Genomic DNA, 72,089 nt, shown 5'->3' with positions numbered 1-72,089 from the left:
CTTCCTTAATAATTTAATAACAAGATATTTTCATATTTGAGCATAGTTTTTTCTAACCCTTGATACAAGAATAAAAACTTTTATATTTTTCCATCATCTTAGCTATATGGGGGCTTGTTTTTTGCAGGATTTTAGTATGAGCAACACCATTCATTTTACCATATAATGTGCTGGAAAACAGGAAAATAATTCCAAGTGCAGTGCAATTGCAAAAAATGCAATTCTGCTGTTTGCGTTTTCTTATTTTTTTTTCCAGCATTCATTGTGTATTAAAAAGGACATGGAAACATGATTTTCCAGGTTAGTACGATTGTGGCAATATCAAACTTTTCCATCTTTTTTTTGTTATTTTAATGGTGAAAATAAATTTGGAAATTTGTAAAAACAAAAATGTTTTTTGTGGGTCACTGTTTTCTGAGATTTGTAATTTTTTTTATTCATCAATGGACCTGTATAAAGGCTTATGATGACCAAAAGATGCTAATTCTGGCATTCTGATTTTTTTCCTTTCCAGCATTTAGTCTGATGTTTAAATAGTTCAATATTTTTATAGATTAGACCTTCATGGACACAACCATACCAAATATCTTTATCTTTATTTATGAATCTTTTTGAAGGCGGTTATCAAACGTTTAGATATTGTATTTTTATGTATATATATTTTTAATGTACATATATATATATATACTGTATATATATATATATATATATATATATATATATATATACATGTATTTATTTATTTTTTTAAATCACATTAGGGGACGTGAGTCTGTGATAATTTGATTGGTTACTTGGTTAATTGATCCTACACATTGCAGTTCTGTTGGAAGATCCCCTTGTTCTCCTTGGAGATAAGCTGCTGGTAAGAGTTTCTGTGAATGAGAGAGTTGGGAAAGTTAACTGTTATCTAACAACTGGTGTCTTCCCCTCATGCTTCAAACATGCCTCGATCACATGCCTCGATCACACCCATCCTCAAAGAGCCCTCCCTAGACCAATCCACTCTGAATAGCTATCACCCCATATCACTTTTCCCCTATGCCTCAAAACTACTGGAACAAGTTATCCACTTTGAACTGTCCTCCAACCTCTCCTCCCTCTTTGACCTCTTACAATCTTTTTTCCGACTGCATTATTCCACTGAAACTGCCCTGACTAAAGTCACCAACTACCTAATAACTGCCAAATACAAGCGACACTACTCTGTCCTCCTCCTCCTGGACCTGTCATCTGCCTTCAACAAAGTAGACCATCCCCTACTACTACACACTCTCTCATTCAGCGTCTCCCACTCACACCCCACCTCTTCATCTCGCCCCCTATCTGTTGGTGTCCTCCAAGGTTCAGTTCTAGGACCCTTGCTTTTCTCCATATATGCCTTTGGCCTGGGACAGCTCACAGAGTCTAACGGCTTTCAGTATCGCCTCTATGCTGATGGCACACAGATCTACCTCTCTGGACCTCATATCACCTCCTTACTAATCAGAATCCCACATTGTCTGTCCACTATTTCATCCTTCTTCTCTGCTAGATTTCTAAAACTTAACATGGATAAAACAGAATTCACCATCTTTCCACCAGCTCACTCAACCCCCCCAACTGATCTATCCATCAAAGTCAATGGTTGCCCACTCCCCTAGTCCTGCAAGCTCGCTGCCTCAGGGTAACCCTGGACTCTAATATCTCCTTTAAACCACATATCCAAGCCCTTTCCACTTCCTTCTGACTCCAACTCAAAAATATCCCCCGTATGTGGACATTCCTCAACCATGAATCTGCAAAAACACTAGTTCATGCCCTCATCATCTCCCGCCTCGACTACGGCAATCTCCTGCTTTTTGGCCTCCCATCTAACACTCTCTCACCCCTCCAATCTATCCTAAACTCTGCTGCCTGACTAATCCACCTGTCCCTCCACTATTCCCCCTCCTCTCCTCTCTGTCAATATCTTCACTGGCTCCCTATTGATATCCAGTTCAAAACCCTAAACATGGCATACAAAGCCATTTACAACCTGTCTCCTCCATATATCTATGACATAGTCTCCGGGTACTTACCTGCACTAAAGATGAGCGAATGTTTCAATGTTCGGTTCAGATTACGTTGTCGAATTTGCAATATTTGCCGATTTATTAGTCGAATATTCGTCGAACATTGCCAAATGCCATAGGATTCAATGGGGGACAAAAACACATACATAACACCTTCATACAGGCCCAAAAGCTGCCAAAACACATCAAATTAGACACCAGGAAAGTGACATCAATTGACCCGGAGTCCAAGTACTATAATTATTATTATTATTACAGTGAAATTTATTCTGTGGCGCTTTACATGTGAAAAGGGGTCACTGACTGGTACAAGAGTATAGAGGACTAGTGTTGAGCCACCCCCGTAGTGCTCGGGTTCGGTTTGGTTCATCGAACACCGGGATGTTCGTGGAACTGTTCGTCGAACACCTTAGAACACTGTCGAACACCGTCAAACACCGTTAAAACCAATGGCAGGCAACTAAAAACACATATAAAACACCTTCAAAGGTGTCCAAAAGCTGACAAACTGCTCAGAAGACACTATCTTTAAAAAAGCCATACGGCAATTCAGCATTGGTACCCAACAATTTAGAACAGAAAGAATAGAGCATCACACATAGATTAGATAAATAGAAGCATGTCAGTCACATATATAAGAAGTACAGTGACGGTGTTGGTTACCGTACTTGTCATTTAGTGTTAAAGGATTTATTAAAAAAAATAATAGTGTTTTCATGCACTGTCTCTTTAAAAAAGCCGGCTGGCAATTCAGCATCGGTACCCGACAATTTAGAACAGAAAGAATAGAGCATCACACATAAATTAGATAGATAGAAACATGTCAGTCCTATATATAATAAGTACAGTGATAGTGTTGATTACTGTACTTGTCATTTAGTGTTAAAATAAAGGATTTATTAAAAAAAAATTGGGTGGGGTTCCCCGTAAGGGTGCAGAGTGACTGCAGACTTATATATCCCCCCAGCACATGCACTGTGTGCTCCAGGGATTCGCTGGTTTCAGACCCGGGACCAGAGAATATGTAGAAGTTATGCATAGTCCCAGCCAGTGGGTGTAGCATAGCTCTCCATACACTTGTGTTGAGTGAGGCCACTCCTTCTAGTCGGACATGCCCACCTGCTGTCTGCATCACTAGACAGGGCGTGGCCTCTCTTAGTACAAGTGTATATAGTGAGGTGGCGTTGACTGGCCAGGTGTATGTATAACTCATACCCTCTGGTCCTGGGTCTGAAACGAGCGAATCCCCGCAGCGCACATTGAATGCACTGGGGCGGGGGGATTCATAAGTCTGCAGTCACACAAAGTGACTGCAGACTTATCGCTTTTGACCGGACAATCCCTTTAAGGAATTCATCTAGGGGTGTAGTGAATATTTTGAAACCACAGGTGCCTTACAGAATTTTATAACATTGGGACATGGAAATATAACATTTCAGAGGTAAAAAAATTAAATTTTTCTATTTATAGCAATTTTGTCAGTTACAAAAGGGTTAATAAGTGAGGTTGGACCCCACAATTTATTGTGCAACTTCTCCTGAACATGGTGAAGTCCCATATGTCATAAGAAACAACAGTTTGGCCACACATCAGGGCTGAGATGGCAGGAGCGCTATTTGGCTTTTGGAGCCCGAGAATAGTTTGCGGGTGATATTTGAAGAGCTCCTAAGGTGCCAGAGCAGCAGAAAATCCCCAATAATTACCCCATTGTAAAAATTGCACTTCTCATTTAATTCATCTACGGCTTCAGTGACTATTTTGTTACTACGACGCCAGCCTTTTTTCTGAAAAATTGCAAACATGCCAGTTTAGTGCTCATACATTGTGCCCCTATACAGTGTAGTGCCCCCATATATTGTTGCTCCCCCTTTCACTGTACCCAGATTGTGCTTCTGGAGACATGCACCCTGTAAATTGTTAACTGGACTCTCCCCGCTACAATAATGCCAAACATGTAACTGCTTACTGCAGTTTAGGCAAAGAGTAGCTCAGAAGGTGGGGGCATTTGGATTTGGGAGTTCAGATTTCATTGAAATGTATTTGAGGTGGTGGGAACCGTGACACTTTTTTTATAGTATTTGCTCTACCAATAACATGGGAACCACTATATTTCCAGGTGACAGATGATGGACTTGAGTGGCAGATGGTTTTATGTTGGATAAGTTAGGGTTTTTATTAATAAAATTTTGAGGGAAATAACATTTTTGATTTCTTTCTGTATAAGGCAGGATCACATTCTTGTGTTCTACGCTGATCACCTAAGTCGGGGTTTCTGTGTAAATCACATAAAAATCCGATCCAAACAAACCTCCCCCACCGAACCACTCACTATAATGTGTCAGATTGAGACATTTTGTATGCCTATTAGTGTCTGTTCCGGTGGAATCCCTCTTTATAGGCCTGCACAGAACTGTGGTCATCCACACTTGTGTGTTAATAAGGCGTGTAAAATGATGGAACACTGCCGGAACAGAAACCAGACTGAGTTCAAAGGAACTTCATGTGTCTCATTATAGTGAGTGGTTCTGTCAGGGGTTTCATCTGAATCGCATTTTTTGGGATTTATACAGAAAGCCCAATATAAGGACTCAGCGGAAAGCACCGGATAAATGTGACCCAAGCCTTGTTCTGATTTTTTGGAGGCACAATGAGCAAATAGCAGTACAAGAATAGTTCTTATTTTTATTTTTCAGCAGTTAATCATGCAGTATAAGTGATAAGCTTTATTCTTTGGGTCTGTGGGGTTACAGCAATTCAAAATTTATATAGGTTTTTAAAGTTTTGCTTCTATCACACAGTATATTGCTTTTTTTATAAAAAATAGTTTTTTTTTGTCGTCATATTCTGAGAGTTGTAACTTTTTTATTTCTTTGGCAAACAGAGCTGTATAGGAGCTTATTTTTTGAGAAATTAGTTGGAGATTTTTCTGGTACAATTATCGTGTACATTACATTATTTGATCACTTTTTATTCATATTTTTAGGACACAGAATGAACAAAAACCAGTGATTCAATTATGGTTTTTATTTGTAGCACAAATTCTTCAAAAACTCGCAGTAAGGTTTGTCTCCTATTTATCTTGCGCTCTACGCTGAGTGCTTACATCGGGTTTCCCATGTAAATCTCTGAAATACATGATTCAGAGGAAGATTCCATATAATGAGGCAGATGGAAACACTGTGGACATCGTCTGGCCTTTTATCCGCCGGTGTCTGTCTTTTTCAGAGTGCACAAAACCTCTGAATCAAAGGACCCCTTTGAACAGTAGCCAGACAGAGTTCTGAGTAACTCTGCAGCCTCATTATAAAGATTGGATCCCTCGTGGTTTCATCTAACTCTCGTCATTCAGAGATTTAGATGGAAACCCCGATGAAAGTGCTCAGCGTAGAGTGTAGGATAAATGTTATCTAAAATGTTATGTAAAATGTTTCTAATAAAAGCTGCAACTCATCCTTCAATGGAAATATATAGGGCTTCAACAGTACTGGTTCTGGAAAAGTCCTATGACTCCTCACCTTTCAAATGAAATCCAGCTAATTCTGCACTCCCAAATCTAAATGTCCGACTCCCTTTTGAGCACCACAGATTGCCTAAACAGCAGTTAACACTAGAAGTCCCAGAGAGGGGTCATTTAACATTTCTACCTTTGAAACCCATAGATGGGTCGAATGACCTGAAGGATTTTAACTAACATCCTATAATCACCGTCTTTTGTTCTGTAATTAAGGCCATTACTGTCGCACCACAGGAGGTTGTTGTTTTGCATTGAGTTTAGCCATTTAGTTTCTAGTTAGTTCTATTCAGTTTATTGTATTTGATAATATAAAGACTATACATATTGTATTTAGTTTAGTTTTATTTGAGCAAAAAAGCACTGAAATAATGAATCATTTTTTATATATTTTAAATAGAGATTTAGAAATTTTAGAGCAAGGTGCAAGCTGTGAATAATGACCAGAAGCATTTGTGTCTAAGGCCTCAAGCACACTAGCGAAAAAAAATCGCGTGAAAATCGCATCCCAATGCGATGTGATTTTTTTTCTGCGATTTGCCAATGTATTTCAATGGCACCAAGCACACCTGCAATTTTTTTCGTGCGATTTTTTTCATAGGTGCGATTTTCCTGCGATTTTTTTTGTGCGATTTTTTCGTGCGAAAAAATCCCAGAGGAGTGATCTATATGACCAATGGGAGAGATCGCCAAAAAATCGCAAGTAGCTGCGATTTTTTTGCGATTTTTTTTCACACCCATTGACTTGAATGGCCTGCGATTTTTTTCGTGCGATTTTTTTTCGCGCGAAATTCACACAAGAGGACTGAAATTTCAGTGTGAAAAATATACAAAAGAACACCTGTTATTTGTTTCCATGCTTTTTATTTTTTATTTTTTTTACTTTCAATAAAGGGTTATTTCACACCAAGATCAAACAATAGTCACATTTTCAAGATGAGCAGTGTATAAGCAGAATTGGCCAAACAAATGTGACAAGACAGTGAACAAGAAAACAATATCATCAAATTATACAACAGGGAGGGATGTTGGGGGAGGAGAAGTGGGAAGAGGGGAGGGGGGGTAAAGACAAATACATGGGGGTAGGGGAGTAAAGGAGCACGCATCAAAGGATGCTTTTTATTTTTGTTATAAAAATAATAAAAAAATACAAGGAATAAAACAATTCCACACATACAGTACAGACCAAAAGTTTGGACACACCTTCTCATTTAAAGATTTTTCTGTATTTTCATGACTATGAAAATTGTACATTCACACTGAAGGCATCAAAACTATGAATTAACACATGTGGAATTATATACTTAACAAAAAAGTGTGAAACAACTGAAAATATGTCTTATATTCTAGGTTCTTCAAAGTAGCCACCTTTTGCTTTGAGAACTGCTTTGCACACTCTTGGCATTATCTTGATGAGCTTCAAGAGGTAGTCACCGGAAATGGTCTTCCAACAATCTTGAAGGAGTTCCCAGAGATGCTTAGCACCTGTTGGCCCTTTTGCCTTCACTCTGCGATCCAGCTCACCCCAAACCATCTTGATTGGGTTCAGGTCTGGTGACTGTGGAGGCCAGGTCATCTGGCGTAGCACCCCATCACTCTCCTTATTGGTCAAATAGCCCTTACACGGCCTGGAGGTGTGTTTGGAGTCATTGTCCTGTTGAAAAAAAAATGATGGTCCAACTAAAGGCAAACCGGATGGAATAGCATGCCGCTGCTAGATGCTGTGCTAGCCATGCTGGTTCAGTATGCCTCCAATTTTGAATAAATCCCCAACAGTGTCACCAGCAAAGCACCCCCACACCATCACACCTCCTCCTCCATGCTTCACGGTGGGAACCAGGCATGTAGAGTCCATCCGTTCACCTTTTCTGTGTCGCACAAAGACACGGTGATTGAAACCAAAGATCTCAAATTTGTACTCATCAGACCAAAGCACAGATTTCCACTGGTATGATGTCCATTCCTTGTGTTCTTTAGCCCAAACAAGTTTCTTCTGCTTGTTGCCTGTCCTTAGCAGTGGTTTCCTAGCAGCTATTTTACCATGAAGGCCTGTTCCACAAAGTCTCCTCTTAACAGTTGTTGTAGAGATGTGTCTGCTGCTAGAACTCTGTGTGGCATTGACCTGGTCTCTAATCTGAGCTGCTGTTAACCTGTGATTTATGAGGCTGGTGACTCGGATAAACTTCTCCTCAGAAGCAGAGGAGACTCTTGGTCTTCCTTTCCTGGGGCGGTCCTCATGTGAGCCAGTTTCTTTGTAGCGCTTGATGGTTTTTGAAACTGCACTTGGGGACACTCTCAAAGTTTTCCCAATTTTCGCACTGACTGACCTTCATTTCTTAAAGTAATGATGGCCACTAGTTTTTCTTTACTTAGCTGCTTTTTTCTTGCCATAATTCAAATTCTAACAGTCTATTCAATAGGACGATCAGCTGTGTATCCACCAGACTTCTGCACAACACAACTGATGGTCCCAACCCCATTTATAAGGCAAGAAATCCCACTTATTAAACCTGACAGGGCACACCTGTGAAGTGAAAACTATTTCCGGTGACTACCTCTTGAAGCTCATGAAGAGAATGCCAAGAGTGTGCAAAGCAGTCATCAAAGCAAAAGGTGGCTACTTTGAAGAACCTAGAATATAAGACATATTTTCAGTTGTTTCACACTTTTTGATAAGTATATATTTCCACATGTGTTAATTCATAGTTTTGATGCCTTCAGTGTGAATGTACAATTTTCATAGTCATGAAAATACAGGAAAATACAGAAAAATCTTTAAATGAGAAGGTGTGTCAAAACTTTTGGTCTGTACTGTATTTACAATAGGCTGAAGTGGGGGGCTGGGTGTGTGTGTGTGAGTGGCATGTCCTTCTTGTTTGACTAGCATTTCAGCACTCACTCAGCAGTCTGTCTGCACTGTCGGAACATACCTGGCACTGCCTGGGTATGTCCCTGGTACATTTGCCACACGTGTATTTGTAGCAGTCAACACATTTCTCAGTTGCACAATTGTTCGTGCATCGATGGTTGACCTGACACTTCGCCCTTTTGCCAGGGCTGGGTGTGGAAGGTTGTTGCCGAAGGAGTTTCTCCTTGCGTGCCTTCTTTTCAGTCACATGAGAGCCACCTAACTCTTTTGCAAGCTCAACCAGGAAGTCCACCCGTCTATACTGCACCCCAGTGCATGCCTGATAAAGACCATGAGCATTCAGTGCTGCCATGTTAATCATGTTGTAGAACACGGCGACTGGCCATCTCCGTGTTCCTGCATGCACGCTGTACTCCCGCACCATTTGGTCTATTACATCCACACCGCACTTTGTGTGGTTGTATTGTGTGACCGTGTTTGGCTTCCTTTTGTTAGTATCCTCAGTCTCAACCACGTTGTGCATGCTGCTGAGAATGTAGACAGCCTTCTTTCGTTTGGGTGCATACATTGTCAGTGTGGCACCAGTGGTTGAAAACACCTGAGTGGTGAATTCAGTGTGGTCCATCTGTCTAGCGGATTGAGGAATTTCCCGCCGACTCTTGTTGACTGTGCCGAGGATAGTGGTTTTCCGGCTAAGCAGTCGTTGAGCAAGTGACAATGATGTAAAGAAATTATCCGTGGTTACAGTTCTGCCCTTGTCCATGAATGGTTCCATCAGCCTCATCACAACAGTTTCGGACAGTCTCTCACCGCTGGGACGACTGGGGTCCTTGACAAGATATGGGAGGACACTACAGATGTACTTTGATTTCAAGTCGCAAGCCACCCAAAACTTGATGCCAAACATGTCTGGTTTTGTTGCAATGTATTGCAGAAAACAGCAGCGAGTCTTTGACGGGAAAAGCTGATCATCAATAGTGATGTGTCGGCCAGGGTTGTAGGATGCGATGCAGTTGGTGACAAGCGATCTCCACACATCGGAGATTGCAGCAAACTTATCGGTCTCCACTCGCTCACTGCGTGTGAACATGTCATCAAAGCGTAGGTGTTGCATGATGTCTTGGAAGCGGTTTCGGGTCATAGTTGCAATGATCCTTGGGTTTGCCAGGTTTGCTGACCAGCTGTCACGTAGTGATGGAACCTTGGTCACCCCCCGCAAGATAATGACTGAAATAAATGCCATTAATTCTGGGAGACCCATGAACCAATCCACCTGCTCCGTGTGACGTGCATGTTGAGTAGTCCATTCTTGAATGCTACGAAGCATGTCAAGAGTGAATAAACAGAGGAAGCTCTGAAGGCGAACTGGACACTTCGTCTGGCCTTAGCACTTGGCTCTCCATCTGTAGGGTACGGTTCTATTGGGGTGAAATGGAGACGTTTCCCCACTTGTACTTCACGCCACACTGTGCCATCTTTTGCGGTCTCTGTCGGCTCACTCGCCAACCGAGCTCTCTTTTTTGGTAGAGGAGGAGTCTCCTCATCTGCAAAATAAATAATTTCAAATTAACATTTCGTTTTGGTTCTAAATAAGAAAGATAGTCAGGAAATAAAGATAGGTAATTTGAAAAATCTAACCTGAAGACCGCTCAGAGTCCGAATCCGGATGAACGACTATGTCTTCTCCATCTGAGTCAGAAGGGTTGGTGTTGCTCAGGATCAGTTCTAATGCCTGTTGAATGGTGTGCCTTCTCTGCATTTTGTTTCTTGTGAACAAAATAGGTGAAGCAGTCACCTATTTATCCCCCACAGCACAAAAGGCTGCATGCAAATTTGCTAAGGTGTTAGCAACCTTATGCATATCCCCTGCACAACAATGCAGCTGGGGGGTGGGCAGACATACTCAGGAGCAGCTTACATTCTTTTGTTTACCCCCTCTTACAAGACCTTTGTTAAGGTGGATCAACACAACACAATTACCCCCTGCAGATTCCTCTGGCAATGGCCACATTTACAAATGAAAGGATGCTACTTGGAGTCATCAGAGTTGTCAGTTTGGACTAAGGGTCATTTGACCCTCTTTCCGAACTTCAGGTGGGAGCTTGAAATTTCTGGGACTTCTAGTGTTAAAATTTATATAGCAACGAGAGTGCGCTTAATTTATGAGGCCCATGTCCCCACAAGCACAGTATACTGAGCACTACAATGTATGGGCACTACAACATACTGTACACTGCAATGTAAGGGCATTACAGTGGCAGATTTGCAATTTTCACTCTGCAACATTCACTGCTGCTTGTTTCTGGCAAACACTCATGGAGTCTAAAATCGTCACTGCACCTGTAGATAAATTCCCAGATGGGTATAATTTCCTAAATGATGTCACTTGAGGGAGGATTCTGCTCTTCTGACACTTAGGGGCTCTGTATATGGAGTCCACAAAACTATTCTATTATAACTTGTTCTCCTAGAGTCAAATAGCGCACCTTCCATACCAAGTCACACCGTGTTACTAAACAGCCACATATGGGATATTGCCACGTTCAGCAGAAATTGTGTGACAAATTTTGATGCCATTTTTATCCATTTCCCCATTGACAATGTAAAATTGTAATGTCAGGGCCTGCGTCCCTGCATAATCCACCTTCGTCCTGGCACACCATGCTGTTCCAGGCCATGCCACAGCTTCCTCCTTCCAGGACCTGCGCTTGGGTCATGCGCGGGCACCGCTCTTTTTAAAAGGGTAGTGCGCTCACTTCAGAAAATCTCCACAGCCAATAGCTGGGAGACATCAAGTACTTAAGGCACCCTTCCTTGTACGGAGGTGCCTGAGTAACATTAGTGTTTATTGTGTACACTTTCTACCTAGTTGTAAGGTCCTACTGAAACCTGATGCTGCCCAAACCTGACTTTGAACCTGACTTTGAACCCATCCTATCTGTACCTAATCTGATTCTGATCCACCTTCTCCTCGTTCCCCCCTGTCTAGTCTGAACTGGTGCCTGAGATCCTGTACTTGAGTCCATCCTGTGTTCCTGAACTTGCCCTGCCTATACCAGTTCCAGTATCTGTCCTGTCGACCAGCCATACCATATCCATTCATTCTGTGAACCAGTTCCTGGCTGGCCTGACTCTCAGAGTTCATCCCTGCTTTCCTGCCCCTTTGGGGTCAGCTGCTGCTTTCTGGTGTCTGTTCTGGAGTAGTACCTAGTATCCACCTGTGACTCAAGTCTAACCACCCCATCAGCGGTTCTATTGAAGAACCAGTTGGTCTCTTAGTTATGCCCCTCCAGGTTCTCCCCGGATCATGGCACAGTGGTTCCACAACCATCAGCATGACAAAAATCTTGTGTTAAAACAAAATTTTTGAGGTCTTCACTGCCCAATAGTACAAAATTGTGTGACACACATGTGATGTCAATATGATCTCTGCACCATTATATGAATTCATTGAGAGGTGTAATTTGTAAAATGAGCTCACTTATGAAGGCGTTCCCACTGTTATGAAATCTCAGGGGCCCTGCAAATGTGACGTACCTGCAAAGCATTCCAGCAAAATGTGCACTACAATTTGGCGCTTCCCTTCTGAGCTTTGCACTGTCCCTCAAAAGTAGTTTTCAATCACATATAAGGTATTGGTGTGCTCAGGAGAAATTGCTTAACATATTTTGTAGTTCATTTTCTCCTATCATGCCTTTTGAAAATTGAAAACTTGTGGCCAAAATAACATTTTAGTGAAAAACATGGTAACTTTCAATTGACTCAGCCCAATGTTATACAATTATGTGAATCACCTGAGGGTTAAAAATGATCACTATGCCACTAGATTAATTTCTCAAGAGGTATATTTTCCCAAAAGGGGTCACTTGTGGGGGTTTCTGCTGTTTCGACACATCAGGGGTCTACAAATGTGACATGGCATCTGCAATTTGTTCCAGCCAAAATTGCATTAAAGAATTCAATTGGGGCTCCTTCCATTCTGAGCCCAGCCGTGTGCCCAATCAGTTGTTTACCACCTCATATGGGGTATCGGTATACTCATGACAAATTGCACAACAAATTGTATAGTCAATTTTCTCATGTTACCCTTGTGAAAATGAAAAATTTGGAGCTGAAGCAACATTTTTGAGAGAAAAATTTTTTTTTTCATTTTCCCAGCTTAATGTTACAAAATTCTGTGACTTCTCCAGTTCAAGGTGCTTTTTACATCTCTAAATACGTTCCATGAGGAGTGTAGTTTCTATAATAGGGTCACTTGTAGAGAGTTTCCACTGTTTAGGCACATCAGGGACTCAGAAAACACGACATGGCATCCGCTATCTTGTCATGCACGGTGTGGGAAAGACTAAGTGCAACACAAAGGGATGAGGGTAAGGAAGCCCAAACACTAGAGAAAGGGGGAGTGGAGACCCCTAGGTAGATCTAATGACACCCTGCCTACGCTACCATCCGTATATTGGTTCCAGACCAATCGCCAAGCAGGAAATCTAAGCCATGTATATCCCTAGAGCTAGGTCCTAGATAAGGAGGGTGGGGGGTGGGCACTGGTCAGTCCCCACTATAAACTAAAGACAATAACGGAGACAAACAAAGGGGGAAAAATTAGCTTGAGCAGACACCAGAGAGATAACACCAAACATCCTCCAAGGGCACTAGAGAGGAAGCTAGACGACTGCTGTAGCTCACAAGGGAAAATGAGAATATCACCAGCGACTCCCTGCAGCAGACTGAGAGTTCATAAACACCCAGACCAGGGTGTGTCAATCAGAGCAGGAGGGAGGTTGCTGCTGGGTCCAAAAGTGAGAAGGATTAAGAAGATGTTTGCAAAGCCAAAAGCAGTGACCTTCTGCAGCCAGATGCAGAGCAACTATGTGTCACATCAGACACACCCGTGAAAATACCCCCCCTTTTATGAGTGGCATCTGGACACTCAGGACCAGGTTTCTCAGGATAAGAGGTGTAGAATGAATGAACCAGCCTGGGGGCATTCACCTCTAAAGCTGAATCCCAACTCCTTTACTCTGGACCTTAACCCTTCCAGTGCACCAAGTATTGCAGGGAATGACGTTGGAGACGAGAATAAACAATTCTCAAAATCTGAAACTCCAAATTACCATCAACCATTATTGGGGGCACCGGTAGGGGTGAGGACTAGTGTTGAGCCACCCCCGTAGTGTTCGAGTTTGGTTCGGTTCGTCGAACACCCTTGTGTTCGCCGAACTGTTCGTCGAACTGTTCGTCGAACACCTTCGAACACCGTTAAAACCAATGGCAGGCAAACAAAAACACATAGAAACACATAGAAAACACCTTCAAAGGTGTCCAAAAGCTGACAAACTGCTCAGAAGACATAACTAACACATGGAAAAGTGACAAGTACATATAGTCATGCGAAAAGAAAAGAGGTGGAGGAGTAAAAGGAGGGGGAGACACAGATATAGGCATGTCATGCCCCTCTAAAATCCAAAAAGTGAGAAGCCGACATGGCCAGTCCGTTCCTGCCCGTGCCACCTCCATGTCGCCGGGTTTGTGCCAGAGCCGCGGTGGACCCTGATGGCCAGCCCCCCTCTCCCAATACTGGTGCCTGTCCGCTGGTGGGTCGAGCCCCCCCGCGGTGGGGGGGAGTAACAATTGCAGAAGAAACACCATCTTCCAGCCAAACTAACATGTCGACTTCTTTTCGTGGACAATGTGATACGATCCCTTTGTTACGGACGCGCCCATCGCTACAAATTCCAGATGAGGCACAAAAACAGCAGGTGCTTCAGCGGATATCAAGTGCTCCTTCAAGTGGGCTCTCCTCCACCTCAATTTCAACATCACCAATACTCCAGTCCTCAGAGGTGTCACCCCAATCGCACTTGCTTCCTCACAGCTCCCAAGTTTCCACCTGCCCGTCTGAGTATGGGGTAAAACAGATGGTTGAGTCTGCAGAGCTGTTTACTCATACTATAGCCTGGGAAATGGAGGCCTGCTCCAGAGCTTCTGTTAATCCAGATGAGGAAATGATCTGCACTAATGCCCAGAATCTTTATAAGTCAGATCCAGGACCAGATGAAGAAGGTTCTGAGCATAATGTAGACCCTCGTTCCCAAACTGTAACTCCTGTTGGTGGAGACAATGATGAAGATGATGATGAGACTCAAATACCTGATTGGAGCGACAACTTGACTTTTCGGTCAGGGCAGGAAGAGGTTGGCTTTGAGGACGACCGGTGTGATAACACACAGGGTGATGATGACAAGGTTGGAGATCCCACTTACTGTGAACCCACAGTCAGCCAGTCGATGAGGTCACCCGGGCCTTTGCCTGGCCTTGGGGATGTCGCGGTGGTCGGCTCCCTGGCCCGTACCCTGGGGTCACTCTATAAAAGGGTGGATAATTGTTAATTTTATAAGAGTTCGTGACGCCACCTGTGGTATCTGGTGAGAAGCACCAGAGCTGCAGCAGTCCAGTGAGGCCTGTGATAAGGCAGCTCGATGGTATAGCTCCCCACAGGTGGAGCTAGGTCTCAGGGCAGCGTATGCAGGGGGAATGCAGGACAGGCGAGACCCATCTGGGTCAGAGCAAGAACGGGAACGGACACGGTAGTCACTTCAGTACCTTTTACTGGAGGAAATTCAGGCACATCCCGGAGCACTGTAGGGTGAAGGGTGCATATCAGGATCCTCCCCAATGAGCGGGTGTAGGGCCTCCTGTTTCTTGCCTCTGCGTAGTAAGTTTCTGACCTGCCTGGAGCTAGGCCTAACTTTGTCTCTGTCCTGCGCTGGCTGACCTTGTGCTAGGGCCTTCTCTTGGAGTTCACGCTCCCAGTATGCGGGGCCTAAGCGTCTCCTGGCTCTGTTACGTATCAGCACCTTAGCGATCCTGGGACTTGTAGTTCTCCAGGGATTCCGGTTATGCCTTACTGGGTCATAGAAATCCCGGTAAGCTCGGATCCGGTGTCCGGTAAATTCTTCGGGGTGAGCTGGTTAAGCTCCACTGCCCCTTATGTACTAACTCGCCACTCGCCTTCGGCCTACTCGGGCCCTCACTAGGCTATACACACTAACGGCAGCTTGCCGCGCTTCACCGATCTTATGGCGCCGTCACACCTTAAGCTCTATCTGGGCTCCCTGAATCTAGCTAGCAGGAGCCTTGTGCTCCACTGCTGAACTATTAACTGAGTTCTCTAGACTAGACTGAGCTCCACTGCAGACTGACCTCTCTTAGGCTTCTCTACTGCAGGAACTCTTCAGAGGAACTGAACTGCCTAGCTCCACCTTTCCTATTTATATCCCTAACGGGCTCCCTCTGCTGGTCTGAGGTGGAAGGTGGAGATGTGTGAATGTTTATGGGGGCCTCTTGTGGAGGATTCCATCATTACGCTCTTCTAGGATCTGTGATACCAAGTGCAGCGGGGAGTCACAGATGCTATTGACGACGAGGTTAGGTTGCGTCTTCCTGGACAGAGACGGAGTACTGGAAGAACGTTAACAACTGCATCCTCAACCATAACTCTGCCTCTGACCACAAGTCGTAGTGGCTCTTCAGGTCGCATGGGCTCTAAGCCTTGCATAGCCTGGGCATTTATTCAGATCGATAAGGATGACCCAACTCGTGTTATCTGTAATATTTGTCACCAAAAGCTAAGCAGAGGCTAAAAAATCCATAGTTTGAGTACTTCATGCATGTACCGTCACATGGATATGAAGCATAAGTTGCAGTGGGAAGCTCACTGTGCTACAATGCGGCCTAGCAGGCTGGGCCAACCACCGTCTGCCCCATCTTGTGCATCCGCTGCCTCTTCATCCTCTGTGACTGGGGGGACAGCAGTCACACATGTTTTTGGACACAGACCTGCCACCTCTTTACCTGCAACAGCCAGTGTGATTGGCAGGTCGTCAGTTCATTGGGAAGTGGAAACACCTGCTGGTGTTGAGCGCTCTCTGACATCGAGAGCACCACCTTTGGATCAAGGCAACCTAACATGTCCGCCTGCATCTTCCTCACAGACCGGCAGTTTGCTGGGGACACCCTGCTCAACCCCGTCAAAGCACAACAGCCAGCCCTCGGTCCCTCAGATGTGGAAAAGTAAAAGACCATTTCCTCCTAGCCATGAGAAAGCTAAGAGGTTGAATTTCACCATCTGCAAGCTTTTGGCTACAGAAATGCTGCCTTTCCGCCTGGAGGACAAAGTGGATTTTCGAGACCTTATGTCCGTCGCAGTGCCAAAGTACTAGATGCCCAGTCGGCACTACTTCTCAAAGAAAGGTGTGCCTGCGCTTCACCAGCATGTCGCACACAACATCACCGCTTCTTTGAGAAACTCTGTGTGTGACAGGGTGCATTTCACCACAGACACTTGGACGAGTAGGCATGGACAGGGGCGTTACATGTTGTTGACTGGGCACTGGGTAACTATGGTGACAGCAGGACAAGGGGCTGCTGTCCAAGTCTTACCGTCCCCACGAGTTTTGCGTCAATCCTCTTTATCTCGAAGTTCCTCCACTGCTTCTGCCTCCTCAACCTCCTCTCGGTCCTCCACCTGCACCCAAAGCCTGTCTGGTAATGCCACCTGCTTTCTAACTGCGCAGAAGGAATCCTGCACACCTCCTTACTATGCTGGCAGCAGGGCTCAACGGCATCAGTGTTTACTTTGAAATGTCTGGGAAATGTGAGTCACACAGCAGAGGACTTGTGGTCAGCTCTGGAGACCCAGTTTCATGAATGGTTGTCTCCACTGGACCTGCAACCAGGGAAGGCCGTGTGCGACAATGCTGCAAACCTGGGTGCAGCCCTTCGCCGGGGCAATGTCACACACGTGCCTTGTATGGCTCACGTGTTGAACCTGGTTGTCCATAAATTTTTAGCCCACTATCCCGGACTAGATGCAGAGGGCACGGTCGCTGTGTGCTCACTTCCGCCGTTTGCATCCCGCAGCTCAACGACTTACATCTCTACAGAAGTCGTTGGGACTGCCAGTTCACCGGCTGAAATGCGATGTGCCGATACGGTGGAATTCAACTCTGCACATGTTGCAGCGACGGTGGCAACACCGACAAGCCCTGGCGCAATACGTTCTGACGTGGGGCAAATCACGCTGCAGGAGTGGTCTCAGATCAGGGACCTATGAAGTTGACGCGCCGTGGGGTACCCTGAGCCGGGCCGGTAGATGCTGGGGGTTGTAGTCACTGTGGCGGTGACCCGGTCCTTGACCCAGGGCGGTCAATCCAATGGTAATTTGTATATATGCATTTTATAATATCCGACTACGCCACCTGTTGAGTGCGGCCAAAGGGGCCGCCGCTGCGGAACAGTCCTCTGAAGCTGGTGGTTTTGCAGCAATGGTATTATTACTCACCACAGGAAGAGTGTAGCTTCAGGGAAGTGTGGGTGGATGATGGTGGTTGTAGTGCAGGCAGTCAGTAATGAACACAGAGTCCGTGTGATGCAGTCCCAAGATCTTTACTCACAGTTGTTGCAGTCCAGATTACAGGCACCAGAGCAATCTCACCCGTCGTGCTTTGCGTACTCAGTGAGGGGCTCAGTCCACCCCCATATAGCTCCAGAGTACTTAGCAGGACCCCCTTCTGTGTGTCCTTTCTCTGGCCTTCTGCCTGCACCTCACACCCAGTGACACTTCTATCCGGTATCATCGGGCCTTGGCGGGCGACTTGTGTTCCGTCCCCTGGGTCCTATGTGGCTACCTTTTTAGTGAGACTGGTGTGGACTTTTGCCTGCAGTACATGAAATGCTGCAGCCTCCGGTTTCTAGTTGAGCCTTGCTGTTTCTCCTCTAGTTGAGGGACCACTTCCCCTTATCTGGCCTGACCCCTCTACCTCCTGGTAGCAGCGGGAGTACGGGTGGCCTTCTGCACGGCCCGTAGCCCTAGGCTCCCTTCGGTTCCTGGAGCCTTCCTGCTCCCACTCCTCTCTTCTCTCCATCAGTCCTGGGCCTCCCAGGCTAGGCCTGCCTCCGGAGCAGAGCTCATGTCGAGCGTCTGTTCCTGTCACTTTTCCTCCTCTGACTGGCTTGCTCTTTCTAAAATGGCTTCCTATTTATTCTCTCCGTGTCATGTGCTCCCCTAAGCTTCTCCCCTAAGCACCCACTACATAGGACCCTCCCACCAGCTAAGGACCTGGGACTGTGCTCTCCCTTAGGAGCAATCTCGCCCTACCCCCACTGCGGGTATGTGTTGGATGCAGGTGTTAGGGTCCTGAGCCATACGCCTACCTTACCTGAGGGTGAGATACCACACCTCTGGGTGAGATGCAGTAACTCTGTGGCGACTGAACCCTCAGGGGCGCCACACACCCTTCTGCACAGTTTTGAAATGGCGACGAAGATGTTTAGTGCTGACGACGATGCCATTATCAGCATGACTATTCCGGTGATTTACATGCTGGAGCACACATTAAACAGAATTCAGAGTCAGGTGGTGGGACAAGAGGAGGTGGAGGAAGTAGAGGAGGACTCGTATGCGGAAGGGATAACATCTCCAAGGTCCAGACGGTTGGCAGCACCAAGGCGGCAGGCATGGGAGGGTGGGGGAGAGGGATTAACCAGGGCGCATGGTAGCAGCCAAACTGTTGAGGAAGGTGCAGGAGCCGAGGAAGAAGTGGAGGATGAACTGGCGATGGGCATGGAAGACTCATCAGATGAGGGAGACCTTGATCACATTTCTGTTGTGCGAGGTTGGGGGGAGAGGGCAGAGGAAGGAAGCATGATTCTTACCTCGCTACCAACACAACAAGGACTTGGTCCTCCTGGATGCGCAAGACACATGAGTGCCTTCTTGCTGCACTACCTGCAACATGACCCTCAGATTGCAGAATTCGAAGTAATCCCGACTACTTGGTTGCCACACTCTTAGATCCCCGGTACAAAAGTAAATTTGCCGAAATAATTCCTGCCATAAAAAGGGATTGACGCATGCAGGAGTATCTGCAGACGCTGTTGCAGAATCTTACATGTGCTTTTCCACAAAACACCAGTGGTGCACGAAGTGAATCTCACAGTTCTAACTTGCCAACCATGGGACTGTCGAGTCTTCATCACTCAAACCGTAACAGTAACACAGTATCTGCTGGTAACAGCAATTTTGTGGAATCGTTTCACCACTTTTTTAGACCATCCTTTGCAAGGCCACAGGAGACAAGAAGTCTGACACATAGTCAATGCCTAGAGAGGATGGTGCAAGAGTATCTCCAAGTGAACACCGAAGCCATGACTGTGTCACTGGACCCTTGCTCATTTTGGTATTCCAATCTGGAAAAATGGACGGAGCTCACCACTCACGCCTTGGAGATCTTGTCATGCCCTGCAGCCAGTGTTCTCTCTGAACGTGTGTTCAGCGCTGCTGATGGTGTGCTGACAGCTAAGCGCACGCGGCTGTCCACTGAGAATGTAGACAGACTCACGTTCATAAAGATGAACAAATCATGGATTCGCAAGGACTTTTCTAACCCTGTGTTATCCTTGGGAGACTAAAAGCTTGAGGATTTGGTAATATCACCTCACCAACCGTTTTAAGCAACTGTGGGGCAATTGATGCCACTTAACCATAGAACGCATGACCATAAAAATCTACACTTTCATATACCTGGGGCTTTTTAGGCCCGTGTGCAAATAACATGGAATAGCTCAAACTCAAATGACAAACAACTATATACATGAAGAATACCTAGAATTTCAAAATTCTAACTAAAGTAATCTTGCAGAAAATAGAAAACAATTAACAGGACGGGACTGCGAGGCCTCAGGCATGCGTTCTAGGGTTAAGTGGTGTCTGTGCCAGAATTTTGGGAAAAAATGGAGACTCTTTTTGGAGTCCCTTTGCTGTGTCTTATGTGACGTTGGCATCATCAATTCCAGGTGAGTTGGGTCGCCCCCCCCTTTTAACTGTAAGAAACTACATACACTATGGCTTGGGGTAACACAGATGGTTGAGTCTGAAGAGCTGTTTACTCAGAGGTCTGCTCCAAATCTTCAGTGTCTGCTAGTCAGCGTAGAATTTTTATCTGCATCTAGCCTAGGCAATACTTTGGGCGTAGTAGCCCAGCTGCGAAGCAAGCTGCACCGCCTGTGTATCTAATAAGAATTTTTAAATGCATCTAGCCTAGGCAGACTGTGGGGACACCCAACCAAACCCAGACGCTCAGCCCCTCAACCGCCCCCCTTTCCTTGAACATACAATAATGTAACTCTTACAACTGGATGGGTGAGGATCGGTCACAGCTTTGTTAACTCTTTATACTCATTCCATTAGAAAGGCATTTTATTTCTAAAATAATTCAGCTTGTTGCAGCATGCCCTGGGTCTCCACTCCGGCAACTTGGTCAACAAGTGTAACTCTCCAACATGTCCTTTCTATTTCCAGGCCACGGAGGATCCTGCGTACTCGTATGCAGGACTCTGACCCCCACCCATCACTCTTAACGCTTTTTCCACTCCGTCCTGGAGTCCTGACAGGAATATGTCCAGTCCAATATCAATTAAGTGAACACCGTCGGGCCGTATGAGCCCTGCTTTATCTCCTTCCAGTTGTCGGTGTGGTACCACTACACCGCCTCTGTCTCTTCTAAATTTTGCCATCCGAATATTTATTACCTGCCTTGTCCGTTCGATGGCCGTGATGTCTCGCGCACCTTGCCATACCGCTATCGGCACAATCTCTGACCATAATATAGCTAATTTTGTGAAAAATTCAATGAAGCGCTCAGTGTCTAGTTTCATTATTGCCATTAGTTATGCGCTCTTGTGATGACCTAGGTTGTTTCCCCCGGCCTGTATAACTAAGATGACCGGACATCTTGCCTCTCTCCCTACCTTGATTACCTCCATTAGTACCTGTGGCCATAGCAGGCCTCTAATACCTCTCCAGTTGAAATATGTGTTATGAAACTCTAATTTCCTTCCGCCTGGGTGGACTTTCGCCCTTTTTTCTGCCCAATATATATACGAGTGGCCCATCACCCACACTGTTGGCTTAGCGTCACCTGTAAAAGAAACAAACCACACTAGGATAACAAGTCTGGTCTTATGTATCTTGCCAAACACGTGGATCGCCATCTCCCTATCCTCTGAACTTCCGTTTCTGACTGTCCTGCTCTTGCTGCTTCCGTGGCCACACCTATGCGGAATGAGTGTGTCCCGTAATCTTTGGGGTGGTTCCCTGCCGACGTTATGCATTTATTAAATATAGCTTGGAACTGGTATCTTGATAATGGCGTTCCATCAATGTGTGATAGGAAGAAATTACTTTGTGATCTGATGGTTAGATATGTTTTTACTATTGTTACCCGACTCAGTGTACCGTTTGTGGGTTGTAGAAGTACCCAAGTGCCCCTGCCCGCTGGAGCGGTTTTCGATTTGTGTATGCGTAGACGTATTGCATTATTGGCTATGACTACGTCCTGGTGTAATAAGCCTCCACTGGTGGTAATTTTGGATTGAGGGACCAATTCGCTTATGCATAGCGCCCCGAAGAAGGCGATCACAAATGCAGTAGACAGTAGTGTTGCTTCAAATTGTGAGTGTCATGTTAATGGTGTTAGGGATATGATGTGAGAAATCAGTTTTAGTGACACGGGACGGGACGTCTACACTCCTGACTTGGCTGACCCCTTTTCCACCCTTTTATGGATTGTCTGATGATGAATCTTTGTCACATCTCCCCAATTCAGTAGTTGGAAGTGAAATGCTACTCCGGTCAGACACCGCTGCGCTGACGCCCCTGATATGCCCCTCATCATTAGCAGGTGGAGAAATTCTATGGTGACTCGTGAACTGGCTTGTTCACATTGGTCAACCCGTCTGCCTGCTACTAGTCGTGTCCACTCTTCCCATGCCTTACCGTATGTTTGCCACGTCGACGGGGCAACTGACGCTCTGATTAATGGCATCAACTATTCACCACTAGATCCCCTAGGGAAGGTGGGCAACAGTCGCCCGATGGGTGGGCGTTGTTGAAGAGCTCTGTGAAAATCTGCCAACTGAATTGTTATAAAGCGTTGGCAGCAGCTTTGACCCCTCAGCAGAGTGGCTAGCGCGGACCCATACATTGTGTTTTAGGCACAGGAATGCTAGCCTGTGTAGTAGGCCTAGCACTGGGAGAGACGATGATGCCATCTTATTAATGCAGTGCGCTAGGCTGGTGTTTTTTGTTATGAAGCGTACATTTTTTAAGCCTGGAGCGCGCCCCATATTTCTATTGCTACCACTATTGGGAAGAAAAATTATTTTCAGGGCTAGATGCAGCTAAAAATTATTATTAATTTAAAAGCTGGTGGAGCTTGGTATAGATGGCCTAATACAATGAGTCCCACACACTGCTAGAAGGCCAAATATTTTTTCAGAGGTAGATGCAGAAAAAAATTATATTCAGTTTGCAACCTGATGGAGGTCAGTATAGATGGACTAATAGAACAAGTCCCACACACTGCTAGAAGGCCAAATATTTTTTCAGAGCCAGATGCAGATAAAAATTATTTTTAATTTGCAACCTGATGGAGGTCAGTATAGATGGACTAATAGAACAATTCCCACACACTGCTAGAAGGCCAAATATTTTTTCAGAGCTAGATGCAGATAAAAATTATTTTTCATTTGCAACATAATGGAGGTCAGTATAAATGGACTAATAGAACAAGTCCCACACACTGCTAGAAGGCCAAATATTTTTTCAGAGCTAGATGCAGATAAAAAATATTTTTAATTTGCAACCTGATGGAGGTCAGTATAGATGGACTAATAGAACAAGTCCCACACACTGCTAGAAGGCCAAATATTTTTTAAGAGCTAGATGCAGATAAAAATTCTTTTTAATTTGCAACCTGATGGAGGTCAGTATAGATCGACTAATAGAACAAGTACCACACACTGCTAGAAGGTCAAATATTTTTTCAGAGCTAGATGCAGCCAAAAATTATTTTGAATTTGCAACCTGATGGAGGTCAGTAAAGATGGACTAATAGAACAAGTCCCACACACTGCTAGAAGGCCAAATATTTTTTCAGAGCTAGATGCAGATAAAAATTATTTTGAATTTGCAACTTGATGGAGGTCAGTATAGATGGACTAATATAACAAGTCCCACACACAGCTAGAAGCCCAAATATTTTTTCAGAGGTAGATGCAGAAAAAATTTATATTCTGTTTGCAACCTGATGGAGGTCAGTATAGATGGACTAATAGAACAAGTCCCACACACAGCTAGAAGGCCAAATATTTTTTCAGAGGTAGATGCAGAAAAAAATGATATTCAGTTTGCAACCTGATGGAGGTCAGTATAGATGGACTAATAGAACAAGTCCCACTCATTGCTAGAAGGCCAAATATTTTTTCAGAGCTAGATGCAGATAAAAATAATTTTTAATTTGCAACCTGATGAAGGTCAGTATAGATGGACTAATAGAACAAGTCCCACACAATGCTAGAAGGCCAAATATTTTTTCAGAGCTAGATGCAGATAAAAATTATTTTTAATTTGCAACCTGATGGAGGTCAGTATAGATGGACTAATAGAACAAGTCCCACACACTGCTAGAAGGCCAAATATTTTTTCAGAGCTAGATGCAGACAAAAAATTATTTTGAATTTGCAACCTGATGGAGGTCAGTATAGATGAACTAATAGAACAAGTCCCACACACTGCTAGAAGGCCAAATATTTTTTCAGAGCTAGATGCAGAAAAAAATTATATTCAATTTGCAACCTGATGGAGGTCAGTATAGATGGACTAATAGAACAAGTCCCACACACAGCTAGAAGCCCAAATATTTTTTCAGAGGTAGATGCAGAAAAAAATTATATTCAGTTTGCAACCTGATGGAGGTCAGTATAGATGGACTAATAGAACAAGTCCCACACACAGCTAGAAGGCCAAATATTTTTTCAGAGCTAGATGCAGAAAAAAATTATATTCAATTTGCCACCTTATGGAGGTCAGTATAGATGGACTAATAGAATGATGCTATGCCCAAAAGGTTTTACATCACTAGGTGCAGTAAAAAAATTGGTATTCTATACACAGGTTTTGTAGCTTGCAACACAGATAGGCTACTCCACTGACTAACACACTCTGCAATAGGCCAAAAAGGATTAGCTTTGCTAGATTCAGCCAAATGCTGTGAAAAAAACTTGCACAGCACTTGCACAGACCTGCCTGGCAAAAACTGATAGGAACTGATGTAACTTAGTCCTGAAAAGGACTGCAATTACAATTAGTCTTTACTCCCACAATCTATCTATTTAAGAGCACAGACCTGCCTGATAAAAGTCGTAGGAAATGCTGTAACCTAGTCCTTAAAAGGACTGCAATCACAACTATTCCCTACTCCCAAGCTATCTGTAGATTTGTGCGAAAATTGGCTTGAAATTAACAAGGTATAGCGCACACAGCAACAGCGGTGCCGTCTAACATGCAGCTGCAGCAGTGAGAAAATGGTGGCGACGGGGAAAATGGCTGGGACTTATAGGGCAAGGACATGTGACATACACTGCCAATGACACATGCCCTTGCTTGTGTGAAAAAAAGCACTTCGCTCCGTGTGTGCGCTGCTGATAGGCTGACAGATTGCGCCTCCCCACTGTAAATGCGGGAAAGAGAAAAAAAAAATGGAGATCTTCATTATTCCTGCAGAGATCCATCCCCTGCCCCTCCCCCCATCCCGCTATACATTCAAACTGCATATTAACATTAATTTTCATCATTACTGAGAAAAAATCCAGTTATGATTTTGGTGCACGAACAGTTATCGAACATAAACTCAAACAGCCGAATTTTTTTCAAATCGTTCGTGTTCGCCGAACGGCTCGAACACCGCCCAAAACAGCTCGAATTTGAGATTGGCGAACAGTTCGATTCGAACAATGCTCATCTCTAGTGAGGACTCAAGATGTTCGACATATTTCTTGAGCAGAGACCAGTGAGAGACATTGTGGATCTTAAAGGCCTGAGGAAATTCAAGACGAAACGCTGCTGGGTTTATGATGATGGTTATTTTATAGGGACCAATAAATCTACATCCTAGCATCCAAGAAGGAACCTTCAACTTGATATTCCTGGTAGACAACCACACAAAGTCATTAACATTCAGGTCTGGACCTGGCAAGCGTCTCCTGTCAGCCATATGTTTCTACCTGTCTCCCATGATCTTCAAATTACTGAGAATCCCCCGCCACACCAAGGAAAGCGACGAAGCAAAACGTTCCTCTTCAGAAACTCCCGAAGCCCCTCCCCAACTAAAAGTATCAAACTGTGGATGGTAACCGTATGCACCAAAGAATGGTGACCTGCCGGTAGATTCTTGACATTGATTATTAATAGCAAATTCTGTGAGCGGTAAGTAGGATGCCCAATCCTCCTGATTTTCGAAGACAAAACACCTGAGGTAAGTCTCCAAATTCTGATTATTGCGCTTGGTCTGTCCATTCGACTGAGGATGAAAAGCATAGGAAAAGGACAGCTGCACCCCCAGTCGAGAACAGAACGCTTTCCAGAACTGGGAAACAAACTAGGTCCCCTGATCTAACACCACATCGGAGGGAACCCCGTCAAGCTTCATGATCTCATTTATAAACACCTGAGCAAGAGTCTTGGCATCCGGAAGTGCCGAAGTGCAACGAAGTGAACCATTTTACTGAACCTATTTACAACCACCAAAACCACAGTTTTGCCTGCAGATACCGGTAGGTCAGAAATAAAACCCATGGACAAGTGTGTCCATGGCCTGCTAGGAATATGTAGTGAAAAAAAGTCCTAGATGGACAGGTATACAATACTTTAGAATGCGTGCAAATACTACTAGCAGATACGTGTTCAACCACATCCCGATGTAACCCCGGCCACCTAAAACGACGAGAAAGGAGGTCCTTAGTTGCCTTACCACCTGGATGACCAACAAGCACAGAGTTGTGATGTTCCTTAATTACTTTGCGACATAGATTAGTTGGTACAAATAACCTTCCTGAAGGGCATGAGGCAAGGATGTCCCTCTGAGCCTCCAACACCTCACCCTCCAGTTCAGGGAACAATGCCGAAATGCCTACCCCCTTCTGTAAAATCGGGGCAGGGTTCTCATGGTCACCACCACCAGGGAAGCTCTGGGACAAAGCATCATCCTTGACATTTTTGACCCCTGGATGGAAATTTGCAACAAAATTGAACCTGTTAAAAAACAGGGACCATCTAGCTTGCCTAGGGTTGAGATGTTTAACCAATTGAAAAAATGACAGGTTTTTATGTCCAGTGATAATGTCATGCACAGTGTGGGAAAGACTAAGTGTAACACAAAGGGATGAGGGGAAGGAAGCCCAGACACTAGGGAAAGGGAGAATGTTGACCCCTATGCAGATCTAATGACACCCTGCCTACCCTACCATCCCTATATTGGTTCCACACCAATCGCCGAGCAGGAAATCTAAGCCCTGTATATCCCTAGAGCTAGGCCCTAGATAGGGAGGGGGATGAGCACTGGTCAGTCCCCATTATAAACTAAAGACAATAAGGGAGACAAAGGGGGAAAACTTAGCTTGAGCAGACACCAGAAAGATAACACCAAACATCTTCCAAGGGCACCAGAGAGGAAACTAGCTGTCTGCTGTAGCTCCAAGCCTTAACAAGGAAAAATGAGAATATCACCAGCAACTCCCTGCAGCAGACTGAGAGTTTATAAACACCCAGACCAGGGTGTGTCAATCAGAGCAGGAGGGAGGTTGCCACTGGGTCCAAAAGTGAGATGGATTAAGAAGACATCTGCAATGCCAAACGTAGTGAACTTCTGCAGCCAGATGCGTTCCAAAAGTCAACTGACGCTCCTTCCCTTCCGAGCCCTGCAGTGCACCCAAACCCAAACAGTAGTTTTCCTCCACATATGGGGTATCGGCATGTTAATGAGAAATTGCACAACAAATTGAATGGTTTCATTTTCTCCTGTTACCCTTTTGAAAATGAAATATTTGGGGCTAAAGCATAATTTTTACGGGGAAAAATTTTTTTTTTTTCATTTTCATGGCTTAACGTTATCAAATTCTGTGAAGCGGCTGTAAGTTCAAGGTGCTCACCAAGCCTCTAGACGAATTACTTGAGGGTGTAGTATCCAAAATGGGGTCACTTGTGTGCGGCTTCTATTGTTTAGGCACACATGGGGCTTTCCAAACCCGATACAGTGTGTGCTATCTCTTCCAGACAATTTTGAGCTCCAAAAATCAAATGTTGCTCTTTCCCTTCTGAGCTCTTCAGTGCGCCGTGCCCAAACAGTAGTTTGCCTCAACATACAATGGGTATGGAAAGTATTCAGACCTCTTTAAATTTTTCACTCTTTGTTTCATTGCAGCCATATGGTAAATTCTAAAAAGTTCATTTTTTTTCAATAAAGTACACTCTGCACCCCATCTTGACTAAAAAAAAGAAATGTAGAAATTTTTGCAAATTTATTATAAAAGAAAAACTGAAATATCGCATGGTCATAAGTATTCAGACCCTTTGCTCAGTATTGAGTGGGAGCACCCTTTTGAGCTAGTAAAGCCATGAATCTTCTTGGCAATGATGCAACAAGTTTTTCACACCTGGATTTGGGGATCCTTTGCTATTCTTCCTTGCAGATCCTCTCCAGTTCCATCAGGTTGGATGGTGAACGTTAGTGGACAGCCATTTTCAGGTCTCTCCAGAGATGCTCAATTGGGTTTAGGGCAGGACTCTGGCTGGGCCAGTCAAGAATGGTCACAGAGTTGTTCTGAAGCCACTCCTTTGTTATTTTAGCTGTGTGCTTAGGATCATTGTCATGTTGGAAGGTGAACCTTCAGCCAAATCTGAGGTCCTGAGCACTCTGGAAGAGGTTTTCATCCAGGATATCTCTGTACTTGGCCGTATTCATGTTTCCTTCAATTGCAACCAGTCATCCTGTCCCTGCAGCTGAAAAACACCCCCATAGCATGATGCTGCCACCATCATGGTCACTGTTGGGATTGTATTGAGCAGGTGATGAGCAATGCCTGGTTTTCTCCACACACACCGCTTAGAATTATCACAAAAAGTTCTATCTTTGTCTCATCAGACCAGAGAATCTTATTTCTCATAGTCTGGGAGTCCTTCATGTGTTTTTGAGCAAACTCTATGCGGGCTTTCATATGTCTTGCACTGAGGGGAAGCTTCCGTCGGGCCACTCTGCCATAAAGGACCGACTGGTGGAGGGCGGCAGTGACAGTTGACTTTGTGGAACTTTCTCCCATCTCCCTACTGCATCTCTGGAGCTCAGCCACAGTGATCGTGGGGTTCTTCTTTACCACTCTCACCAAGGCTCTTCTCCCACGATTGCTCAGTTTGGCTGGATGGCCAGGTCTAGGAAGACTTCTGGTGGTCCCAAACTTCTTCCATTTAAGGATTATGGAGGCCACTGTGCCCTTGAGTAATGTAGAAATTCTTTTGTAACCTTGGCCAGTTCTGTGCCGTGCCGCAATTCTGACTCTGAGCTCCTTGGGCAGCTCCTTTGAGCTCATAATTCTCATTTGGTCTGACATACATTGTGAGCTGTGAGGTCTTATATAGACAGGTGTGTGACTTTCCAAATCAAGTCCTATCAGTCTAATTATAAACCCCGCGCCTATGTGCTTATTATTCCCCCAAATCCCCGCCTATATGATTAATTATCATATTCCCCCTCTCCCCTGCACGTCACAGGGCCCTGTGAAGTGCACTGTGGTCCCTGACTTCCCGGGCATGCACAAATATAGAGCGCACTTTGCTTCGTCCCGGCCTGTCTCTCCATGCACTGATCTGCAGGGTTCAATTGCACAGCCGCCGGGAAGTGACACTGACTCCCCGGCACCTGCGTAATAGAAACCTGTGGCGCAGTGCACAGGCACACATGTCCGGGATGAAGTAAAGCGCACTCTATGTGAGCGGTGCTTTGCGCATGCCCAGGAAGTCAGGAAGCACAGTGCACGTCACAGGGCCTGTCACAGGGCCCTGTGATGTGCTGGGGAGGGGGGAATATGATAATTAATCATATAGGTGGGGTTTGCTTGGCATCCCTCAGACTCCAAGCCTGAACAAAATAGAATTGATTTAAGCGCTTTTCTCTGCAATCAAACCTCTACTATGGGCCATACAGGTATGTATAGATTTACTTTTGTATAACCTGGATGCCCATAGTAGAGGTCTGATGACGCCAAAGTGGTGACAGATTCCCTTTAAGGATAGCCAGGGACCCAGCCAGTTTAGAGTGCGTGGGCCCCCAGGTGCTCTGGTGCACATCTGTTGACGCCAAATTTGTTCCCTTACGTAGAGCATTAAACATAACAATACAGGATTCAAGGGCAGAGGCTATACATAAAAAGAGGGGATGCTATGGAAGAAGGGGACATTTTTTTCCCCTTACATACATACATGTTGCCTTGGCCAAGCGGCAACAGGCTGTGCTGAAGCTAATATGCTTAGGTGACAAATCACACAATGCTGAAGAGTTGTGGACAGCTCTGAAAGAGCAGGCCGATCTGTGGCTCACACCGCTGAGCCTACAGCCAGGCATGTTCATGTGTGACAATGGCCGGAACCTGGTGGCGGCTCTGAGGCGAGGCGAGGCGAGCTCACACACGTACCATGCCTGGCCCATGTGCTTAACCTCGTGGTTCAACGGTATCTCAAATCTTACCTGGAGCAGCTGGATTTGCATGTTAAAGTACATCACCTGTGTACCCATTTTAGAAAGTCACCTACAGCTTCCGCCGCCCTTACCGTATTTCAGCAGTGTTTGCAGCTTGCGGCTCACAGCTCACAGACTGGGGTGTGATGTCCCCACGCATTGGAACTCTACGCTGCACATGTTGGGAAGGATTTGTGAGCAGAAGAGGGCAGTTGTTTAGTACCAGCACCAACAAAGCCGTCGGTATTCAGTTCAGACTCCACACCTCAGGAGTGAACATTGATGTCAGACATCTCTACCATCCCCCAAAACTTTGAGGACTCAACCAAGATGGTGAGCAGCGTTGACACTATAATTAGAGTCACCATCCCGTTTCTCTGTCTTCTGAAATGCTCTCTGATCACATTCAAAGAGGATGCATTGCAGGCTGAGCACGATGAAATGGAGCAAGGAACCATACAGGGTGATTACACACTGCCCAGCCTCATCTCATCCCAACATGGATTGGGTGACAATGAGGAAGAGGAGGAGGAAGAACAAGAGCTAGCTTCATGTGCTATAGATGGTACTACCTGCACAACTGTCATACCGTCTATTCAGCATGGAGGGCCTGAGGACAGAGAGGAGGAGGAGAGAATGGTCAGTCGTCCTCTTGGTGGGGACACGTAAATCTTGCCTGTTAGCAGTCTGGCACGCATGGCTAAGTCTATGTTACATTGTCTTTCCCATGACCTTCGCGTTCTCAAAATTTTGGGTAACAGTCATTACTGGTTGGTGACACTTCTAGACTCATGCTACAAGGAGAACTTTATATCTCTTATTCCTGAGGCAGACTGGTCTACAAAATTGTGGCAGTATCAGAAGGCTCTTGTTGCGGAACTATCAAAAAAAATCCCATCTGAAAACACTGGCGGCAGAAGTCACAGTTCGTTGGACAACCAAGGACTACAGTCGAGAGAGATACAACTCCAATCCAGCAGAGGCAGAAGAAGACTGTCAAAGTTCTGGGAGAATTTTTTCTGCCCCACCCATCGCACAGACACTGAGACGTAGGGTACTCTCACAAGGAGTGCAAAGTTTAGGAAGATGCTGAGGGAGTACCTTGCCAACCATACCAATGTCCTCTGTGCCTTATAATTATTGGGTATCCAAGCTGGATACGTGGCATGAACTGGCTCTCTATGCCTTGGAGGTACTTGCCTGCCCTGCCTGCTAGCATTTTATCAGAGCGGGTTTTTAGTGCCGCTGGTGGAATTATAACTGATAAGCACATCCGCCTGTCAACTGAAAATGCTGACAGGCTGACTCTTATAAATATGAACAAGGGCTGGATTGGGACAGACTTCTCAACACCACCGAATGATAGCAGCGTAACATAAACTCAAATCCAGTGTCTTTTCTTGGGAGGTGTATTCCCATGCACCTTTTCACACCCACACATAGGTATACGCTTCCTGATTTTGGCTTTTTGCTTTTGTCCTCCTCCTTCTCCTCATCCTCATCCTCCACCACCATATCACCAGGGTGACTGTGGTCCGTGATGGAACACCCACATAATTTTTTAAAGGGTGTTTATGATGCCCCTAAAAAAAAAATTATACAGTTTTTCATGTATACCCCCAGGTGTAAATGTTTGTCAGCCCATACACTTAGTGCATGGGCATTACAAGTATAGGAGACTCGCTCCTTTCTAATGGGAACATTTTTTTATGAGGCCCTCCTCCGCGTCTCTTCCAAGGGGCATTGTAGTGCCTCCTAATTTTGGGCAACCACTGCATTCACTGCATAGGCCAACACTATGGGAGACCCACTTCCTAATAATGGGAACATTTTTTCATGAGGCCCTCTACGTCTCTTCCAAGGGGCATTGGAGTGCCTCCAAATTTTGGGCAACCCTTGCATTCACTGCATAGGCAAACATAATGGGAGACCCACTTCCTAATAATGGGAACATTGTTTTCAGGAGGCCCTCCTCTAAGTCTCTTCAAAGGGGTATTGGGGTGCGTCCAAATTTTCAAAGCAGTATTGGGGTGTGTCCAAATTTTGGGCAGGCCTGCCACTCACTGCATACACAATAACAGTATAGGAGACCCACTCTTTAGTAATGGGAACAATAAAACATAGCCGGCTGATGGCTCTCTAAGAATAGTGAGGGCCGACTGCTGGCCCTTTAAGAATAGTAAAGGCTGCCTGATGGCCCTATAAAAATAGGCTTTGTGACTTTCAGAGTCCCTCCTTCATAAATGAAACAGGATGTGTCTGATCATGTCTCACAAACCACATGGCCAGATAAGGTTGTAAAATGTTAAAATGACATTTCCCAGTGAATGCATTTGTCTTGGTTGCAAGCAATACAAAAGTGCAAAAACGCATCAAAAACACTATGTGTGAACATAGCCTATGGTGTGAAGGAGTATTTTTGTTTTAGTTATTTATTTTGCCTTATATACAAGTCATTACCCTGGAAAGGATATGCCTTAACATATTTCCCAGGAAAATCCATTTTTGTTTCGTTTTTGTATGTTTTATTGTGAGTCCGTAAAGGTGGCATAATACCTCTGACAACGTTGTTGACAGCAGTAACCTGGGAGTCACAAATGCTTCCAGGGGTCTTCCCCATGCTGTTCCCATGCCATTTGAGCACTGTTCCCATCGATTTGAGCAATTTTTAGGCCCCCTGCAGACCGCCGGGGGGAAGACGCCTGAAAAATGCTCTAGTTTCCCATAGACTTACATTGGGCTCGTTGCTCGGGTTGAGCACCCGAGTATTCCAATGTGCTCGACCTGAGCAACGAGCACCTGAGCATTTTAGTGCTTGCCAATCACTACTATTAAACTATTCTATTTAATATTAAATTTGTCTATTTTTTTTTATAATTAAAATATTAAATGCGTTATTTTTTATGGTTTCATTAAAAAAAAATATTTCTGAAAAGTTAGAATACCAGGGCTTTTTTTCCATTATACTTACTATATTTTTATTTGACATTACTTGAAAAGCTTAGTTGTACAGTAAATGCTTTTTCTTCTCACTATGAAACAAGTTTTACTGTTCTCCTTATATTGCACTGAATACAAATTGCTGAACAGCTATAATTTCCTGGCACCCTTAACAGGGTAAAATATTCTAAATTCCAGTCTGCACATTGTCAGATAATTATTATACCATTGGGATATAAAATGACCAAATTAAAGACTATTGTCACACGTGAAGTCTTCTCTTACTTATTGGCTTATTTCAAACAAAAAGAAAAATGTTACTTTATTGAATTTTCAAATAACATATTTTTTTTTATAGTTTTTATGCTCTTTGTGTTTCTTAAATATCATTGGTTGCATAAAATTACACAAAAAAAATGCAGCACAGTTTGATATTTCTTCTCTATTGTACTACAGATTTTTTTCCTATTCAAAGTATAATGACAGTGTTCAGTGTCAGTGAAATACAATGATTGTGTCATCTATTCTTCAGATCTCTAGCTATTCTTCCCTTGTATTCTCTTCAGATACTTTTATTCCTGCTTTGAAACACTGCATGTAATTATGAAACTTTTTGACAATTATTGTAACTTACAAATTATCCTAAGTTCATAACTTCAATATTAACATAGTTATGATTTTCACTTTTTATTATTGATGGATAACCCAATGTTCTGTCTTAGCATAAACCTTACAACATTCCCAATTTTACCTTTAGTGTGCGATTTTTGTTTTATTTGGTAATGCTGCATCATGCACTTCTGTAGGAGAATTATATATGAATTGTAAACTTTTGTGCTGAAAGGCGTTTTCTGCTTTCAGATAATGTCTGGTCTCTACTATTTGTAAAAAAAAACAAGCAACTGCACTTTATTCACCATACCTGGTCCATCGGCAAGTTTCCACCGCTTACCTCAGACTCTGGCATTGGCTGCAGAACTGACATAACATTTACAGTGCAACAGCCAATCCTTGAGCTCAGCAGCTCTGAACGGGTCAATCTTTGTTCACTGGCAGAACCACTGAGCTCACTAATCGGGTGCCGTGATGTCAATGTGACATATCAGAGGGTGGGAGGAAATTACTAAGGAAACATGTGTTGGGGTGGAGGGACTACCAGCTCTGTATTCACTCGCCTCTTGGCAGCTTTTTCTTAAGGTGAAGTGTACCTACGATACAAATTACAGACCTCTCCATTCTTTATAGCAAAAAGGCCTTGATCAAGACCATAAAGGTCGAAACCTTGCCCGCTTTTCCCGATGTGGGGTTAATTGATTAATAAATTATCTTTGCATTCATATTGGAGTGTCGGAGTTTCTTTTGGAATGAAATTTGATATAATTAACCGCGAAGCACCCACTCTTATACAGTGAGCGACCCCTCATTTGACTTTTTATAGTCAATGTGACATAAGCACCGCAGACAATATCAGATACCGAGAGCAGCAGCGAAGACCCACCAGTGGACCTGGAAATGCAAGTGTTATGCAGCTTTTTAACAAATTGCAATTGGGGCAAAACATTATCTAAAAGTGAACACCCTCTTTAAAGAAGCACTCCCACTAACTTTTTTCATGTATTAAATGTGTGTATATGCATGTTATGTAGAATGAGTGTATTAATATACACACCTTACACTGCTTCCTCCTGTGTCGCCTGCCGTTTTGTTCAGTTTCTCAGTGACGTCACTGCTCTGCAGACTGGCTTTTACATTGAAAGCCTAAGGAGCTTAAGAACGAGGCTCCATAGTCTTACATTGTAGAAAAGACTTCTAGCTCATAGAACGAGCTGGCTAGTCAGAATTGCAGTGATTTCACAGAGAAGCAGAGAAGAACGGTGCTGGACACTGGAGAAAGCAGTGGTAGGTGAGCATATTAATACACTCACAGCACACAACATGAATGTATGCACACATTTACTGCATAAAAAAGTTAGTGGGAGTGCTTCTTTAAGTTTAGTTTTGGATTGTTATCTTAGATTTTTTCATTACCTTTTTAAAACTGTCTCATCATTTTTATTCAAGGGAACCCCTTGATAGTTTCACACTACATTATATGTTCAGTTATTTCATTGACCATCACCATAACTAATTCCATATACAAATTATAATAGAATATGTAGGAGTCTACGGAACATACAAATGCTCCCCTGAAGCAAATGTTGTGGGGGACATAGGTTTAAGGCCACCATACACATTAAACTAAAGTTAGCCAAACCCACCAATATTGGCAGAATTATCTAACAATCGAATGTATTGGAGGCCACCTGACTCTTACCTGACAGATGGTGTCAAGGAATAGAAGTATCTGGCCTGTTGAAGTCTAGAAGCGGCTCTCTTATAGAGAAAAAAAGAGAGGTTGGTCAAGTGTTCCGATGTATGAGTGAACTGTGAGAGAGTTCTATCCAGCTGGCAGCTGTTTAACCGTCTAGTAATGGGTACAATTTTGACCTTAATAATCAAGCCACCATCTTCAAATTTGAGATGTGCTATTTTATGTGGTAATAATTCTGTAATGCTTCAACATATCTCAGTGATTCTGAGCTTGTTTTTTCCATGACACATTGTACTTTGTTAGTGGTAACACTTAGTTTGATGTGTTTTGCGTGTTTTATAAAAATATATTAAATGCAGTAAAAATTTTGAGAAATTAGCAATTTTCAAACTTTGAATATTTACACCCTTAAACCAGATAGTCATTCCACATAAACTGATTAAAAAACAAAATTTTCCTCATGTCAACTTCTTGTCAGCATTATTTGTGAAATGTCATTTTATTTTGTTAAGAAAGAAATAGAGGTGCTCCTATGTGTGAATCAGACCAGACTGGCTTACTCGAGCCCAATACTGAAAAGGCTCAACTGCAATCATTGTGCAATCTCAGGTACGACTCTGATGTTAGCTGACTGCAGCCCACGTCATCAGTCCCCAGCTGTGGTTGAATATACAAATCAAAATAAAAAATTACAAAAAAAAATGGCGATCCAATGGCGCTGTCACGCCAATGAATTATTAAAAAACAATTTTTTCATTAAAACAAATCATTTCTAGAGAAAACCGCTCTCTTCTTCATGTTCAAATAAAAATATACATTTAAATTAACCAACATTTTTATAAAACCCCTAAACCAGGTGTGGGTACTCAAATTCTTTAATCAATTAACCCCATCCCTGCTGCTCTATAGCTCCACAGCAAACTTGCCCCATTGTCAATGTGATGCACATTAACCTATATACTGCCAGTGTGTATTAGACTGTATGCTCTATAAATTCATTTAATCCTTCAGAGACAAATGTAGATAATTTAAAAATCCAATAACTTTCTCTATATATCAGCCTTTGATATCTATCCGTGGAATTGACCGATATTTGTTGTACTATGGTAAGCTCTAAGGATTTTTTTCATGTACATGGAAAAAATGCCTCAACAGGCTATGATCCATAAATCCATTTTTAATGTTTGACCTATGTTTATTCATCCTAAGATGTATTGGCATAATTGTCTGACACGCCCCCCCTGGGGCCGTGGGGTACTTGGTGCCAGGCCGGTCGGTGCTGGGGATGTTACGGTGGCATGGCCTGGTCCGTAGCCCAGAGGCAGTCAATGAACCATGTGGTAACGTTTTGGGGAAAAATTTTGTGGTGCCACTCGTGGTATGCAGCTATAGGTGGCCGCCACTGCTGTTCAGATCCACTGGGGCCGTTGGTGACGCAGCAAAGATGGTTCAGCTCTCCACTGGTAGAGCTAGGCCTCAGGGCAGTTAAATAAAGAATTTAAGATGTTGGTGTTGTAGTGCAAGGCAGGTGACGCAGCAATAAATCCAGGACACAGTGGGGTGCAGTCTTCAGGCTTTACTCACAGTTCTTAGGCAGTTCGGTTACCGCTGCAGCCAGTTATAACCGCCCACGTCGTCCTGTGTAGAGATGAGCGGTGTTCGACTCGAACTGCTCGCCAATCTCAAATTCGAGCAGTTTTGGGCGGTGTTTGAGCCGTTCGGTGAACACGAACAATTTGAAAAAAATTCGGCTGTTCGAGGTTATGTTCGATAACTGTTCGTGCACCAAAATCATAACTGGATTTTTTCTCAGTAATGCTTAAAATTAATGTTAATACGCAGTTTGAGTGTACAGCGGGGCGGGGGGAGGGGCAGGGGATGGATCTCTGCATAAATAATGAAGATATCCATTTTTTTTTCTCTTTCCCGCATTTACAGTGGGGAGGTGCAATCTGTCAGCCTATCAGCAGCGCACACACGGAGCGAACTGCTTTTTTTCACACAAGCAAGGGCATGTGTCATTGGCAGTGTATGTCACATGTCCTTGCCCTATAAGACCCAGCCATTTTACACGTAGCCACCATTTTCTCACTGCTGCAGCTGCGTGTTAGACGGCACTGCTGTTACTGTGTGCACTATACTTTGAGTGTTAATTTCAAGACAATTTTCGCACAAATCTACAGATAGCTTGGGAGTAGGGAACAGTTGTGATTGCAGTCCTTTGAGGACTGCATTTGGCTAAATCTAGCTAAGCAAATCCTTTTTGGCCTCTTGCAGTGTGTGTTAGTCAGTGGAATAGCCTATCTGTGTTGCAAGCTACACCACCTGTGTATAGAATACAAATTTATTTACTGCACCTAGCCAAGTAAAACCTTTTGGGCATAGCATCATTCTATTAGTCCATCTATACTAACCTCCACCAGGTTGCAAATTTAAAATAATTTTTATCTGCATCTAGCTCTGAAAAAATATTTGGGCTTGTAGCAGTGTGTGGGACTTATTATATTAGTCCATCTATACTAACCTCCACCAGGTTGCAAATTCAAAATAATTTTTATCTGCATTTAGCTCTGAAAAAATATTTAGGCTTGTAGCAGTGTGTGGGACTTGTTCTATTAGTCCATCTATACTAACCTCCCCAAGGTTGCAAATTCAAAATAATTTTTATCTGCAACTAGCTCTGAAAAAATATTTGGGCTTGTAGCAGTGTGTGGGACTTGCTCTATTAGTCCATCTATACTAACCTCAACCAGGTTGCAAATTCAAAATAATTTTTATCTGCATCTAGCTCTGAAAAAATATTTGGGCTTGTAGCAGTGTGTGGGACTTGTTCTATTAGTCCATCTATACTAACCTCCACCAGGTTGCAAATTTAAAATAATTTAAATCTGCATCTATCTCTGAAAAAATATTTGGGCTTGTAGCAGTGTGTGGGACTTATTCTATTAGTCCATCTATACTAACCTCCACCAGGTTGCAAATTCAAAATAATTTTTATCTGCATTTACCTCTGAAAAAATATTTGGGCTTGTAGCAGTGTGTGGGACTTGTTCTATTAGTCCATCTATACTAACCTGCACCAGGTTGCAAATTCAAAATAATTTTTATCTGCATCTAGCTCTGAAAAAAATATTTGGGCTTGTAGCAGTGTGTGGGACTTGTTCTGTTAGTCCATCTATACTAACCTCCACCAGGTTGCAAATTCAAAATAATTTTTATCTGCATCAAGCTCTGAAAAAATATTTGGGCTTGTAGCAGTGTGTGGGACTTGTTCTATTAGTCCATCTATACTAACCTCCACCAGGTTGCAAATTCAAAATAATTTTTATCTGCATCTAGCTCTGAGAAAATATTTCGGCTTGTAGCATTGTGTGGGACTTGTTCTATTAGTCCATCTATACTAACCTCCACCAGGTTGCAAATTAAAAATAATGTTTATCTGCATCTAGCTCTAAAAAAATATTTGGGCTTGTAGCAGTGTGTGGTACTCATTGTATTAGGCCATCTATACCAAGCACCACCAGCTTTGAAATTAATAATAATTTTTAGCTGCATCTAGTCCGGAAAATAATTTTTCTTCCCAATAGTGGTAGCAATAGAAATATGGGGCGCGCGCCTGGCTAACAAAAATATACGCTTCATAACAAAAAGCACCAGCCTAGTGCACTGCATTAATAAGATGGCATCATCGTCTCTCCCAGTGCTAGGCCTACTACGCCGGCTAGCATTCCTGTGCCTAAAACACAATGTATGGGTCCGCGCTAGCCACGATGCTGAGGGGTCTAACGCTGCTGCTAACGCTTTATCACAATTCAATTGGCAGATTTTCACAGAGCTCCTCCGCAACGTCCACCCATCGGGCAACAGTTGCCCACCCTCCCTATGGGATCTAGTGGCGAATAGTTGATGCCATTAATCAGAGCGTCAGTTGCCCGGTAGACGTGGCAAGCATACGGTAAGGCATGGGAAGAGTGGACACGACTAGTAGCATGCAGACGGGTTGACCAAGCCAGATTACAAGTCACCATAGAATTTCTCCACCAGCTAATGATGAGGGGCATATCAGGGGCGTCAGCGCAGCCGTGTCTGACTGGAGTAGCATTTCACTTCCAACTACTGAATTGGGGAGATGTGACAAAGAGATTCATCATCAGACAATCCATAAAAGGGTGGAAAAGGGGTCAGCCAACTCAGGAGTGTAGACGTCCCGTCCCGTGTCACTAAAACTGATTTCTCATATCATATCCCTAACACCATTAACATGACACTCACAATTTGAAGCAACACTACTGTCTACTGCATTTGCGATCGCCTTCTTCGGGGCGCTATGCATAAACGAATTAGTCCCTCAATCCAAAATTACCAGCAGGGAACCACCCCAAAGATTATGGGACACACTCATTCCGCATAGGCGCGGCAATGAAAGCAGCTAGAGCAGGACTGTCAGAAACGCAAGTTCAGAGGATAGGGAGATGGTGATCCACGTGTTTGGCGAGATACATAAGACCGGACTTGTTATCCTAACGTGGTTTGTTTCTTTTACAGGTGACGCTAAGCCAACAGTGTGGGTGATAGGCCACTCGTATATATAGAAGAAAAAAGGGCAAAAGTCCGCCCAGGCGGGAGGAAATTAGAGTTTCATAACACATATTTCAACTGGTGAGGTATTAGAGGCCTGCTATGGCCACAGGTACTAATGGAGGTAAACAAGGTAGGGAGAGAGGCAAGAGGTCCGGTCATCTTAGTTATACAGGCCGGGCAAAATGACCTAGGTCATCACAAAAGTGCATAACAAATGGCAATAATGAAACTAGACAATCAGCGCTTCAGAGAATTTTTCACAAAAATGACTATAGTATGGTCAGAGATTGTGCCGATAGCGGTATGGCAAGGTGCGCAAGATATCACAGCCATCGAAAGGACAAGGCGGATAATAAATATTCGGATGGCAAAATTTAGAAGAGACTGAGGCGGTGTAGTGATACAACACCGACAACTGGAAGGAGATAAAGCAGGCCTCATACGGCCCGACGGTGTTCACTTAATCTATTTTGGACTGGACATATTCCTGTCAGGACTCCAGGACGGAGTGGAAGAAGCGTTAAGAGTGATGGATGGGGGTCAGAGTCCTGCATACGAGAACGCAGGATCCTCCGTGGTCTGGAAATAGAAAGGACATGTTGGAGAGTTACACTTGTTGGCCAACTTGCCGGTGTGGAGACCCAGGGCATGCTGCAACAAGCTGAATTATTTTAGAAATAAAATGCCTTTCTAATGGAATGAGTATAAAGAGTTAATAAAGCTGTGACCGATCCTCACCCATCCAGTTGTAAGAGTTACATTATTGTATTGTCAAGGAAAGGGGGGCAGTAGGGGGGCTGAGCGTCTGGGTTTGGTTCGGGGTCCCCACATTCTGCCTAGGCTAGATGCATTTAAAAATTCTTATTAGATACACAGGCGGTGCAGCTTGCTTCGCAGCTGGGCTACTATGCCCAAAGTATTGCCTAAGCTAGATGCAGTTAAAAATTCTACGCTGACTAGCAGACACTGAAGCTTTGGAGCAGACCTCTGAGTAAACAGCTCTTCAGACTCAACCATCTGTGTTACCCCAAGCCATAGTGTATGTAGTTTCTTACAGTTAAAAGGGGGGGGCCACCCAACTCACCTGAAATTGACGATGCCAACGTCACGTAAAACACAGCAAGGGGACTCCAAAAAGAGTCTCCATTTTTTCCAAAAATTGTGGCACAGACACCACTTAAGTGGCATCAATTGCCCCAGAGTTGCTTAAAACGGTTGGTGAGGTGATTTTACAAAATCCTCAAGCTTTTAGTCTCCCCAGGATGACACAGGGGTAGAAAAGTCCTTGCGGATCCATGATTTGTTCATCTTTAGGAATGTGAGTCTGTCTACATTCTCAGTGGACAGCCGCGTGCATTTATCTGTCAGCACACCACCAGCAGCGCTGAACACACATTCAGAGAGAATGCTGGCTGCAGGGCATGACAAGATCTCCAATGCTTGAGTGGCGAGCTCCGGACATTTTGCCAGATTGGAATCCCAAAATGAGCAAAGGTCCAGTGACACAGTCATGGCTTCGATGTTCACTTGGAGATACTCCTGTACCATCCTCTCTAGGCGTTGACTATGTGTCAGACTTCTTGTCTCGTGTGGCCTTGCAAAGGATGGTCTAAAAAGGTGGTGAAACGATTTCACAAAATTGCTGTTACCAGCAGATACTGTGTTACTGTTACGGCTTGAGTGATGAAGACTCGACAGTCCCACGGTTTGCAAGTTAGAACTGTGAGATTCACTACGTGCACCACTGGTGTTTTGTGGAAAAGCACATGTAAGATTCTGCAACAGCCTCTGCTGATACTCCTGCATGCGTGAATCCCTTTCTATGGCAGGAATTATTTCGGCAAATTTATTTTTGTACCGGGGATCTAAGAGTGTGGCAACACAGTAGTCGGGATTACTTCGAATTCTGACAATCAAAGGGTCATGTTGCAGGTAGTGCAGCAAGAAGGCACTCATGTGTCTTGCGCATCCAGGAGGACCAAGTCCTTGTTGTGTTGGTAGCGAGGTAAGAATCATGCTTCCTTCCTCTGCCCTCTCCCCCCAACCTCACACAACAGAAATGTGATCAAGGTCTTCCTCATCTGATGAGTCTTCCATGCCCATCGCCAGTTCATCCTCCACTTCTTCCTCGGCTCCAGCACCTTCCTCAACAGTTTGGCTGCTACCATGCGCCCTGGTTAATCTCTCTCCCCCACCCTCCCATGCCTGCCGCCTTGGTGCTGCCGACCGTCTGGACCTTGGAGATGTTATCCCTTCTGCATGCGACTCCTCCTCTACTTCCTCCACCTCCTCTTGTCCCACCACGTGACTCTGAATTCTGTTTAATGTGTGCTCCAGCATGTAAATCACCGGAATAGTCATGCTGATAATGGCATCTTCGTCGCCATTTCAAAACTGTGAAGGGTGTGTGGCACCCCTGAGGGTTCAGTCGCCACAGAGGTACTGCATCTCACCCAGAGGTGTGGTATCTCACCCTCAGGTAAGGAAGGAGTATGGCTCGGAACCCTAACACATACCCGCAGTGGGGGTAGGGCGAGATTGCTCCTAAGGGAGATCACAGTCCCAGGTCCCTAGTTGGCGGGAGGGTCCTATGTAGTGGGTGTGGGTGGAGAAAGCAGCTTAGGGGAGCAAATGACAGGGAGAGTATAAATAGGAAGCCATCTTAGAAAGAGCAAGCCAGTCAGAAGAGGAGAAGTGACAGGAGCAGAGGCTCTGCATGAGCTCTGCTCCGGAGGCGGGCCTAGCCTGGGAGGCCCAGGACTGAAGGAGAGAAGAGAGGAGTGGGAGCAGGAAGGCTCCAGGAACCGAAGGGACCCTAGGGGTACGGGCTGTGCAGAAGGCCACCCGTACGCCCGCTGCTACCAGGAGGTTGAGGGGTCAGGCCAGATAAGGGGAACCGGTCCCTCAACTAGCGGAGAAACAGCAAGGCTCAACTAGAAACCGGAGGCTGCAGCATTTCATGTACTGCAGGCCAAAGTCCACACCAGTCTCACTAAGAAGGTAGTCACATAGGACCCGGGGGACGGAACACAAGTCGCCCGCCAAGGCCCGAGGATACCGGATAGAAGTGTCACTGGGTGTGAGGTGCAGGGAGAAGGCCAGAGAAAGGACACACAGAAGGGGGTCCTGCTAAGTACTCCGGAGCTATCTGGGGGTGGACTGAGCCCCTCACTGAGTACGCACAGCACGACGGGGGAGATTGCTCTGTTACCTGTAATCTGGACTGCAACAACTGTGAGTAAAGATCTTGAGACTGCATCACACGGACTCTGTTTTCATTACTGACTCCCTGCACTACAACCACCATCATCCACCCACACTGCCCTGAAGCTACACTCTTCCTGTGGGGAGTAATTATACCATTGCTGCAAAACCACCAGCTTCAGACTACTGTTCCGAAGCGGCGGCTCCTTTGGCCGGACTCCACCAGTGGCATAGTCGGACATTATAAAACCCATATATACAAATTACCCTTGGATTGACCGCCCTGGGTCACGGACCGGGTCGCCGCCACAGTGACTACCACCCCCAGCGTCTACCGGCCCGGCTCTGGGTACCCCACGGCCCAGGGGGCGTGTCAACTTCATAGGTCCCTGATCTAAGACCACTCCAGCAGAGTGATTTGCCCCACCTCTGGGTCTCGTTGGCCCAGGCTATACGTGAGAACGTATTGCACCAGGGCTTGTCGGTGCTGCCACAGTCGCTGCAACATGTGCAGAGTTGAATTCCACCGTGTTGGCACATCGCATTTCAGCCGGTGAACTGGCAGGCCCAATGACTTCTGTAGAGATGTAAGTCGTTGCGCTCCGGGATGCGAACGGCGGAAGTGAGCACACAGCGACCGTGCCCTCTGCAGAAGGCCATTTAGTCGGGGATAGTAGGCTAAAAATTGCTGGACAACCAGGTTCAACACGAGAGCTATACAAGGCTCATGTGTGACATTGCCCCGGCTAAGGACCGCACCCAGGTTTTCAGCATTGTCGCATACGGCCTTCCCTGGTTGCAGGTCCAGTGGAGACAACCATTCATGAAACTGCGTCTCCAGAGCTGACCACAACTTCTCAGCTGTGTGACTCACATTTCCCAGACATTTCAAAGTAAACACCGCCTGATGCCGTTGAGCCCTGCTGCCAGCAAAGTAAGGAGGTGTGCAGGATTCCTTCTGCGCTGTTAGAAAGCGGGTAGCATTACCAGACAGGCTTTGGGTGCAGGTGGAGGACCGAGAGGAGGTTGAGGAGGCAGAAGCAGTAGAGGAACTTCGAGATAAAGAGGATTGACGCACAACTTGTGGGGACGGCAAGATTTGGACAGCAGCCCCTTGTCCTGCGGTCACCATAGTTAGCCAGTGCCCAGTCAGCGACATGTAACGCCCCTGTCCATGCCTACTAGCCCAAGTGTCTGTGGTGAAATGCACCCTGTCACACACAGAGTTTCTCAAAGAAGCAGTGATGTTGTGTGCGACATGCTGGTGGAGCGCAGGCACACCTTTCTTTGAGAAGTAGTGCCGACTGGGCATCTGGTACTGGGGCACTGCGACGGACATAAGGTCTCGAAAATCCTCTGTGTCCACCAGGCAGAAAGGCAGCATTTCTGTAGCCAACAGCTTGCAGATGGTGAAATTCAACCTCTTAGCTTTGTCATGGCTAGGAGGGAATGGTCTTTTACTTGTCCACATCTGAGGGACCGAGGGCAGGCTATTGTGCTTAGACGGGGTTGAGTAGGGTGTCCCCGGTCTGTGAGGAAGATGCAGACCGAAAAGTTAGGTTGCCTTGATCCAAAGGTGGTGCTCTCGATGTCGGAAAGTGCTCAACACCAGCTGGTGTTTCCACTTCCAAATGAAATGATGACCTGCCAATCATATTGGCTGTTGCGGGTAAAGAGGTGGCAGGTCTTCGTCCAAAAACATGTGTGACTGCTGTCCCCCCAGTCACAGAGGATGAAGAGGCCGCGGATGCACAAGATGGGGGAAACGGAGGTTGGCCCGGCCAGCTAGGCCGCATTGTAGCACAGTGAGCTTCCCACTGCGACTTATGCTTCATATCCATGTGACGGTTCATGCATGAAGTACTAAAGCTATGGATTTTTTGGCCTCTACTTAGATTTTTGTGACAAATATTACAGACAACACGAGTTGAGTCATCCTTATCGATCTGAAAAAATGCCCAGGCTATGCAAGGCTTAGAGCCCATGCGACCTGAAGAGCCACTACGACTTGTGGTCAGAGGCAGAGTTGTGGTTGAGGATGCAGTTGTTGACGTGCTTCCAGTACTCCGTCTCTGTCCAGGAAGGCGCAACCTAACCTCGTCGTCAATAGCATCTGTGATGCCCAGCTGCGCTTGGTATCACAGATCCTAGAAGAGTGCATTGATGGAATCCTCCACAAGAGGCCCCCATAAACATTCACACATCTCCACCTTCCACCTCAGACCAGCAGAGGGAGCCCATTAGGGATATAAATAGGGAAGGTGGAGCTAGGCAGTTCAGTTCCTCTGAAGAGTTCCTGCACTAGAGAAGCCTAAGAGAGGTCAGTCTGCAGTGGAGCTCAGTCTTGTCTAGAGAACTCAGTTAATAGTTCAGCAGTGGAGCATGAGGCTCCTGTTAGCTAGATTCAGGGAGCCCAGTTAGAGCTTAAGGTGTGCCGGCGCCATAAGATCGGTGAAGTGCGGCAAGCTGTTAGTGTGCATAGCCTAGTGAGGGCCCGAGTAGGCCGAAGGTGAGTGGAGAGTTAGTACATAGGGGGCAGAGGAACTTAACCAGCTCACCCCGAAGTATTTACCGGACACCGGATCCGAGCTTACCGGGATCTCTATGACAGAGTAAGGCATAACCGGAATCCCTGGAGAACTACAAGTCCCAGGATCGCTAAGGTGCTAATATGTAAAAGAGCCAGGAGACGCTTAGGCCCTGCATACTGGGAGCGTGAACTCCAAGAGAAGGCCCTACCACAAGGTTAGCCAGCGCAGGACAGAGACAAAGTTAGGCCTAGCTCCAGGCAGGTCAGAAACTTACTACGCAGAGGCAAGAAACAGGAGGCCCTACACCCGCTCATTGGGGAGGATCCTGATATGCACCCTTCACCCTACAGTGCTCCGGGATGTGCCTGAATTTCCACCAGTAAAAGGTACTGAAGTGACTACCGTGTCCGTTCCCATTCTTGCTCTGACCCAGCTTGGGTCTCGCCTGTCCTGCATTCCCCCTGCATACGCTTTTCTGAGGCCTAGCTCCACCAGGGGGAGCTATACCATCGAGCTGAATTATCACCGGCCTCAGTGGACTGCTGCAGCGCTGGTGCTTCTGACTCACCCCCTGGGCAGTGGGGCACTCGAATCCGGGCAACAGGGCAATAATGGGGGTAGTAGTGGCAACCCGGTCTGTGGCTCAGAGTGGTTAGACCAGTGGCAGTCTTCTATCTGTTTTGCAATGTCCGACTATGCCACCCGTGGATTGCGGTCAGGGCTAACCGCCGCTGCAGTGCAGACCGCTGGGGCAGATGAAAATGTGCAGCACTGAATAGTACAACTCCCCACGGGAGGAGTATGGCCCCAGGGCAGTATATAATGGATGATGGAGGGGATGATTCCGACCGCAATAGCCAGGAAACGGAGGCCTCTTAAACAGTTCAGGGTCTTTATTAGAACAGGTGAGATGACCCAAGAACAGTCCCGGCTAGGAGGGGGCCTGGATGTCTGAGAACAAGTGGGAAGCTGGCCCTGATCAGGGTGAGGGTGTAGGCCTACCGTGCTCTCTGCGCTCTTTTTGGCTATTTCCCTCCTCGTGGTGTAATAGCCCACGTTCCTGAGCTCGCCGTGTCTTCTCGCCCGTATGGCTTGCAACTTGGGTCCCTTTCTACTCCTGGCCTGGTATGGCTTTGCTGGTCCCTTCTGCTGTGGCGGAACCTCCGGGCTTCTTAGGCCAAGGAACATACAATCCCCTGCGGACTGGTTATTTGCTGTAGGACTTGGAATCCTCACAGCCTCAGACACCAAAGTCTGGTAGATTAGTTTCTCTATCTGCCAGGACAGGCTTGCTTCGCCTCTTGCCCCTGGCTCTTGGCTCTCCTACTGCCACATGGCCTCTTAGGCTGCAACACAACTGTCTGTCCCTGCTCTGGGACACCTCTTACTCCAGAGACAGGTCGTCCAGTTCTCTCTAACCCTGCTCCCAGTTCCAGCTTTTATAGGGGCAGCCTGCTCCCCATACTGGCCTGGGACAGGAGGTATTGCATGCTAATGGTCCTTGACCAGAGAACCTCCCCCTTGCTCTCAGACACAGCTTTATTATACATTTGTGGCATCCAGGCCAGGGTGACACATTCCCCCTTAGTAAAACTTAGTACTCCGGGACTAAGCTTACAACAAGAATACTTATGCATGACCATTAAAATATTACAAGGCAAGTAAAGACAAACGACGCACAGGTTGAGTTCTTAAGGTCACAGTGTGGTCTGTGACCGGGTGTCCATATCACCAACACAACGGGGAGCCTTAACCAGGTGGGGGTCTGTCCTAGCCCCAAGTCCTTTACAGTCTTAATTCATTCCTTGGTTAGGCTCCGAACGCAGTCCATACAAAGTCCCGGTTATTAAAAGTTCATAACCTTTGAGTCCGTTCAGCAACTGTAAGAAACTGAAATACACAATTACTAATCATGCATGTAACGTTGCAAACATTTCAACACTTGGCAACAGGGTTATTTACAGTTTTAGTGCACCCTATATTTTCCAGCGAGCGGGAATCTGCCCCTTTGTGCTCCTGGTTGACATGCGTAACCCGCTGTCTGGTGGTCGTCTATCCTGGTTTTCTTCACTACCATTTAGGGTACAGTCATTGGCTAGACTTACAGGCAGGGCAGGCAGCTGTCTGCGGGTCCTTTGGTTTACCGCAGGCATGGCAGGCTCACTGTCAGCAGAGGGTTGATTCTCCTGGGCTGCTGGTACAGGCTCTTCGGCCTCTGGAACTGCTTGTTCCTTTCCACCTTCCCGCTCTGGTGTAGGTTGCTGCTGAGTTGGTTGCAGGAAATGCAGGACGGGTACCACTATGGCATCGTTTATTCGAGTCCAGGACTGAGGGAACTCTCCGGGAACGGTGCTGATCATTTCTTCCTTGTCCTCTGCGGGTTCAAGGTCTCTTTGATCCTCTTCTGCATTCCGTAGTTGCTCGGGGCACCTTTTTAGGTGGTCTCTGGAGATGGTACTAGTGGTTTCTCCCCCATCCTTGGTGATCACGCACAGCTTCGGGTTGTCGTGATCAGACTGCAGTACCGTGTAGGGTTCCCTTTCCCACAGGTCATCCAGCTTGTGTAGCCTTCTCTTTCGCTTCAGGACCTGCTCACCAGGTTCTAGGGGACCAGCTGGGGCATGTTGGTTGAAGAGTCTCTCTTGCCTTTCTCTCACCTGGGCCAGGCTCTTCTCCACACTCTCCTGTACCTTTTTGTACTGCAGTCACCTTTCCGTATCCCAGTCCGCATCTGGGGAGGTGTCCTCGGGTGTTAGGACTCCCATCTCCAGGTCTATGGTTTGCTTACCTGGTCTGGCTTGCATCAGGTAAGCCCGGGTGCAGTTTGTAGCATTCACCGGGATATGGTTGTATAAGTCTATCAGGTCCGGCAGTTTTTCTGGCCACAGGCTGCGTTCCTCCAGGGGCAACGTCTTCAGGAGATCAATGACTAAATTGTTCATTTTCTCACACATCCCGTTGGTTTGTGGGTGGTAAGGCGTTGTCCGAATCTTCTTACAGCCATAGAGGTTGCAGAACTCTTGGAAGATTTCAGCCTCGAACGCTGGACCCTGGTCTGTCAGGACTTTTTCCGGATACCCGTGTGGGCGGCAGAAGTATCGCTGAAAGGCTCTGGCTGCCTTTTGAGCTGTCAAGTCTTTTACAGGGACCACCACTAGAAATCGGGAATAGTGGTCCACGATTGTCAGGGCATAAACGTATCCTGACCGCCTTGGAGCCAATTTGACGTGGTCCAGAGCTACCAGCTCAAGAGGCTGCTGGGTGACGATAGGCCTCAAGGTTGTCTTCTGGCTGGTGCGGTCCTTCCTCCTTAGATTACAAGGGCCACAGTCTCTGCACCACTTCTCTACAGCCCCTCTCATGCCGATCCAGAAGAACCGGCCTCTTATCAGGAACTCCAGTGTCTTCCAGCCGCAGTGCCCCGCTCTGTCATGGTAAGCCCCCAGGACCATAGCAGCATCCCGCCTTGGGACCACGACTTGCCAGGTCAGCTCGTGTGTCCGGTGGTTGACAAGGCTTCTGCACAGCTTGCCTTCTCTTTCCATAGCTGCTTGGCTTCCTCTGGAGCATCCGGATCTAAGCGGGCATCTTCCTGGGTCAGCAGGTCTTTTTCCATGCGGACTGCAGGGTCGCTATCTTGGGTCTCGGCCCAGCTGTGGTGAGGTAGGGGATTGATCATAATGGTTGTTAAATCTTCCTCCTTCACGCGGTGGGAGTATTGAGTGGCTCCATACCAGTGAAACGCAGGGAGTTCTACCTCCTCCAGCTCTTTACATAGTTTACATAGTTTATAAGGCCAAAAAAAGACAAGCGTCCATCCAGTTCAGCCTATTTCTTGTGCACTGCAGCTATTCCGCAGCGTTGATCCAGGGGAAGGCAACAAAAAACCATGCGGTATAGGCCAATTTACATCATTGAGGAAAAATTCACTTCCCGACACCAATCTGGCAGTCAGATTAAATCCCTGGATTAATTAACTAAGCATAAGATGTAATTTTATTGTTCTCAAGAAAGGCGTCCAGGCCTCTCTTGAACTCTTTAAGTGAGTTGGACATCACCACTTCCTCTCCCAGAGAGTTCCAGAGTCTCACGGCTCTGACCGTAAAGAATCCCCTTCTATGCTGGTGCAGGAACCTCCTTTCCTCCAGACGCATAGTGTGCCCCCTCGTCTTTGTCACCATCCTTGGTATAAACAGGTCATGGGAGAGATCTCTGTACTGCCCCCTGATGTATTTATACATGTTTATGAGGTCTCCCCTAAGCCTTCTCTTTTCCAACGTAAATAGGCCTAATTTTGACAACCTCTCTGGGTATTCTATTCCCTCCATTCCCTTTATTACCTTAGTCACCCTCCTTTGTACCCTCTCTAGCTCCAATATGTCTTTCCTGAGCACCGGAGCCCAGAACTGTGCACAATATTCTAAGTGCGGCCTTACCAGCGCTTTAAACAGAGGAAGAACAATGTTCTCATCATATGCCCCTATTCCTCTTCTGATGCATGCCATGACTCTATTTGCCTTCGCAGCTGCTGCTTGACACTGGGCACTCCAATTTTATTTGCTATTAACCAAGACGCCCAGGTCCTTCTCCATGTCAGATTTCCCCAACGGTTTCCCATTTAATATGTATGGGTGACTGCTGTTTTTCTTTCCCATGTGCATGACCTTACATTTATCGGCATTGAACCCCATTTGCCATTTTTTGGCCCAACTCCCCAATTTATCTAAATCCTCCTGTAGCTGTGCCCTATCCTCATCTGTATTAACTACTTTACAAAGTTTAGTATCATCTGCAAATATTGCTATTTTACTATGCAACCCTTCCACTAGATCATTAATAAATATATTAAATAATATAGGGCCCAAGACAGACCCTTGAGGCACCCCGCTAGTAACCCTGACACACCCTGAGCTTACTCCATTGATAACCACCCTCTGCTTTCTATCACTCAGCCAGCTATTTACCCACTTGCACACTTTATCCCCCAGACCAAGCATTCTCATTTTATATACCAACCTTTAGTGTGGCACGGTATCAAACGCTTTGGAGAAGTCAAGGTGTACAACATCCACTGACTGTCCCCGGTCCAGCTGTGAGCTCACCTCCTCGTAGAAGGCGATCAGGTTTGTTTGGCAGGAGCGATCCCTCATGAATCCATGTTGATATGGAGTTAGACAGTTATTATCATTAAGATATTCTACAATAGCATCTCTAAGAAATCCTTCAAACAATTTACCCACAACAGATGTTAAGCTGACTGGTCTATAGTTTCCAGGGTCACTTTTAGACCCCTTTTTGAATATTGGTACCACATTTGCTTGGCGCCAGTCTAGTGGGACAGTCCCTGTCCATAAAGACTGCTTGAATATAAGATACAGCGGCCTGTCTATCACATTACTTAATTCTTTTAGTACCCGGGGGTGTATGTCATCTGGGCCTGGTGACTTGTCTATTTTGATATTATATAGGCGTTTCTGAACTTCCTCCTGGGTTAGGTGGGTGAAATTTAGCGGAGGGTTTACTTTATCACTCCGATAAATTGTTTTCTTTTGTGAAAACAGTGGAGAAGAAGCTATTGAGTAGGTTTGCTTTACCCTCATCGCCCTCTATGATTTTACCCAGGTTATTTTTCAATGGGCCAACTCCATCAGTTTTAATCCTTTTACTGTTTATATAGTTAACCCCTTACTTACCGGGGACGTATTAGTACGCATATTTGTGTACTGCCCGTTCAGTGAGGGCTGCTGCGCTGAGCCCTCACTGAACGGAGCACATGTCAGCTGATTCTTACAGCTGACATGTGCCCGCAACAGCCGCGGGTGGAATCGCGATCCACCCGCGGCTGTTAACATGTTAAATGCCGCTGTCAATCTTCGACAGCAGCATTTAACGCGCGCTTCCCGGTAGCGCGTCATAAGCCCCGTCCACCGGCGACCCCGTCACGTGATCGTGGGTCGCCGATGGGCGTGCATGACAACCCAGGGTCTGCAGCAGACGCCTGTGGTTGTCATGATCTTGTCGCTATGAGCGCCACCTAGTGGTCGGCGCTCATAGCACAGGACCATTTCTGCTGCATGCAGGGGACCTGCTCGTCCCCTGTATGTAGCAGAGGCGATCGGATAGTTGCTGCTTCTAGTCTCCTATGGAGACTATAGAAGCATGCAAAAAGTAAAAAAAAAAGTTTTTAAAAATATAAAAAAAAAATAAAAAAATCTGAAAGTTTAAATCACCCCCCTTTTGCCCCATTCAAAATAAAATATATATAAAAAAAAACCCACATACACATATTTGGTATCGCCGCGTTCAGAATCGCCCGATCTATCAATATAAAAAAAGAATTAATCCGATTGGTAAACGGCGTAACGAGAAAAAAATTTTAAACGCCAGAATTACGTTTTTTGGTCGCCGCAAAATTGCAATAAAATGCAATAATGGGCGATCAAAACATCGGATCTACCCCAAATGTTATCAATAAAAACGTCAGCCTGGCATGCAAGAAATAAGCCATCAACCAGCCCTAGATCACGAAAAATGGAGACGCTATGGGTCTTAGAAAATGGTGCTATTTTTTTTTTTTTTTACCAAATTTTGGAATTTTTTTTCACCACTTAAATATAAAAGAACCTATACATGTTTGGTGTCTATGAACTCGTAATGACCTGTAGAATAAGACGGGCAGGTCAGTTTTAGCATTCAGTGAACGTGGTAAAAAAAATAATTAAAAAACAACTGTGGTATTGCACTTTTTTTGCAATTTTACCGCACTTGGAATTTTTTTCCCATTTTCCCGTAGAGGATATGGTAAAACTAGTAATGGTGTTAAAAAGTACAACTCGTCCCGCAAAAAATAAGCCCTCACATGGCCATATTGACCAAAAAATAAAAACGCTATGGCTCTGGGAACAAGGGGAGCAAAAACGAAAATGCAAAAACGGAAAATGCTCCGGGGCTTAAGGGGTTAAAGAACAGTTTGGGATTTGTTTTACTTTCCTTGGCAATTAGTCTCTCTGTCTCCTCTTTTGCTATTCTTATTTGTTTCTTACAGATTTAGTTTTTTTCCCTATAAGATATTAGCGCTTCCTCGCTGCCTTCTTGTTTAAGTTTACCGAAAGCTCTTTTTTTGTTTTTCATTGCCCTCTTGACGTCCTTATTTAGCCACATTGGCTTACTCCTATTCCCAGCCCTTTTATTCCCATAAGGTATGTACCTTCTACAGTGACTATGTAGGACTGTTTTGAAAATTTCCCATTTTCTATCAGTGCTCCTATTACTAAAGATACTATCCCAGTCTATAAGGTGAAGGGCATCTCTTAGCTGATCAAACTTTGCCCTCCTGAAGTTCAGTGTTTTTGTGACTCCCTTGCTGGGCACCCTACTGAAGCACATGTGGAATTGTATAATGTTGTGGTCACTATTTCCCAGGTGCCCGCCGACCTGCACCTCAGTTATTCTGTCTGGCCTGTTAGTTAATATTAAGTCTAAAAGGGCCGTCCCTCTAGTTGGTTCCTGCACAAGTTGTGACAAATAATTGTCTTTGATAATTGACAGAAACATGTTTCCTTTATGAGATCTACAGCTTTCGGTTTCCCAGTCTATATCGGGGTAGTTGAAGTCCCCCATAATAATCACTTCGTTATTTTTTGCTACTTCGTCTATTTGTCTCATTAATAGACTTTCCGTGGCTTCTGCTATATTTGGTGGTTTATAACAGACTCCTATGATAATTTTATTATTGTTTTTTGCCCCATGTATCTCCACCCATAAGGACTCGACCTCCTCATTTCCCTCCCATACATCCTCCCGTATTGTAGGCTTTAGACACGTCTTTACATATAGACAGACTCCACCCCCTTTCCGACTTCTTCGATCCCTTCTAAACTGACTGTAACCCTGTAAGTTAACTGCCCAGTCATAGCTTTCATCTAACCATGTCTCGGTTATTCCCACTATGTCATAGTTACCTGTAGATATTTCTGCTTCCAGTTCATCCATCTTTTTTGTCAGGCTCCTGGCATTTGCTAGCACGCAGTTTACACGATTTTGTTTTGTTCCAATCTTCTCCCTGTGGATTGTATTAGAAATTTTCTTACCTCCCTTCCAAGTATCTTGTCTTGGACCTTCTTTGTCGCACTTCATATCTTTCATTAGTATGTTCTCTGGTTGCATGTTCGTGTCCGGCGTTTTTCTTCCCATCCCCTCTTCTTCTAGTTTAACGCCCTCCTGATGAGTGTTGCGAGTCTTCTGGGTCTTCGCCTCCGTCAGGTAAGTGACGAATTCTCGATAGGGCGTCAGCATTGGCGTTGGTTCTGCCTGCCCGGTACTTGATCGTGAAGTCATAATTTGAGAGTCTCGCCATCCACCGCTGCTCTAGGGCACCTAGTCTTGCATTGTCCAGGTGTGTCAACGGGTTGTTGTCCGTGTACACGGTGAACTTTGCGGAGGCAAGGTAATGCTTAAACCGTTCTGTGATGGCCCACACCACTGCCAAGAATTCTAGCTTGAAGGAGCAGTAATTCTCCGGGTTCCTTTCGGTGGGCCTCAGCTTCCGGCTGGCATACGCGATCACCCTTTCTCTGCCCTGTTGGTTTTGCGACAGTACGGCTCCCAGCCCCACATTACTGGCGTCTGTGTGGAGAATAAAAGGCTGGCCATAATCGGGGTAGGCCAGGATCTCATCCCCTGTGAGGGCCATCTTCAACTGGCGGAAGGACTCCTCTTCCGGCTTGTCCCACTTGAAGGGTGGCTTTTGGCTTCTGGACTTAGACTGTCCTATCAGGAGGTCCTGCATAGGGGCTGCCATCTTAGTGAACCCGGGGATGAACCTTCGGTAGTAGCCTACCAACCCGAGAAATTGCCTCATTTCTTTGATGTTTGAGGGGCTTGGCCAGCTCTTGATAACTGTGACCTTGTCATGGTCGGGGGCTACTCCTTCTGCACTTACCACGTGCCCTAGGTACTGGACCTTCGGTTTCAACAGGTGACACTTTGATGGTTTCACCTTCAGGCCATAGCCTGCCAGGGCTTCGAACACCTCTGCCAGGTGTTTTAGATGGTCCTCGTAGGTCTTCGAATAGATGATCACGTCGTCCAGGTAAAGTAGGACCGTCTCGAAGTTTCGGTGCCCTAGACAGCATTCCATCAGCCTCTGGAAGGTCCCTGGTGCATTGCAGAGCCCGAAGGGCATACAGTTGAACTCGTTCAGTCCCATCGGGGTGGTGAAGACGGTCTTCTCCTTGTCAGCCTCTGCCACAGGAACCTGCCAGTACCCGCTAGTAAGGTCCAAAGTAGAAAAGAAGTTAGCTGATTTTAGTGCGGCTAAAGACTCCTCTATTCTACGCAGCGGGTATGCGTCTTTGTGTGTGATACGGTTGATTTGTCTATAGTCCACGCACATTCTCATGGTGCCGTCTTTCTTTTTTACCAGAACCAAGGGTGCTGCCCAGGGGCTACAGCTATCTCTAATGACCCCGGCTTCTTTAATTTCCCTCAGCATGCCCTTTGCGTTCTGATAATGTGCAGGGGGTACAGGTCTGTGCCTCTCCTTTATTGGTGGGTGGCTCCCCGTGGGGATGTGGTGTTCCACTCCCTTTACTAGGCCGAAGTCTAGCGGGTGCTTACTAAAAATTCTCTCGTACTCCTGAACCACCCGGTAGACTCCTTGTTTTTGGTGCAGGGGAGTGGAGTCAGCACCCACATGGAGTTTCTGGCACCAGTACTCCTTTTGTTTCTGGGAGCCATTACCCTCCGCCTGTGGAGATGGAGGCAAAGGCTCCACGGCCCTGATAGCTTTGTATTCGACAGCAAACTGTTTGGCAAGTGTAGCGTACCTGGGTAAGTGTACCTCCCTCTCCCCAATGTTGAGAATGCGAACGGGCACCCTCCCATGACGGACATCGACCACCCCCCGGCCTGTCAAAATGGTGGGCCTGCTGTCTGAGTACACGGGTTCTACCATGGCTTGGTAGTCTCTACCTCTCAACCCGATTGCAGTCCGACACCAGATCATCATTTCACTTTTGGGAGGCATGGAAATGGGGAATGGGTCACTCATTCTTAAGCTACCGATCTCACCACCAGACAGTTCTACCTGCTGCCATCTCATCAGGGCTTTTATCTCTTTGTTGAGGACTCTCTGTTGGCTGGAACTAGCATTCACTGCCACCTGTTGTAGAATTACAATTACCCCTGAAAGACAATTTTCAATCACGTTAGTACCCACAGTTATTTTAGGGTGACTTTCACGACGGTCAATGTCCACAATAATCACTCCCTGTGCCGGTAGTTCAACTTTACCAATCTTAATGGTCATCTCCTTGAACCCCATCTGCGGCACGGGCAAGCCATTACTGGCGATGATGCTCAAGTCACTTTCTGGATACCGTGTTATATCGGCATCAGTCCAATACTGCTTAAAAAGTACATAAGGGATAGTAGTTACTTGCGACCCTGTATCCAGCAAGGCGCTCATGGGGATACCGTCCAGCACCACGGGTAAAACCGGGTGCCCCCCAACGTACTTATTACGCCAATTGTAAGGGCCTGGTGATCTTATGCCTGGGGGTTGGTCCTCTGCCCCAGGTTGGACCCGTTTAAATTACAGTACCCGGAAATGTGTCCCGGCTGGTTGCATCGACGGCAAATGGGCTGTCCATCCTCTGTGTAGCGGTCTGTGGGCCTCCCTCGGAACAACGGGGTCCTCCTCTGTCGACGCCACGGGACATCCTCTGGACTTGAAGCCAACTCGAGGGGTCTTGACGGGTCCACTTGTAACGCCTGGACAGTCCGGGTCAATGCCGCAACGCTCCTGGTCAGCTCCTGGACTTGGTGGTGCAGATCTTTCAACGGGGCTTGGTTCAGGGCCTGTGCATCGGCCCCCACAGAGTCCATAGAAGAGGGCGCTGCCTACTGGTGATAGCTGAGAGCAGGGCGCCGGGGGTTTAGAGCGCCACTTGTTGCGGGTTCACGGAGCACCCTTATGGCCCTGTCCTTGAATTGGGCAAAGGCCAGATCAGGGTTCTGAAAGAACATGAGGCGCAGCTGGGTCCTGTGGGCGCTAGACAGCAGACCTTCTATGAACTGTTCTTTTAGTAGCTTATCCGTATCCTGCACGCTGCCAGGGCCAGCTGTTTTGATGGCACTCAAGGCTTCCTGCAAATTTAGGGCATAGTCTCTGATGCTGTCCCGGGCCCGCTGCTTACATCCGTAGAACCGCATTTGAATTTCAGCGGAGGTACGTGTATCAAAGGTACCCCGCAGCCGGGCCAGAATGTCCTTTACGGTCCTTTTCTCCTCAGCGGGCCATGACTTTACCTCCCGCTGGGCTGCGCCAGTTAACTGCCCTGTCAGTATGCTGATCTTCTGTTCCTCTGTCAGGGGGTAAACTTGGAATAAACTGTACAGCCTTTCCGTAAAGTCAGTTAGTGCATGGGGCTCCCCTGAATACTTGGGCAGCCAGGCCGCTCCAGGGATGTAAGGCAGGGAGAATGGCATCACCGCTGCAGCAGCTGCGCTGGTGGTAGTGGGCGCCTCCATGTCCGACATCTTCCTCCCCCCTATTTAAGCGTGGCCTACCTTCCGACGATCCTCTTCTGTAGGCCGCGGCTCCGCTGGTGCTGCTCCGGATGAGGACCTTACGTCGCGTCCTGGTAACGTCAGCGTCGCTCTCTCTCCCTTCCAGGACCTTGCGCAGCGTCGGTGCGTAGGGCGGAGCTTCGGGTCTCGCGCGGTTTGGACATCCACGCCCCTCTTCGTCCCGCGCGGCGTCCTGCAGATGGCGTCCGATGGCGGGAAAACGGCTGAAGATGGCGGGAAGCTGCTGAAGATTGCAGGAGACGGCTGAAAATGGCCGGAAACGGCTCCGGATGGCGGGAAACCTCTTTTTAAGGTACGTGTACAGTCTTTTTCTGGCACGCAATACCCGTTTGTGGCGAGTTGGTCACAATCCTGCCAAATAAGTCAAAGCTGACTCACCCACGGGCCATGGGGCACTCGAATCCGGGCAACAGGGCAATAATGGGGGTAGTAGTGGCAACCCGGTCCGTGGCTCAGGGTGGTCAGACCAGTGGCAGTCTTCTATCTGTTTTGCAATGTCCGAATACGCCACCCGTGGATTGCGGTCAGGGCTAACCGCCGCTGCAGTGCAGACCACTGGGGCAGATGTAAATGTGCAGCACTGAATAGTACAACTCCCCACGGGAGGAGTATGGCCACAGGGCAGTATATAATGGATGATGGAGTGGATGATTCCGACCGCAATAGCCAGGAAACGGAGGCCTCTTAAACAGTTCAGGGTCTTTATTAGAACAGGTGAGACGACCCAAGAACAGTCCCAGCTAGGAGGGGGCCTGGATGTCTGAGAACAAATGGGAAGCTGGCCCAGATCAGGGTGAGGGTGTAGGCCTACCGTGCTCTCTGTGCTCTTTCTGGCTATTTCCCTCCTCGTGGTGTAATAGCCCACGTTCCTGAGCTCGCCGTGTCTTCTCACCCGTATGGCTTGCAACTTGGGTCCCTTTCTACTCCCGGCCTGGTATGGCTTTGCTGGTCCCTACTGCTGTGGTGGAACCTCCGGGCTTCTTAGGCCAAGGAACATACAATCCCCTGTGGACTGGTTATTTGCTGTAGGACTTGGAATCCTCACAGCCTCAGACACCAAAGTCTGGTAGATTAGTTTCTCTATCTGCCAGGACAGGCTTGCTTCGCCTCTTGCCCCTGGCTCATGGCTCTCCTACTGCCACACGGCCTCTTAGGCTGCAACACAACTGTCTGTCCCTACTCTGGGACACCTCTCACTCCAAAGACAGGTCGTCCAGTTCTCTCTAACCCTGCCACCAGTTCCAGCTTTTATAGGGGCAGCCTGCTCCCCCTACTGGCCTGGGACAGGAGGTATTGCATGCTAATGGTCCTTGACCAGAGAACCTCCCCCTTGCTCACAGACACAGCTTTATTATACATTTGTGGCATCCAGGCCAGGGTGACACACTTCTCACCAGATACCACAGGTGGCATCACAAACTCTTATAAAATTAACAATTATCCACCCTTTTAAAGAGTACGGGCCCGGGAGCCGACCACTGCGACATCCCAAAGGCCAGGCAAAGGCCCGGGTACCGAGTCATCCCCATCCCCTGGGCTAGTCACATCCTGCTCCACCTCCTCTGCTGACCTCATCGACTGGCTGACTGTGGGTTGACAGTAAGTGGGATCTCCAACCTCGTCATCATCACCCTGTGTGTTCTCACACCAGTCGTCCTCAGAGCCAACCTCTTCCTGCCCTGACCGAAAGTCAAGTTGTTGCTCCAATCAGGTATTTGAGTCTCATCATCGTCTTCATCATAGTCTCCACCAGCAGGAGTTACAGTTTGGGAACAAGCGTCTACATTATGCTCAGAACCTTCTTCATCTGGTCCTGGATCCGACTCATAAAGATTCTGGGCATCAGTGCAGATCATTTCCTCGTCTGGATTAACAGAAGCTCTGGAGCAGACTCCATTTCCCAGGCTATAGTATGAGTAAACAGCTGTGCAGACTCAACCATCTGTGTTACTCCATACTCAGACGGGCAGCTGGAGACTTGGGAGATGTGAGGAAGCAAGTGTGATTGGGGTGACACCTCTGAGGACTGGAGTATTTGTGATGTTGAAGTTGAGGTGGAGGAGAGCCCACTTGAAGGAGCACTTGATATCCGTTGAAGCACCTGCTGTTTTTGTGCCTCATCTGGAATTTGTAGCCATGAGCGTGTCCGTAAGAAAGGGATCGAATCACATTGTCCAGGCAAAGAAGTAGACACCTTAGTTTGGCTGGAAGATGGTCTTTCTTCTGCAGATGTTACTCCCCACCACCGCGGGGGGGACTCGACCCACCAGCGGACAGGCACCAGTATTGGGAGAGAGGGGCTGGCCGTCAGGGTCCACCGCGGCTCTGGCACAAACCCGGCGACACGGAGGTCGCACGGGCAGGAACGGACTGGCCATGTCGGCTTCGCACTCCAGCATAGTCCCTCTGCCCGCTCGCGCCCGTAACCTCAAAGGGATGCGCAAGCGGCTTTTCTTCCCAGGGCTGTTCCCCGCCCAGCAGGAACGTGGGGGAGCTCAGGTCGGCCTTCCACTGTACTCCCTTACCTCCCTCGCCCTCTTTCCTTCTTCCGTTCTCCATCTAACCCCTCGGCTCTGTGGTGTCCGCTCTCCCTCCAGCTCTCTCCTTCTCACAGGTGGAATACCGCGTGTATTCACACTGTGGCGAATCTTTTGAGCCCAGGCATAAGAAGTTGCGAGGTAATGGATAATATGTGCCACCTTAGAAATGTCCATTACAACCCATTCGAGGAAGCAACTAAACGCCTCAAATAGTGAGCAGGATCTGGAGCACCCCATGGGCAAACAGCGATCTATATAGTATGCTCCTTCCCAGAAGCAGCCCAATAGGTGGACACTATTCGGAGGCACAGGTAGTAAGTAACCGGAACGCCGCATCAATGTCTGTTTTGGCCATTAGGGTGACCCTTCCCAACTTCTTGATCCGCATGATTGCCTTGTCAAAGGATGTACAGTATATACTACTGTACTTGGTTCCGCGTCGATGTTGTTGTTTACGGACCTGCCCCTTGGATATGACAAATGGTGGATTAGTCCGAATGTATTGGGTTCCGTTTTTGGCACAACTCACAACGGGGATACCACTACGTCTTGTAAGGAAAGTGTTCTGAATGGAACCGCCTTTCTACCTAAAGATATTTCTTTTTTTAATTTTCTTGTCACGACGTCTAGGTGTTGGTAGGCTGATTTTAGATTTTTACTCCAGCCTTTCTTGATTTTAGAAGGGCATGACATGCCTATATCTGTGTCTCCACCTCCTTTTACTCCTCCACCTCTTTTCTTTTCGCATGACTATATGTACTTGGCACTTTTCCATGTGTTAGTTGTGTCTTCTGAGCAGTTTGTCAGCTTTTGGACACCTTTGAAGGTGTTTTCTATGTGTTTTCTATGTGTTTCTATGTGTTTTTGTTTGCCTGCCATTGGTTTTAACGGTGTTCGAAGGTGTTCGACTAACAGTTTGACGAACAGTTCTGTGAACAAACGGGTGGTCGACGAACCGAACCGAACTCGAACACTATGGGGGTGGCTCAACACTAGTCCTGTGTTCTCCAAGGAAGGGATCCAGACAAATCTCAGGCAGTTCAGGTACACTTAGTCGGGACCCCCTTTTTATGTGCCTCTCTGGTCGTCTCCCTGCGCTGGCTCTCGCCCTCCTGCCTGTGCCTCACAATCAGTGTCTCAAGCCAGTGGCCTCGGGCCTTGTCGGGCGACTTACTCTCAGTCCCCTGGACCCTATGTGGCCAACTTTTGGGTGATGTAATTGTGGATTTCGGCTGCAACACCTTGATAATGCTGCGACCTCCGGTTGGCTAGCTAAGCCTGGTTGTTCTCCACTAGTCTGTGGCCGGTCCCCTCTGCAGCCTGGTCCCTGCACTCGACGGCGGTCGGGTGGATGTGGGTCCCACGGAGAGCGTCCGCACTCCCGTGCCCCTGAGACCCCCTCTGTCTCTTCTTCCTTCTTCTGGGCCCCTTAATCTGGGCCCCCTCCTGTCTGGACCTGTCACAAACAGGTCCTCCCTCCTGGGCTTACAGCCCTGACTCAACCCCTTATAGTAGATTCCCCTTCTTCTTACACCCTCTGCTAGGGTGCTTCTCTTTGCTGCTTCCTCCACCCACACCCACTACATGGTTCCCTCTCCTCTGGTTCCGCCTCCAGCCAAGGACAGGGCTCAGCCGAGATTAAGTACATCTTGCCCCGTCTGCTGGTCTGGAGTGGTGTAGTGCTGGATGCAGGTGTGTGGGTCCCGGGTAGTCCTCCTTCCTTACCTGGGAGTGGGGTACCACACCTCTGAGTGAGGTGCAGTACCTCTGTGGCAACTGGACCCACAGGGGTGCCACAGGTCCATCCCACGCACTGCAATTTGCACTGACATTGTAGGACATAAGTCACATATGAGCTTTGACAGTTTAAAAAAACTTTTTATCAAAAAACACTCCCATGTGACTGTGGATGGAAATTGTTTTTTGCCTGACAGTATTCATTTACAACTTTTACATTTTTGAGTGCCACATTTGAAAGTACCATTATTGGTCAATAAATTGGCTCCAAATCTACATTCTCCTACACAATAATTCTTTTTCTTCCTAATCTGACTAGATGATATATTATTTAGATTCTGTTTACGTCTGTAGACTACCACTGGATCAGTAGGTACATTTTTTGATAAAATAGGATTACTCCTCAAAATAAGCCAACTTCTTCCACTTTTTTATAGGATTTATTAAAAAGTTGAAAAACATACAAAAAAGTTAATGTCTGCTCACCACCTCCTGGAGCGCACGGATCCTGCTGTGCGGCAAGTTTTCAGAACTTAGAAAGGAATAAGTCGAGCACTATAAGTCCATTAAAAATCTGTTCTTCATTTATTTCATAACTTCAAATGGTATAAAATCCATTAAGTCACAGTCCAGACATTAAAAACATACGCGTTTCGACGCAAATCAGTGCGTCTTAATCATTGACAAGGATCTGATGGCAGACTGAACATTTTAAACTAGTTCACAATTCAGTCCCCACTCACCAGATCGGGCCACTAGATGGGAACACCAGTGCGGAGAAACCTGGCAGGGGATTAACCCCTTGCAGACTGAATGTATACCATTTGAAGTTATGAAATAAATGAAGAATGGATTTTTTATGGACTTATAGCGCTGGACTTATTCCTTTCTAAATTATTAAAAAGTTGTCACAAAACTAAATTGAAACCTATTGTTTGCAAAGACAGTTTTATCTGGTTTTGTGGCAATTTTAGCTAAACAATCACTCTGTGCAAGCCTTCTAGTATTTTTCGAAAGCATCTTTTATAAGTTGTTTGGGTTGTCCCTTTTCTAAAAATCATCCCCTTAAAATCTTTGACTCTTTATAAAAATCAATTTTAACATTTAACTCCCTTATCATCTCATATGGTGTGCGAGACATGATCAGACACATCCTGTTTTATTTATGAAGGATGGACTCTGAAAGTCACAAAGCCTATTTTATAGGGCCATCAGGCAGTCCTTACTATTCTTAAAGGTCCAGCAGTCAGCCCTCACTATTGTTAGAGGGCCATAGGCCGGCTATGCTCTGTTGTTCCCACTATACTGTTATTTCATATGCAGTAACAGGGCTGCCAAAAATTTGAACGCACCCCAATACCCCTTTGAAGAGACATATATTAGGGTCTCAGTAAAAAAAATGTTCCCATTATAAAGGACTTGGTCTCCTATAGTGGTAATGCCCATGCAGTGACTGCAAGGGTTGCCTAAATTTTGGAAATACCCCAATACCAATTTGAAGACACATAGATGTGGGCCTCCGTAATGACAGGTTCCCATTAGAAACGAGCGTTTCAGCTATACAGTTACTGCGTATGCAGTGACTACAATGGTTGCCTAAATTTGGGAAATACCCAAATACCAATTTAAAGACACACAGAGGAGGGCCTTCATAACAACATGTTCCTATTAGGACAAGGATGTGGTTGCTGATGGTGGTAGTTGCGAGTGTGCAACGACAGCTGCAGGGCGGGAGGCATCTTCACATGCACCATGGACAGGTGATTGGCATGCACTCACAACAGCAGAATAAGCAGTGGTGTCACCCGCAGATGCTGTTTCTGGACCGTGGCCTTTGGCTCGGGTGCCGTGTGCCTGAGCATGCCGGTGGTGGTCAGGCTGGTAGCTTTGGTGCTCTTAAAAAAGATTAGTTTTGGTGCTCTTGCTGATGTTGGCCTGGCAGATGTTACAAATGGCCTTTTTGGGGTTATCTAAACAGTCTTTAAAAAAGAACCAGACTCGGGAAGACCTAACAGTTGTACTGGCAACTTCCGTCGTGTTGGTGTTTCGGGGAACGGTTACCTGCCTTGTGTCTGCGGCTACCACACTGCTTGTCCTGCCTGTTGTGGTGCTACACTTCCCCTCCCTTGTGTGCTGCTGTTCTCACTCTGCATGTCTCCTTGCCAGGTTGGGTCAGTGACTTCACTGTCCACCACATCATCTTTCACTTCCGCACCCTGGTCCTCCTCCTGACTTTCTGGCAATTGTGTCTCATTATCATCATCCACCTCTTGCGTCAGTAATTTCACTTTCCCACCGTCGCTTTCATTTGCCCGTGCCTGCTCAAATATTTGGGCATCGCTACACATGTTCTCCTTTTGCCCCGCTTGAAGCTGGCCGGGCGAGAGGCCCAAATCTATAAATGGAAAAGGGAACAGCTCTTTGGAGTGTCCAAGTATGGGATCAGTTGTCCCCGGGCACTGGGCATGGTGGAAGGAAAGAGGATCAGGGTGAAGAATATGCAGTCAATACTCACGGCTACTGAGACTTGACTGTGTGGAAGACAGGGTGGTGGCGGCAAATTGACTGGAAGCATTATGTGCTATCTAACCAACAACCTTTTGACACTGCTCTGGGTTCAATAGTAGTGTGCTGCGGTCCCCTAGTAATTTGGACAGGAAGGTAGGGCGACATGATATGGGTGCTTGTTGTGGCACAATTTCAGCTTGCCCTTGGCCTCAACCTTTGCATGCACCATCACTGTCACATCCACTTCCCCATCCCTTGCCATGTGCCTTGAGCACGGTTTTAAGCACTGACCTTCTAGTTTAGTATTGTCCAGCGACCGCGTGTGAGTAGGTTCACAAATACACTGCTGACAAACTGTAAATGGAGTATAATATCTTGAATGTCCCCTAGAAATTGCTGCATTTGTACCGCAGTAATATCTGATACGTGTGACGGGACACCCACAGTTTTAAATGGCGGGCTTGTAGTTTCCTATTATTGCCAACGACCACGTGAGAATAGCTTCACTGATACGCTGCTGCCAAACTGTAAATGGAGGACAATATTTTCCACGTTACTTACAAATTTCTGGATTTTTATCGCTGTAATATGGGATCACGTCTGATGATGGAAAAGTTCTGGCTGTATTCTGCTGTGCTAAAAAGCAAATGGCGCAGTAAAATATAGGACTCTATTAATTTTTTAGAAAATAATCAGGATTAAGATAAAAAAAAATAGTCGTTTCCCCTGATATCTGGGGTTATGTCTACCGATATCTGAAACAGCAGGAGCAGACAGAACGTGAAATGGACACTATTGTGCTGCATACACTGACACAAACCCTGCCTAACTCCTGCTATCATCACCACTGAATATATGAAGTTGCATGAGTCCTCAGAAGGACTGTTAGTTCAGATGGATATGTATTTGGTGTGGAATTCCTATACCTAACTATTACACCGCCAATTCTGTCCCTCACACAACATCACCTTTCTCTACTCTGCCTGTTTCCGGGTTAGACTGTGAGGAGCATAGGGGCACCAGGTCTTATATAGACCCGATGATGATATGCGGCCAGCCAATCACTGTAATGCCACAACCAACATGGCTACAGCATTACAGTGCATGGCAAGCAATCCCTGCATGTTCATTGGCTCTCTAAAGGGCTCCAAAAATGGAGGGAGGGGACCCGAGTTCACGTCCGAGCATCGTGCATGTCGAGCAGTGAGATGCTCGGGTGAGTACCGAGCAGTGGCGAGTACGCTCGCTCATCACTAGAAACATCCATTTCACCGGATTTTATATGAGGTGAGGAGGTGATTACTGTTGCAATTACAGAGCCTTTTTGATACTAATAACTTGAAAACCCACTAATCTTCCATTGACAGATCACAGACCTCAGTGTTGTTTGTCTTTTCCACTAGAAGTTGAAGTTTGTATTGGTACCATTTTGGGGTGCATAACAATTTTTGATCACTTTTAAGGCTGTGTTCACATTTATTCTGTGCCCTACAGTGAGCACTTACCTGTGAGATTCCTTCTAAATCCCCAAACAATGAGATTCAGACAAAACTTGCAAAGATGCATAAAAAGGGGGACACCTCTGGCACAGAGGCCAGAGTCTAAAGTGACTCCATCTGCCTAATTATAGTGCAAACATCTGTTTGGGGCTTTCTCTGAATCACATTTTTGGGATTTAGAAACCCTGAGGCGAGAGCTCATAGCATAGAGCACAGGATAAAATATGAATTGAGCCCTTTGCTGATTTTTTGGGAAGGGTTGAACAAATATGCAAAAGTTGAAGAACTGTTTTCTTCTTTTAAATGTCGTTAAAGTAATAGGTGAAGTTTATTTTTTTGGTAACTATGATTACAGCAATATTACAGCAATATCAGCAGTATATTTTTTTATGTTTTGCTACTTTTACACACTAAAATTGTCTAATTTTAACCCCTCAAACCCAGTTTTAATTTTTTCCTCCTCTTCTTCCCAGACCTATAACTTTTTTATTTTCCCTTCAATATATCCATATGAGGACTTATTGTTTGCAGGACCAGTTGTACTTTTGAATTAGACCATTCATTCTACGACATAGTGTACTGGAAAATGGTAAAATAAAAATTCCGACTGCAGTGAAACTGAAAAAAAGTGCAATTTCACAATTGTTTTTTAGGTTTTTCATTTACCATGTTCACTATATGGTAAAACTCACCTAGCAATATGATTCTCTAGGCCAGTATTCAGATACCAAACATGTATATATTTTTTTATTTAAGTGGTGAAAAAAAGTTCTGAATTTTTTTTTTTTGCTTTTGTTGCCATATTCCAAAACCTTTACTGATTCCATTTTTCAGGATATGGGCTTGTGTGTGTGCCTATTTCTTACGCCCTGAGCTGATGTATTTAATATTACCATTATGCGGTAGATATGATGTTTTGATCACCTCTTGTTGCATTTTATTTCAATGTTGCGGTTGCCAAAAATATGTAACTCTGGCATTTTGAATTTTTTTTTATTGCTCCGGTTACTGATCGGATTAATTTATTTTATATTTTAATAAATCGGACATTGCATTGAATGCAGCAATACCAAATATGTGTATTTTTTTAGTGTTTTTCAAATTAGAAAAATGGTGGTGATTTTAAATTGTGTTTTTTTTCAAATTTTTAAAAACTTTTTTTTTTACTTTTCACTGTATTTAAAAGTTCCCTTAGGGAACTTGAAGCTGCGATCATCCAATTGCTTGTGCTATATATAGCAGTGTATGAGCGATGATCTAAAATTTTAATTAGTACCATTTTCTGTTACATCGCTTTTTATTCAGTTTTTACCTGTGAAGATTGAACAAAACCAAGCATTTCTGGAAATGTTTTTATTTACTTGTAAAATAAAGGGATAACACATCATTGTTCTTTGGTTCAGTACGATTATAGCAATACTAGATTTATACAGATTTTTTTTTACTATTTGCTATTTTTGTACAATAAAAAATATAATTTCTTTTTGCATCGCCATGTTCATATTCCTTTTGTGGGGCATGGTGATATTTTTAATAATTCCATTTTTTGCAAACTTTTACAAACTTTATATAACTATTTTGTACAGTTTGCTTAGTCCCACTATAAAACTTGAACATTTTTCAGTTTTATCACTGATCTCATTGCATGAGACCTGTCAATTTAACACTGATACAGCCTGTTAGACCCTGCTTATGGCAGGGGGCTAGTAGGCCACCATGCCCTGATGCTATTACTTGGTGTCAGGGTGCCATGACCATGACAATAATTGGGACCTGCACTTATAATTGCAAAGTCCTAAAAAGTTTTAAAAAAGGGAGCTTTTTCTTCTGGTAAGTATGCAGTTGCCTTTGTTGCAAATGGCACAAGCTTTCATGGTGCTAAATGACTGAGATTGATGTTAAAACCTATTATAGACAGTGCAGCAGAGTGTCAGCTATCATATATAGCTGACATGGCATTTGTTTCAGTTGGGGTATGCTATTCATGTAAACCTTAACATCATAAAAAAGCAGAGCTGAGAATTAAGACTCCATTGTGACAGTTGCAAAAAAAGGAGTATTGGCAGTTGTTAAGGGGTTAATGTTTAAGAGGGCATTAAGGCTTGTTAGGTTTCAAATGTATTGGGATGGGGCTACTAAACAGCTACAGCTTATTCAGCTTATTTTTTAAGATGCCAATGAGTAGTAAAATGTTTTGGATGTTATAAATAGGTAAGATTATTATGAAAAGCTAGTCTAGGCTATAAATGCCTCAACAAATACACTGTGTGCCCAATTATTAGGGGAGTGAATATTTTAACCATATGATAATTTTTATGCAGTTTTTCCAACTCCAAATTGCATAAACTTGAATGCTTATTGGATGAAGCAGATCAAGTGATTTGCATTTGTGTAATGAGGGAGGGTGAGGCCTAAGGATGTCATGACCTTTTATCAAGTTGTGCAAAATTATTAGACAGCTTGTTTTCCTCAGGTAAAATATGCCTAAAAAGAGATTTATCTGTCTTTGAAAAGTCAATAATTGCTAAAAGTCTTACAGAGAGATCCAGCACTCTTCAAATTGCTAAGATATTGGAGTGTGATCACAGAATAATTAAAAGCCACAAAAAATGTGTTGAGAAAAAAAGATGCACATTAGTGCCAATGATTTGAGAAGAATTGAACATGAAGTGATTAAGAACCCATTATTCTCCAGTGCTATCATATTCCATTACTGGAGTTTGTGAAAATGCTCAGACGTACAAGGTGCTCAAAGACATGGCTAAGCTAAGAAGGCTGAAACCTGACCACCACTGAACAAGTCACATAAGTTGAAATGTAAAGACAGGGTCAAGAAATATCTGAAGATACATTTTTGAAATGTTTTATGGACTGATTAGATGAGAGTGATGGACCAGATGGATGGGTCATGGCCTTATCAGTAATGAGCACAGACCTCCACTTTGACTCAGATGCCAGCAAGACAGAGGTGGGTACTGCTATGGGTTGGTATTATTAAAGATGAACTAGTTAGACCGTTTTATGTTGAAGATGGGCTCAAAATAAATTCTCCAACCTACTGCCAGTTTTTAAATAGGTAAAAGTTTACATTTAAAAAAAAAAAAAAGATTTTTCATGCGCCATTGCATGCATTGAAGTCTCCACTGCATGGCTAGTTAGTAAAAGCTTAAAGATGAAAGAATAATGACATTAACTCATTCCTCACCTGACCTATTGAGATGTTGTGGGCCCTTCATAAATGTGAGATTTATGGGGAATGAAAACAGCACACCCCTCTCAACACCCCTCATGATTTTTGCAACATACAGTTGTACCATTGCTGTATATAGTAGAAGAAATTAGACAATCGCAGGTTCAAGTCCCTTAAGGGACTAAGAAGTACACTAGAAAGTGAAAAGAATGTTTTTAAAAATATGAAAAAAATAAAAAAACGTAAGTTCAAATGACACACCTTTTCCCCCATTAAAAATAAAGAAATAAAAAAACACAAATTTTTGGTATCGCTGCGTCCGTAAATGTCTGATCCATCAAAATATAAAATAAATGAATCCAACTGGCAAACAGCATAATGAGAATAATATCGAAACGCCAGAATTACATTTTTATTGGCCACCGCAACATTGCAATAAAATACAATGAGATGCATTCAGAACATTGCATCTACCCCAAAATGGTATCATAAAAAACGTCAGCTTAGGGCGCAAAAAATATTGAAAATGTCTCGGAAAATGATGACACAAGCGAAATTTTTTAAAATAAATTTTCAATTTTTTTTTTCACAACTTAAAAACTATACACGTTTAGTATCTGCGCAATCATACTGAACTGGAGAATCATATTGCCAGGTTAGTTTTACTGTATAGTAAACATGGTAGATAAAAAAACAATTGTGGAATTGCACCTTTTTTGCAATTGCAACACACTTGGAATTGTCTTCCCACTTTCCAGTACATCACATGTTAAAAGTAATAATGTAATTCCAAAGTACAACTTGTCCCACAAAAAACAACAAGCCCTCATACACAGAGCCGGCTCAAGGTTTTGTGGGCCCTGGGTGAAAGAGTCTCAGTGGGCCCCTTTAACACATACCACGATTCATGATGCACAGATACCGCAGAGAAATATATATATAGTACAATGCAAAGATTTCACTTCTTACATTACATGAGTGATATCTATTGTAAATTCTACAATAGCTCAGAAACCGGCGAATCGCTCCACAAAGTATACTGGCCCCCATATAACGCTTCTTACAGGATACTGGCCCCCATATAACATTCCATACAGGATATTGGCCCCCATATAACACTCCATACAGACTACTGACCCCCATATAATGCTCCATGCAGGCTGGGTCCTCACATAATGCTCCATGCAGGCTGTTCCCCCCACATAATGCCTCATGCAGGCTGTTCCCCCCACACAATGCCCCATGCAGGCTGTTCCCCTCACATATTGCCCCACACAGGCTGTTCCCCCCCACATAATGCCCCACACAGGCTGTTCCTCCCATATAATGCCCCATGTAGGATGTCACCTCCCCTTATAATGCCCCATGCAGGATGTCACATCCCCCCTCCCTTATAATGCTCTATGCAGGATGTCACGCCCCCCTCCCTTATAATGCCCCATGCAGGATGTCACCCCCCTCCCTTATAATGCCCCATGCAGGATGTCACCCCCCTCCCTTATAATGCCCCATGCAGAATGTCACACACCCCTCCCTTATAATGCCCCATGCAAGATGTCACACACTTCCCCCTCCCTTATAATGCCGCATGCAGGATGTCACACACCCCCTCCCTTATAATGCCCCATTGCAGGATGTCACACCCCCCTCCCTTATAATGCCCATGCAGGATGTCACCCCCCCTCGCTTATAATGCCCCATGCATGATGTCACACCCCTCCTCCCTTATAATGCCCCATGCAGGATGCTACACCCCCCTTATAATGCCCCATGCAGGATGTCACCCCCCCCTCCCTTACAGTGCCCCATGCAGGATGTCACCCCCCCTTACTTATAATGCCCCATGCAGGATGTAACACACACCCTCCCTTATAATGCCCCATTGCAAGATGTCACACCCCCCTCCCTTATAATGCCCATGCAGGATGTCACCCCCCCTCGCTTATAATGCCCCATGCAGGATGTCACACTCCTCCTCCCTTATAATGCCCCATGCAGGATGCTACACCCCCTTTATAATGCCCCATGCAGGTTGTCACCCCCCCTCCCTTACAGTGCCCCATGGAGGATGTCACCCCCCCTCCCTTATAATGCCCCATGCAGGATGTCACTCCCCCTTGCTTATAATGCCCCATGCAGGATGTCACACACACCCACCCCACCATATAATGCCCCATGCCCCATGCCTCCATGCAATAAAAAGAAAAAGTCAAATACTCACCTCACTTCTCACCTGATGCCTCTGCTTCGGGCTCCTCACACGCGCCGGCGTCTTCCCGCTCTGCTCTGTGACGGCTTAGGAGAGAGCGTGGTGGAAAGACGTCACCACGCCCTCTAAACTGAGACATCACTGTGCAGCAGCCACGGAAGAAACAGGAGCTGCTGCGGAGGCGTGGGGAGAGGTAAGTATTGCACTGAGTGCCCTGAGCAAGGGGGGGAGCGGGCGCTGGCTCATGGATCCCATAGCGCGGCGGGGTCCCCGCCTGCTCAGGGCCCCTGCACTTGCCCGGGTGCACCGGGTGCTGACGTCGGCCCTGCTCATACTGTTATGTGGATGGAAAACAAAAAAGTTACAGCTCTTGGAAGAAGGAGAGGAAAACATGCAAAAACGAAAAATAGCCTGGTCATGTAAGGGGTTAAATGATATGCACATGGCATTGTTTCATAGCATTGAAAAATATCAAGCCTTCATGTAAACTCAAAAATAAAAAATAAAAATGTCTCTGGGAAAAAATAGTGCATCCTGAAAGCCTAAAAATGAGCAGGTATAGCTAGGATAACGTAGGCGTCCAAGGTTCTTTTTTTTTTTTTGTATTGTTATAGGAACAGAAAAATGAATCTCCTAAGTGCTCGCTCCCACTTGCGATTAAATCAAACGAATGGAATCCGATAAAAAATCATATTGCATTCAGTCCAATGTTAATCAATGATTCTGTGCTCATATGCATTATTTTTTTTCAGCTCCGATCGGCTTGAAAAACAGAGCAGCATACTGAGATTGCATGCGAAATTCGGATCGCATGGACCCATATAAGTCTATGGGTGCGTGTGAAACATTGCACTGCACTCGGATATCATCCGACTGCAGTACAATTCCCGCCAACACTGGCAACAGAGGAGATGGAGAAATTAACTTCTCCGTCTCCTCCGCAGCTGTGCTGCAATTCTCTCATGACACTCGGATCATGCTCGCAGCAGAGCAGGAGTCGAGTGTCATTATCATATCATATCTGATGCTCTCACATTGGATGTGACTCCGGCTTTAAAGAAATGCATCTGTCACATGAAAAAGACAAACGGTGATGGACAGAACGAATTCAATATAATCAGATCTTTTTAGGTTCCGTTAGGGTGTCTATCTTTTTAACAGAGCATGTTGCACCTCTTCTTCCAGTA

Source organism: Phyllobates terribilis, unplaced genomic scaffold (assembly GCF_046119375.1).
Source record: "Phyllobates terribilis strain yellow unplaced genomic scaffold, ASM4611937v1 Scaffold_2__4_contigs__length_985480577, whole genome shotgun sequence".
Classification (NCBI taxonomy): Eukaryota; Metazoa; Chordata; class Amphibia; order Anura; family Dendrobatidae; genus Phyllobates; species Phyllobates terribilis.
Note: the sequence above shows the minus strand (reverse complement) of the source record.